Source organism: Falco cherrug, chromosome 2 (genome assembly GCF_023634085.1).
Source record: "Falco cherrug isolate bFalChe1 chromosome 2, bFalChe1.pri, whole genome shotgun sequence".
Classification (NCBI taxonomy): domain Eukaryota; kingdom Metazoa; phylum Chordata; class Aves; order Falconiformes; family Falconidae; genus Falco; species Falco cherrug.
This window is the reverse complement of record NC_073698.1, coordinates 22,948,060-23,003,672: the sequence shown is the minus strand read 5'-3', so window position 1 is coordinate 23,003,672 and position 55,613 is coordinate 22,948,060. Positions and strand designations below refer to the sequence as shown.

Below are 55,613 nucleotides of genomic sequence, written 5' to 3'. Positions count from 1 at the left end.
TTACAGAAAATGAACTGCATTTTAGCTTTCCATTGAAATTAATAACAGTGGTTCTGCAGTTGACTCTGTGAGTAGTTAATGGAACAAACTGGATGCTTCACTACAATATGGGTTTTAAAGCTATTTGAGAGAAATTCTGTGTTTCAAATAGGAAAATAATTCACACAATGCAAAACCATTTTGTTCACATCTTTGTGAAATAATGGCTCTGTGTAGCTTTGAGACGCAACTGTTTATCAATAATGGTTTCAATGTGCTCTTCCATCCCTTGCTGCACTTGGGGGGAATGACCTGCAGAGAACTTTGGAAAAAGAAAAACAAGCCAAGGAATTAACGACGCAGAAAAGAGCTCCAGCCTGGCCTGAGCTGCATGAATGGGTTTTACCATAAACCTTGAGAAGTAGATCTGTATGAGTTCATGCAGGGTAGAAGAGCAAATATTCTGAGACTTGTTGAATTTGTTACCCCATCTCCAACTCGGCTCAGTCGAATTCAGGCTGTGATAACTGGCAAATTTTGGCGTGTGGCTGGTGGGCTACAACTGATCTTTGAGAGAGCAGCCAGCTCCTCTCCTACATCCCAGTTAACCTGCCCCATAGGCAGGGATGCAATAGCCCACATCTGCTGCTGCATCAGCCTCCTTGCATAGCTCCTCACCCACCGAGCAGAGGTGTGTCTAGGGCATCACTCTCCAGGTGAGTGGAAAAGCGAGTGTCCCTCTTTCCCTGATGCCTTTTGCATGTGAACCAGGCTGAGGATGGACAGGATCCAACTCTGCGCCTCCCATGGTGAAACCAGTCCCACTGCTCCTCTACACTGGGGATACTGGAGGTCCAGAGCAGGTTCAGACCATTTTTCTTATGGAGCAGATGTACTGCAGAGTGCCACCCTCTTTCTCCACCACTACCACCCACATGCCACCAGCTAGCCCTGCCCGCTCCTACAGTGCCACAGTTCACCCAAGAAACGTTTCAACACCTCGGTCACTGGTTGTCTCCTGTAACTGAGAAGCTTCTCCTGGTACTGGCCATTGCAGGGGTGGATGCCAAAGGGGTGATCACCATTAGGCCATGCTGCAGCTGCTGCTTTCTAGCACTGGCCACGGTGTTCTTGGAAACCCATGACCCTGTCCCTTACTCCTCTGAACAGTGTCTGCAACAGCCAGTGCCAGCGCCAGGAGAAGCTTCCCAGTTACAGGAGACAACCAGTGGCCAAGAAGTCTGAGCAGCTACTCTCAGCTGCTGTGAGAGCGGACTTGCTGACTGGGGCCAAAGGTGTTGAAATGTTTCTTGGGTGAACTGTGGCACTGTAGGAGCGGGCAGGGCTAGCTGGTGGCATGTGGGTGGTAGTGGTGGAGAGAGAGGGTGGCACCCTGCAGTACATCTGCTCCACAGGAAAAACGGTCTGAACCTGCTCTGGACCTCCAGTATCCTCAGTGGGACTGGTTTCACCATGGGAGGTGCAGAGTTGGATCCTGGTCCACATTTTCATCTCTCACCCAGTGAACACCTTTGCACCATGACGTTCAAGCAGAGTGGGCACTGAGTGCCACCGGCAACTCCCCGAGGCCAGCTCCAGGGCTGGCTCCCCAGTCCTGGTTCATTCAGCCAGGCAAGAAGAGCCCCCAGCACACCCACCTCCCGCCCCAGCCGTCCTCCCCTCGGGCCATCCCCCAGCCTGCGTGGCTGCTGCCCGTTTCACTGCCTTTCCCCTGGACACTAGCATAATCAAGGCGAGTTTTAGTACCTTCCCTGACACCAAAACAGTTGTGTTCTCAGGGCGTATCTCTCAGCTGTCCAGAGTAACCTGAACTGCAATCTAAAGAAACTGTATTTCGCAAGGAGGTTCTTGAATGGAACACTTTGCCACCCGCACCCACCCCACCCCCAAAAAAATCCACCATCTGCCAGAAATCTAGTGAGACATAAATCATAGAAAATTATTTTTCATCAGCTGAGCCGCCTGGGACACATACTCACAGGGAAGTATTCCTTTAGTCAATGGCCATGTGTGTGAACCTGTACTGCGGTGGCCTCCTCGGGTACCTCTGAGGGGTTGGGTGGCACCAGTTTCCACCAACATGCTCTGAAACCCCAGGTCTGAGCCCAGAGCCACTTGCCACAGCAGTGCTTGCACAAGGGCATGTTTTGATAGCATCCTGCTTCCCAGCCAGATTGGATGTGGCTGGGAATGAGGGTGTGTAATCCATCAAAACCTCAGGACAGGGAAACTGTAGATCATTTTCTAGCATATTTTATAGATAATATTTTTTTACGACTTATAGATTATGTAATACCCATGAAACTAACTGTAACTACCTACATATTATAGGTAACAAATTATAGATAATTTTCAAAGTTTGTTGCCTTTTGGGTGGTCCAGCCTGGGCAAGGCTGAATTTCACTTGTTTGTTCTTCCAGACTCGCAGCTCCCTGAGGCACAGCTCTGCTTCCTCACACAGCTGTCAGTCAGTCTTAGCTAGGTTAAACCCCTCATGCTCATTTTTCCTTTGCTTCCTTCTCTCTTAATTCACCCTCCCCTCACTGTTTATATAGCCTACCTTCCCCAAAGTACAAAGATCTGGGAAGGACTGACCCCGCCACCCTGGACCTGAACTGCTGCTGCAAGCTACAGCCAGGACAGGTGGTTCAACCCCAGGGCAGGCTTCGAAGGTGTCCTGCAGCTGTGCTTCTGCCTGCACTTACTTCATTTTATTTTTGTGTCTCGTTGGTTTTGTTGGCAAGGAAGGTAGGGGGAGGGAATTTTTATCAGGAGTGGAGCCGGTCGAGAAGCACTGCAGAAACATCTTTTGGCAGATGGCTGCTGCTGCACCCCCATCTTCCACGTGGCAGAGGAGAACTTGCCCCAGTCTAATGAATTTGTCTGCTTTTAGAAAATCCATCATTTATTGCTATAATTAGTTCATCCTATTAGCAAATAGATCAACTACGTCCAGGTCTTTGTGTGTGTTACGGCCTCATGGGCTACACGACTGCGCTGCACATGGATGACCAACAAGAGGTCTCTGTAATGGCTTGGCTTTGCCTTTGTGGCAAAAGAAGCCACAGCTCCTCAGCTATTGCTGCTGACCATGGCTGGAGCGTTCAAGTACCTGTGACCTGAAATACAATTAAACCAAAAACTTGCTCCCTAAACAAACTCACTCCTCTGTGCAGAGCCCCAAAGCAAATCAACCTTTATACACACGTGTTAGAGCCCCAGAAGGGGTTTCAGTGGCAACACTGCCAGCCCCCTGCTCAGAGCCACTGTGAGGGCCAGCCCCGCCATCATGCCACCACCAGCTGCCACCAGCAGGCAGGGTCTTCCCCAGGCCCCGGACACAGCTTCCTCTCGGGCACTCCAGGTAAAGGCAACTGGAGTGAGTAAGATGTGAGGTTTGCAGCTCATTCTTCGGTTGTTATTTTACAAATGAACAGCCGGGTGGACATCTTCCTTGGTTTAGGGTAAACGTTCCATCAATCAGCTGTACCCTTTGGATGCTGCTTTCTCATTGTCTCCCATCCACAGCAAAGAACAAGGAGCTGCTCACCTGGGGTTGAGAGTTCTTTTTACCAGTCGTAGGGGTTGTGATGCTGAAACAAACAGCTATCGACTTCATCACAAGGGTGGAAGGCTGAGCACAGAGGTGCATCTTCGCGATGCAAATTTCCCCTTTGTTTAGCATGATTTTTCATTGTCAAACAGATAAAAGCTAACCAGGGAGCAAGGAGCAAACCTGGCATGTTGTGACAGATACTTGCAAACAACAAGTAAAATGTGCCATTTCCAGCTTCAGCCAGGTGTGTCTGACTGTCACTTGGTGAGTCTTTGGAAGCTTTGAATATCAGATATTTTAATTATAAATGCTCAGTCAAGTCAATGTATTTCTCAGCACAGGAGCAGCAACAGACAAAAAGATTTTCTTAGAATTCAGCGTGCACAGCGGCATCCCCAGAATTTAAAAATAAGACCAGCACACCTTTTTTAAAAAAATATTTAAATCTCATATACACAAAACAGAAACAGCAAAACAGACCTTTGGGTAGACTGCATGTAACCTTCAGCCCACACTTGGAGAGGAACATAAGCCTTGGAAGTCTGGAAAGACTCAGCAACCTGTAATTACATTACACTTTCATATCTTGAAGTAAAACATGGCTGTAGTTTTGGAATCTTTGAGCTACCCAGGACCTTCATGGTGGAGGAGAATTCCACCAGATCTCTCTCCCACCGACGGTCTGGATGTGAGGCATGAGGACAGAGGTGTTCTGCCCAGGCACATATACATGTCATGTTGATACCTAATGTTTATACCAGGGAGCTTGGAATCCCTTTCTCCTTAATGGAGAGAAGCTGGCACTTTCAGGTGCTGTTCATCTCATCCTAATGTAGTTGTCTAAAATAAATCAGGTGACTCACACTATGGGCATAGCCTTTTTCCCCCCATCTTGAAAGGGAGGTGCCAACCTTCACACAATAGTGTCTAAGGGTAGGTGAGATTAATCTTACAGTAGAGAGGAGGAGGAGGAATATTTCCAAAGTACGTCAGATGTAAAGCACCTGAGAGAGGCTGTTTTTAAAGAGCAGTCAGGAAAATTTAATCCACAAAGATTTCATCTCTCCTCATGGGATGCAGGAGGCATCAGACAACATTAAGCACACATGGTAAAACATAAAAATGGGGCACCAAAGGAGTCCCAAGGGGTGGGATCCTCAGAGAGGAGGGGGAGCTCCTGGGGGAGCCGTTGCCTCAAGCCACCTCCTGGAAGGCGCTCCTGGGTTGGAAACGATGCATCTCAGGCAAAACCCAGCTTAAAGCTTGTGGTCTTGTGGCTGCCAGGGAAATGTGACCTCTTTAGGGGTAATGTTCCATAAATCAGGAACAAGCCACCCCACACAGGTGCCTTCACCCTTGCTGGCTGCTGCTGTCGGCTGCAGGGAGCCGGGCAGCAATGCCATTTGGTGTTAGGGCACCCACCTTTGGGGTACCCAGTTTCATGGAGAGAAAATGCCCATCCAGCTCACTGGCAGCTGTAGGGAAGGCCCATCTCAGCCAGCTTCACTCACCCAGAGGCCAAGCATCTTCTCTAATCATGCCTCCATGAGCAGCAGGGAGGCCAGGAAGGTGATCCCTCCACGTAGGTGTTTGCCAGAGCAATGGCTGAGCCAGCCCTGAGGTTTTTGCGCCCGCTGACCGACGAGAGGGTTCGCTGAGGGCCACCCTGCATGGTTAAACCTGGGAGAGGGCATCCCATCATTACACTGTCCCAGCCAAGTGGTAGTGCTGGGACATGGGCTTAGAGGGTGGATGTTCACATCAAGCATAAGCAGGAGCTGATTTAAAAGGCAAGTTTAAAAAAATGCATTGTTTTGACTATCATGTTAATTTGTGGTCTCTCAGAGGCACATGTTGCCTGATACACCTAAATTGAAGAAATACCAGCTCCCACCTTGGAGATATCCAAAAGCCATCTGGACACGGTCCTGGGCAACTAGCTTGAGGTGGCCCTGCTTGTGCAGGGGGCTGGACCTTCACACAGAGCTCCCTTCACATTAACCCCTCTGTGATTCTGTGAAATCTAAAAATAATGTAAAATCAATACATAAGTAAAGGATGTTCTCAGTGAAGTGTTTCCTGAAAGACAACTCTGAGATTTTATGAAATGGCAGTTTTCAAAAATACTTTCATCACTCACGAGTGCTTTCTCTTTCAAGTTTCATCAAAACAACGTACTTTGGTGGAAGCATTCACGTTGTTCTGCCAAGATCTACATCTCACCAAGCGCCTTCCAGCAGAAAGGGAGTGCCTGCAGGGCCACCCCTCTCCCACCTGGCTGCATGGAGGGTCACCACCACCACCATTCAGCAGCAAGGTACCACCAGGGCATCCTCCCCCAGAGTAAAGCCCCCCTCCCCTCCTGGCCTGCCCCTGCTCCCCTGCCACATGGTGCGACGTGGCCGTGCTGCTGGGCATCCCTCCACAGTCACCTCATGGCAGTCAGCCTCCTGTCTCACTGCTTCTCCTTGAGTTCTTATATATGCTATGTACGCTCTGGTGAAATATGGACAGCAAAACCTCATCCCCGTCCTCCCCTTCTATTGCTCTGCATCTCTGCACCTGGAGGGGAAGAGGATGCCAACGTTGGTTAAATGCAAAAGTAAAAAGAAAGAAAAGAAGGCGGCAAAATAATGCTTCCCTGATGGAAAGCTCTTCTGTTTGTTCAGAGCATTACCGTATCAGCAAACCCACATAAAAGTACCATTAATTTTAATACTTTCCCAAGACTAATTAGGTTTAAATTAGGTAGAAAATATTGTGCAAATAACTAGCCGTGCATAAAATCCTCAGTGAAGTTTAAACAGAAGCAGTAGAAAACAGGGAAAATAGTTTTTATTAATGCATTTACACCATCTTAGAATTTCCCTGAATTGTGTTTTACCTTGGCTATAAAAATGAAAACATTTAAATTTCTTTAAAATTACATTTGACTTAATTACAGCCAATCCCTAATACCAGCAAACAACCCATTTTACCTACTTTGCAGCATAAATAGCCACCAGCCTCATCATTTCATAAAGAGTTGTTTTTCTACATGATGTTCTCTATGTGCAGAATGTTAATAGCTACTATAGCTGAATATGAATAGGCTTTGTAGCTCCACTTGAAATATAGAAAAATGGCCCAGACATTAAAAAAGATAGAAGGGAAAAGGGCAGTAATGAATTTGGAGGAAAATGAACATTAATGGTACTAGCATTACCTCATGTTCCACATAACAAATTATTGGAAATCTGTCAAGCACACCAAATTATCTACTCATCTGCTGTTGTGGGGCCCTTTGGAGCCATCCAAAACCAGCAAAAGCAAGACAATTTAAGCTAATTTTACTATTTATAACAATAGAACAGACCATTAAGATAAATTAATGTCATTATCAAGTTTCTATGAAAATGACAAATACCACTATTTCAAGCAGCTTTAGAAGCTGTTGACTATAATGAAATCTGCTGTACAGGTACTAAAAAGAAACACTCCAAGTAATTATTTTCTAGTAGCTTGTTTGTTTCCTTCACATTCATTTACTTTCACCACAATTAGTTCTGTACACAATATATGGTAACTAAACAGTCAACACTACGCAGCATTAGGACTAATTGGGCAATTACGATGCAGTTTTCAGCCTTTTAGGTCCTAAAGAGAGCCAGAAGTAAACATTTTAGAGGCAACAATAGCGGCACCGCATCGATTTGCAGGGTTGGAGTTTGAAGGAATACAAAGCAATGTGAGAAATAAAGCCAGGTAAAATGCTTTACACAAAACAGCCCGAAATGAGATGGTTTATTAAATGATCTAATTGCTGAGGCTCCGAGCATGAGGCTGGACACAGCCACCAGAAGCCAGCCGGGGTTAGGGTTTTGGAGCAGGCGGGCTCCCCGGTCAGCTGTGGTGCTCAGGGCAGGAGCGATGCCAGGTCAGTGCTGGCAGCCTCAAGCCTCAGATCGTGCAGCCATCTAACCAACAGCCAGCACGACACCAGGCAGGGGTGAGAAAATACGTGTCAGGAAGATTTACGCATATTCTTTCCAAACTTTACAACCTTGGCATTGTAACTCCAGGTGTTTCACATGTCCTGTCCTACCCCTCCCTGACACCCAGCACTGCTGTGTTAGACAACAAATCATGCAAGAAAAATATCTTTTTTTTACTGCCGGTCTTGACTTTTTGCTTTAGAGAATAAATAAAACAGAAGCTCCTGGTCCCATCTCCTCTCTACCACTGACGATTTACTAGACGAGGCTGGGAAGAATACGCACATACTGCAAATGCAGCACAGCTGTGGCTTGATATGTGAATAAATTCCGGCCAAAGCTTTGATGTTCAGCTGCATTAACCAAGCGTGATGGAGGTAGCCATGGAAAGCTAGGTGGAGATGTCACGCTTTCCCAGGCCAGCCTGGAGGCTTTTTTCCTCCTGCAGCTTGCTCCTGCGGAGGGCAAGAGGAAGATGAGGGAGCTTAGCATCCCTCTTTGAACTCCTTTTCGCTTTCCCCATTTCTGTAGCTGCCAAGCTTTTATCCACTCTGTGCATGTCATTTCATGCCAGCAACATAATGAAATAATTTGCATATTTGCATATAATTTCCCCACAACCATCTCCAACTTTAAGCCCCATGTATGGCTGGGGTGTGGGGGCAAGCATGTGATGCAGGGAAAGCACACTGGTGGGATGCCAGGGGAGCAGCAAAGCAAAGCTCTGCCTGCATCCCTGCCCACGGGTATACAATTTGGGCCAGGAGCCCCCTCCTCACCTTGAACACAGCTGGGGGCTCCCCAAATGGCTGCAGTGGAAGTCCCAATCCTCACACTCAGCTCCCTGCTGCAAGGGTAACGCTCTGCAGGACAGAGGGTAGACCATGCACAGGGACAACCCCCGTCAGTGAACTCCTAAGGGCCTGGGGACAGGGCTCCCTGCTCCCGGGGCCACAAGGTGGTCTCCAGCCCAGGGACAAGTGAGGAAGGTACAAAACCTGGCCACTGACACGAAGGCCCTTCCTTTCTCCTCTTCCTCCTGGCCATCCCTGCCCTGCATCCAGCGGTGCCACCACGGCACAGCGGCATCTTAGTCTGGGTGCTGATCAGTTCTGTGCTAATGATAATGAAAGGCAATTAGTCTCTAAAAGCATTATCACAACATTCATTGCATTTATGACATTTTATTAGTACTATCAGTCAGGGATTTTATGAAGCAGAGGTTCTCTTTTTCCTTAATTAGACATTTATGAGAGAATATCGAATCTGACAATCCATTTAGGAATTTATTACAGAATAAAGAGACTCCAGCCGAAATTCAGCTTTGGTTTATACGCCTGGTTTTGCATTGAACTTAATAGGAGCTGCATCCATTTGCACCAGTGCAAAATTGGCTCAAGTCCTTGCAATGGACTATGCATCCATCAGTTGAAAGAAGGCTGAACCGTCCACCCTGCTCACAGCTACTGCCAAAGGCTGAAGGTGCTCAGGCTGCACAGGGGTGCACAGGCAACAGCAAAGGTCCCATGAGCTTTTGCTCCAGGATGATTTTCAATGTTTTTTTACAGTAACCTCCTGAGTGAGTGCTTCAGTACTCAGAGCAGGGCCTGATGTGTGAAATGCTGGAGCAGCTCCTGGGGGCAATTACTCAGGCTGCCAGGACAGATGTAAAACCCAGCCAGGTGAGTGTGCTGGGCCAGGTTACACCATCCCATCTGGGTTGCAGGAGTTTTCTGACCCTGTTCTTTCCCCGACTCATGGAAGGCCAGATGTCATGGTTGGACTGGGCCCCTGTCCCTGCCTATACCCATTGCTTCACCTTGCCACCGCCTAGAAGCTTGCCCAGGAGCAGCTGGAGCCCAGCAGCCAGCACACAGCAGGGCTTGGCGAGCTCAGTCACGCAGATGTATGCCCAAGCCTTTGGGACCTTCACTTTGGTTTCTGCCTCGTTACCATCTTTGACCCTTATGCTTTCTCCTGCATTTTCCATTATCTGGCCAGATTCTTGCATTGCTCCATTTCTAAAAGATGTGGAAAGGATTTTCTTAGAAATTATTTTTAAGATTTCACCCCTGAAAGGAGTGACGAGCCAGCCGCTGACCCCTCAGCAAGCAGCTGTCAGCGTGCGGAATGTGGTGGCTTCGCTGGAAGTCAATGGGGTCTGGCGGCCTTCTGGGTGGCCAAGAGAGCAGCACCTTTCCAGGTGGCCCAGGGACCAGTGGAAGGCACAGGACAGCCATGCACCATAAGCTGGACTTCTCAGTCTGCCAAGCCCTACAAAGAAAAGGCTTTTGAATCTTGGAACCAGATGTAGAGAAGTAGGGCAGGGAGCAAGACAGCAGGGCCGTGACCAAGGAAGGACTCAAGGGAAAAGTGGGAAAACGTATCCCTTGTGTGCCTAAAGGGCTCCTGCAGTCCCTGCAGATCCAAACAGGGCTGAAGGGGATATTTTAACCATGCACATTGATGACCCTAACACTGTATCTACTTCTGGCCTCTGCAATTTTGGAAGGTGTTCAACATTTCAGAAGCTGCACATACACACACACACACACACACACACACAAAGGCACTTCAAGACTTGGAGAAAATGCTACTGTGAAAAACCTGAAGAGTTTATAAAGGATATTGGTAGCTGACCTTGCTACAAATTGTATGAACTTGTTGAGAGAGAAAACAGGGGTTGCAGAGGGACCGTATGATATAGAGGAGAAAGCCACAGCAGGAACCAAGGAATGAAGCAGCAGCCACACAAATTCAGCTTAGTATTGGAGCGCAGGCGTCCACCAGCCAGGGTGCGTAACCACTAACTCTCAGTGCCAAAGGCAATAGCTATAGCAGCTCAAGGCCAGATGCCTGTATTTCCACACAAGTAATTTGGCTCCAGACAGAAGCAAAGGAAATGTAATAGCCTGTGATAGACAGGCAGTCTGCCCCAGCAATCTGAGGTTCCCTTCCATCCAAATTTATGAGGAGGATCTGCAGGCTGAAGCTAGGTCAGCAGGGAGCTCACCTGGGCATGCACCTAAGACACACGCCAAAAAGGACTGTGATGGGGAAAACACTTAAATAGCACAACTGTGTGCATTTGCTGATTTTTCCAGACTTTTAGCTCTGTAAAGAAAATATACCCTGGGAAATTTATGAGAAACTGGGATTTTTTGTGAGGTCCTCTGCAGGCACAGCAGTGTGGTGGAGGCAGGAAAGGAGGTTTATCACAGGAGCCAGTTACATCCTCACATACCAACTCTTCCCCTTCCACTACAAACTGATGAAACCCCACAGGTATCCACACTCACCTTTGTCTCCGATAAAGGCAGCTCGAGGTCCGTCCCACACTGGCAGTCACAAACACGAGGTCCCCCTTGGTGCAGAACAGCAGAGCCAGCCAGAAAGCATCAGCTGCTCTCCAGGCGACCAGCTCCTCGTCTAGCACCTCAGCTGTTCTGCTACAGGCCTGGCTTCTGGTGTTTCCCGGATGGATGCTGTTTAGCCTTTACTTTATGCAATAAAAATTGACACTATCTTTGCAATAAGAGACCCAAGTAGGGAAAGGAATGCGCTTTTGAGATCCTTCACCCTGCCTCTTGCCAAACGTGCTTTTACCTGTGTATGTGTGGTATGGAAAGAGACACAGGCACAGACAGACGGTGGAAAAGCTGCGGGCATGCTGGTGAGGGTACAAAGAAAGAACAAAGCTTTTCCCCATTTCTTCACGCTTTAGCAGGAGACACAGGACAGCAGCAACATTGCCATGGCTGGCTTTGCCCTCCTGCCCCTGCCTTTGCAACTCCCCAAAAGCCCCTGGGATTCACCTGATGGGTACCTCTGACATGGTCCAGCACAGAAAATTATGATCAGATCTCCTGCCAATCAAGCTGGTGCTTTGCAACAGAACCCAGCCTGAATAACCCAGAAAATCATGTGGTCATTGTTTTCGATTGTTCTAGACTTGGGTTTAAGTTTTCCCTCTACACCCCAGAAGCAAAACCTGGGTAGTGATGAAGAAATCCCTTCCTGCCACCCCCACAAGTATTTTTCCCTTCCCCCTGCTTGCAGAGAGAGCATTAAGCCCTGATCTAAGTATGCCAAGATCAGGGCAATTAGACTGTCTTAAAAGTCTGCAAGCAGCCTGGCACAAGCCACTCTGAGGTGTGGGCTAGCACGGTAATTTGAGCGGCAGCAAACCAAAATCCAAAGCAATCAAATGTGCAGCTTACTAAAAATGGAAGCTTATGAGCACAGAAACAATACAGTACCAGCAAACCAAACACCATCAGACTGGTCCTATTACATAGTTATTGTCAGATGAATTCATCAAACCTCTCCATTTTAAGAAATGGATGGATTTTCAAGGGCTTCTTCACTCAAAGAGCGCAGACGGCAGGAACCTGGTGCGGAGCTGACAACCAGCTCACTGCAGCGCTCAGCGACCTGCAGACATGATACTAATAGCTGCTTATTGCATCTTTCTCCAGGCTGGATGCAGAGACACAGCCTTTTTCCCAGGAAAACAACTCACAGCACACTGTGTGCCAGGTTGCACTGATGGCAGAGCTGCAGTCCCTTTAATTCTCTCTAAGCACCCCTCCTTCCCCCAGGAGAAATCCACCACCATTCTTTTCTGAAGATGGACGGAAGTGTGTTTCCTTCCATAGCACCAACTGAAAATAACAACTAGTGAACACAGTTGCCCCCAAGGTAAATGCATTACCTGCCAGTAATTTTTGTCCCTACACTGGTGGAGCTTTTTCTTCCCAGCAATGCATCCTGCTCTCTGCACGGCCCTCTCCAGAGAAGCCTCCTGAGAAGGCTGCACACAGGATCTGGAGGCTACAGTCCAGATTTGCTGCCCCTGTGAGTGAGTATCTTTGGAAAGCCTTTACCTTGGAGTGTATTTCATCCCAATGGATGACAGGACATTGCCTTTCCATTTGACCCTGTGTGCACAGGCAGCAACGGGCTGTCTGAGCCTCCCCCCAGTGTCCTGTTATCATGTAGAGCTCCTGTGCCCTTGATGGCCAAGCCATGCCCGGGATGCCTCAGCACTTCACCCATGTTAGGTGCCACCAGGGCTCTGTTGCCCTCAGGGCTGGGGACACTTCTGAAGATTCGTGCTTTTTTCACCTGGGTGTTCTTGGCCTGAGAGAGATCTGGGGGAAGACACACTCAACCTGTGCGATTTACAGCCAGCCTGGGACAAACCTGGGACAAAGTAAACTGAGAATTACTTGGTCCAAGACACTCTTGGGGCAGTGCTGGGTGATGTGGGAATGGTATGGCTTGCTTCAGCAGATTAAGGAAAGGAACTGGATGTGATTTACCGGCATGTGGGGAGACGAGCAGCTCCTGCCATGCCAGAGACGACCCTGACCTGCCTTCTCCAGGGGTGTAGGAAGGACCTGCTGGTTCCCACCCCTGCAGAGCCCAATGGCACACACACAGGGGACAGTCACTTTACCAAGACAGAGGGCTCAGAGGCAGTCATGGGCTGTCAACTTCCACAGCTTGCCTGCCATGTGTGCCCTGAGCTCACAGGGAATGCTGGAGCATTGGTTTATTTTGACCCACAATGAGGAGAGGAAAGGTGCACACATGTGGAAAACTGACGTGGAAACCTGCTGAACAGCATTAACTTTCTCTTCTGTCCCATATCCTAGAAAAGGCTTTTAGCTGGAGACCAGAAGGAAAGGTGTTAATATGAACACATCAGCGTGCCACTGCGGTATTTGACCTGTGCATTTTAATACACAACAGCTGTGCAGTCTACATGAGGGACACAACTACATGTACATGGAGAGTCTCTGATGGTCAGGAGCAGCCACCGACTCTTCTGCCTGTGTGTTTGGGCTCTTGGGCTCCAGCGTAGTGATGGGGACCCACCAATACCCTACCATTGTGCATAACTCCAAATGTGCATGATAACAAAGAATTATTTTAATATCAGGCTCTGGCAATGTTGGCAACACACACCCAGGACATGTGTGTTCCTCTGAGGAGACAGGCTCTGCTTTGTGCTGCCACCTCCACCGTTAGTCAGCAGACAAAGCAAGCCCTCTGCCCCCACCCCCCTGAAACACTTCTGCAATACCTCAGTGACACTGTCATAGTACTGAGGAATATTTCTTGCTGTTGCTGGAGTTTGACAGTGTCATCTATCCCACCACTGCAAAGTCAATGCCACTGCTGAGGGTGTTACTACCAGCCAGCTACACAGGAATACCTGCCCACGCATGGGTGTTGCCCACCTTCAGCATTTGCTGCTGCTTCTAGTCTGCCACCAATTGTGCCAGCACGGTCATTCATGCAGCACTGGGTGACCAGGACCACTGCACTTACTTGGATGGGAAATAACACACCTTTTCGCAAAGGCATTTTTCAGCTGTTTGGCTCAGCAGTCACAAAACACGTGCCAGTATAGCACAGGTGGTAGCATGGTGGGTGGGAATGAAAGGGCAGGGGAAGAAGATGAGAGCAGTGGATAATGGAGAACAGTCTCCACGTGAGGCTGTGGCTTTGTAGTGAGCAGCCATACATCTCTGCCCCTCAGTCCCACAGCACATTCCTTTGCCCACCTGGTACCGCATTACACCTTGGCTCTGGAGCAACCATTTTGCAGGCACACTGTGAACAGAGTCAGGGCTCTTGGCCTCACCTCTGAAGAAACCTGCAAAATAGTTATTTTTAAGCCAGATCAGTTTTTCAGTCATGATTCACGGCACAGATGTAGCTCCTGCACAATTCAATGGGTGGTATGACATAGCATGGGCTGAAACAAGAGAAATGCAATTTACAGCAGCTGCTGAGGCTGCTTCGTACAGTAACAGCATTGAGCAGCGCAAGTCAAGACCAAAGCAGGATGTGTGCATCCACGAAAGACTTCACAGCAATAATCACATCATTTTTCAACCCCCCCTTTAAGCTTAGCTAGCGCAATCTGTTGAACTGCTAATGATGTAAGACTTCTTAAAGGAGTCTGGGTTTCTTTTTAGACTATGTATGGCATTAATATTAATATTAAGACTATTTAAGGTATGATAAAGACAAAGGAAGTATGCAATATACATTGTCACACTTCCCTCTGTGATGAAGACTCAAGAGATGAACATGGAACAGGAACTGTTTTGTGATGTTGTGGTCCATGACTTTATCTTCAAAACTAAGCTCTATGAATAAATAATAAACAAGCACTGTAAATGAAATGCTGAAAATTACCACTTTAGTTATTTGAAGAACATAAGCAATACTTACATAGATATTTTTGACTCCTGAGACTACAGATCTTTGAAGCTTGAGCAAAGCTTTGAGTTTGGAGGCAAGTGGCAGGCCCCGAGGGAGGAGTAAGATGGGGGTGAACACAGCATACAGCTGTTCAGGTTTGGCTCAAGGGTTTTGCACCAAGCCCAGGGGAGTTACTGCCACGGCAAGTGCACAGAGAGCAGTGAGAGAATCAAAGAAAAGCTGACGCTCTTTCCTCAGTGGGCTTATCTACTTACGTTGCTGTGCCCTTTCAGTTGAGAAATAAATCACTTTCTCCATTACCAGGTGTACCAGGGTGATGAACTGCACCCTCGAGCCCCAGTTCCACCTGGGGAGCTCACTGCACTCTCCAGACAGAGCAGTTCATACAACACCTTTGCTGCTGGCCTGAAGGACACGGGCAAGTCATGACTAAATCACAAAATGGCAGCTTGAATTAAACAGTGATTCGCCTTTTTTACAGCCCGTTAATAGCAAACTATCTCCAATTACAGTAATTTGTAGTAATAAATGACAAGGAATATCAGATTTGTCTGGGAGAAAGATAATTTGCTATCAAAAATGAGGGGCATGAAATGACTTCATATGCAGGTGCTGCTCAAAGACATGATTTGGGTTGCACATGGGGATCATCACAGAAGGTTAGAGCAACACTACCTTTGGCCAGGACAGTTACAGAAGAACTTGACAAATAAAATATCCAGAGTCACAGGTGCTGTGGATGGAGATTTGGGACTTTGCACTGACTATTGGAAAGCACAATTTAAAACCTGGATCAGGTTTCTTAGGGCCTTCTCTAGTCAGGGTCTGAAGTTCTGCGAGGACTGAGATGCCCTGGTTGCCTGGGAGAACACCCTGGCCCCACGGAGCATCTCTTCATCCAAAGAATCGCCTCAGTTATTTAATTTCCCACTTGCTTGCATCTTCCTTCCAGGTACGATGAAGTTTGCTTTACCCATCTTCATGAGTACTTTTTCCTCTGTGCACAAGGAACTTTGTGCTGTAACTATTTTTTTCCCCAAAAGCTCTCGCTCGGGTCCCTCACGCAGGCTCTTACAGAAATGGAGCTGTCATGAAAGATCCTCCTATGAGGATTAATAACTAATCTAAAGTGGTTAAAAGATGTGAAACAAAAAGTGGAAAAGATGAGGCAGTTTTTCACAATGAAGGAGATAATCACTGGGGAGCTGTGCTGGCCAACATTTTCATAAGTGATTTGAACAAGGGGTGAATAGTAAGGTGACAAAGTTTGCTGATGTTGCAAAATTGTCAGGGAGTAACAATGACAACTGGCTATGAAAAGCTGCAGATGGATTTTATGCTGTGGAGTGACTTTGAGGATAAAGTGGAAGATGAAATTCAACATTGATAAATGGTAAATAATGTGCGTGGGGGAAAACAATCCTAACTATGTATGCTCAGTGATGGGCTGCAAATCAGCTATTATCACCAGGGAAGAGATCTTTGAATAGCTCTCTGAAATACCAGCTCATTACTCAGTGGTGGTCAAGAAGGTAAATATGATGTCAGGAGTTATTAGGAAAAGAACAGAGAGCAAAATAGAAAACACCATTATGACATAGTACGGATGTACTCAGACCTTGAATACTGTATACAGTTCTGGTCTCCCTACCTTAAAAGCATGTGCTAGAACTGACAAACAATGAGATAAGGATACTAAAGGTACGGAATGACTTTTATGGGAAATGACTGCAAATATGAGGACACTGGTGTTCAGAAAAAGAATGAAGACAGTGATATGTTAAATTATGAATGACATTGAGAAAGCAAAAGGGAATGACTATTTGCTATTTCTCAAAGAACAGTAAGTTTTAAAAGAAACAGAGAAGTACTGTTTCACTTAGATTTTGGAAATTGTCACAAGGCACGAGATACATAAAGGCACAGATGAGTTGTAAAAGGGATTAGGTTTTGGCTGGGATAGAGTTAATTTTCTCTTCAGTAGCTGGTACAGTGTTGCATTATGGATTTAGTATGAGAACAGCATTAATAACACACCCATGTTTTTAGTTGTTACTAAGTAATGTTTATACTAAGTCAAGGACTTTTCAGTTTCTCAGGCCTTGCCAGCAAGAAAGCTGGAGGGACACAAGAAATCGGGAGGGGACACAAGAAATCAGGAGGGGACACAGCCAGGGCAGTTGACCTGAACTAGTCAAAGGGACATTCCATACCACGGGATGTCTGCTAAGTATATAAACTGCGGGAGTTGGCCAGGGCCCTGGGATCACCCCTCAGGGACTGGCTGGGCATCGGTCAGTGGGTGGTGAGCAGTTGTACCGTGCATCACTTGGGGTCTGGTTTTGTTTTTTCCTTTCGGATTTTATTCCTCTCTCCCCGTCCTTTTAATTACAATTGTTGTTATTATTATTATATTTAATTTTATTTCAATTTTTAAATTGTTCTTATCTCAATCCATGAGTTTTACCTTTTTCCCTGATTGTCTTTCCCACCCCACCAGGGGAGAGGGGGAAGTGAGCAAGCGGCTGCATGGTGCTTCGTTGCTGGCTGGGGTTAAACCAACAGATACAAACAGCATAAGAAAAAAACCCCAAAACAATCAAGTGCTATTACAAACAAAGATGGTAATGCAACCTCTAGCTTAAGAAAATGGAAATACATGGTTCTACAAGTATATACTTACATATCCATTCATGCTTACAAACATGTACATGAATGCACACAAATACAACTCTTCCTAAGCCAGAAGGGTACACCAAGGAAGAATCTCTCCTTACTCTGCCTGTACATCCTTCTGTAAGTGTGCACTGTCAGGGGCCAATCTCTCCCAAGTCTCACACTTCCATCCCTTTCTTTTAGGATCACCGTCCTAGACGTCAAGCACCGTTCTCTGCCCCCAGGTCTCTGACTAGGGTCGATCCTTCACTTACAACTGGTACCTGGCACTGGGACACTGGCAGCTGGCTTGAGCATTCAGGAAGAGAGGGTATGTTTGTAGGTGCACATCTCTGTTCAAAGAACAGTTATCTATGTATAAATAAGAAAGGCATAGTCAAAGAGTAATGCACAGTTTACATTGCTGATTACTCTGCCAGAAGGAAACTAAACTGCAAAATCCTGAAATCTGCTGGGATCTGACTGACAAGAACATTGTTTTTCTGTCCTCATACTAAGATTGGGAATGTTGTGTGGCAAAATTAAGTTATTAAATACCATGTTCATGGAGGAGCTTGGACCATAAGCACTAGCAAACACCATGAGGGTCCAAGTTTCCCTGGAACTGAAAGGTCAGGACTGGTGCTTGCAATCAAAGGTTTTAATGTATGTCACAGTCTTTAGCCTGTGTTACAACCAAAGTGAGGGTCCTCCTGCTATCTTTTCCTTTTATGATACAAAATAAAACTTGTGACTTACAGGAGGTGCAGGCTGACGGGACAAACACCTGAGACTCTGCTCTAATGACACTGCACATTCGTTCCTTTCTTGTGATTCAACGGATAGGTCTGGGAAAGGTGATCATATAAAAGGACACCACATTTCCAAGTTGTTGAGAAATGAATAATGCATTGGGAAGTAAATGTAAGCGTTATTTCCCTTCTGATGAGTATCTGTGGTGGGTTGACCCTGGCTGGACACCAGGCGCTCACCACAGCCGCTCTGCCACCCCCCTCCTCAGCCGGGCAGGGGAGGGAAAATACAGCAAAAGGCTCCTGGGCTGAGATGGGGGCAGGGAGATGGCTCAGCAGGTGCCGTCATGGGCAGAACAGGCTCGACTCGGGGAAATTAGTTTAATTTCTCGCCGATCAAATCTGAGTAACGAGAAATAAACCCGAATCTTAAACCACCTTCCCCCAGCCCTCCCTCCCTCCCAGGCTGAACTTCGCCCCTGACGCCTCTCCCTCCCCCCTGCCAGCGGCGCAGGGGAGCAGGGCCTGGGGGTTACGGTCGGTGCCGCCCCCGCCGTCCCGGCCGCTCCTGCCCCTCGGGGGAGGGTCCTCGCCCCCTGCCCGGCCCCGGCGCGGGGTCCCCCCCACGGGAGGCGGCTCCCCCCCACGGGAGGCGGCTCCCCACGGGCTGCTCCAGCGGGAGCCCTGCCCAGGGGCTGCAGTTCCTCACCCCCGGCCCCAGCCCCTCAGGCCCGGCCGGCCCCGGCGCGGCCCCCGCGGGGTCCCCGGCCCTGCCCGCAGCCCGGCCCCGGCCCGGGCTCCTCCCCGCGGGGCCACGGGCCCTGCCCGGAGCCGGCCCCGGTGCGGCCCCCGCGGGTCCCGGCCCCCTGCGGGCACCCCCTGCCCGGGCTGCGGGGGGGAGCTGCTCCCCCGCGGGCTCCGTGGGCTGGGGGCACAGCCTGCCCCGCCGGGGGCTGCCCCGCGGGCTGGGGGAGCCGCTGCTGCGGCGCCCGGAGCCCCCCGGCCCCTCCGCACCGCCCGGGGCTGCGGGGCTGCTGCGCTCGCTCTCTCGCTGCCGCAGGGGGGTTTTACCCCCTGCTCAATACGCAGCCCCTGAGGCGCTGCCGCTGTCGCTGGTGGGCTCGGCCTTGGCCAGCGGCGGGTCCCTCTGGGAGCCGGCTGGCACTGGCCCGCGGGCCGTGGGGGAAGCTTCTGGCAGCAACTCGCTGAAGCCGCCCCTGTGCCCCCCCCTACCAAAACCTGCCATGCAGACCTGACACAGTATCATGAAGCATATTACAAATTAAACACTTTCCCCAGACACTTACTGTATTAAGTAGCTCTAGGATGAGCCCCTGTCAGGGTGGACGGTGCCATCTGCATTTAGAAAATTGCCTATACATTTACTAAAGTGAAATTCACCCATTAATTAATCCTGTCAGTGTTCTCCCTGGAAACTGTCATTAGCACATTGAGCTAATTACTGCAGCTAGCAGCACTAGAGGGTGCATGTACGTGCAGGGTGGGAAGGAAGGTTATTCCAACTCCACAGTAGAAAAGATGCCTCATTCTTCCATTTACATTAAGATCAAATTGACAATGTCAGAATAACTTTGGAATGAGAAACCTGCCATGTTATTTTCCTCCCATATCAGAATCTTTGCTGCAGGAAGAAAAATATATTCAAAACATACCAGAAATCTGAAGCTGATAAACCAGAAGGAAGGAGACGTTCTTCTAGTGACCCATTCCTACATAACTCCAATGTGAAATGTATTTTGACCTAGGAAAAGGAAACTGCATTTGTATAGCAATACTACTCGGTTCCTTTTCTAGAGCTGTCCTTCCTCGGGGTATTTTCCTAGTTGCTTGTATGACAGCAGCACCCAGAGAGCCTGCCTGGCCAGGAGGGCTCAGGGTACCACGGAGTTACCTTGGCCCACTCAGTTTCTTCCGTGAGGTGAGCCAGGGGTGAATGTGGTAAGCTCTGGGTATACCAGAACCAACCAGTGATGTTAACTTGAACTTTTTTCATTGGGGTTTACTTTAAAAGATTTTCCTTGTGTGTCCCACAGGTGAGGAGTAGCTGTGCAGTCAAGGACTATGGCTCAGGTGATGGACAGTCCTTTTTTATGCCATGGTAGCCGTATCCCTGTGATGAACTTCACTGTATGAACATCAAGTGAAACACAGTGAAAACTCTTTGGAGAGAGCCTGCTGGCTAACCTTACAAAGCAACAGGTGGGAGGGAAAATGGCAGCATAGAGAAATTAAATTACTTTTAAAGCTTTTAGGGTAGGAGGCAAATACTAAATCCAGAAATCTCAGCTCCTCATTGAGCTACCTTGCCCACACACACAGTTTCCCATGCTAAGCATCTTAGAGTTTTTTTCTTTTCTTTACAAATTCACCATATGTTGCACATTGACACAGAGGAAAAAGTATTATTTTAACAACTCTCTGCCCACACTTCTGTGGCGTAAATGCAAATATAGCTGTTATTGCCAATACTGCCCGCAACTTCTCTGCATGGGGAGTCCTCCACCTGCAGAGTGGGAGCAGCCAGGCAGGGGAATGGCAATAGTCGGTTTGGGCACAGTGAAATACAGCTGGCAGGGAAGCCCATTATTCAGGTGACAACATGCATGGTGTGAATACCACAGCAACATCCACACACAGGGGCTTTCCAGAGCCACATAGCAAAGATGGTGGGATCTGAAGGCACATGGTAAAAGCGAGTATTAGGAATTTCTTAGAGACTCAACTGTCAAGATGAACATATGTGCTGAAAACTAGGTCAAGCTCCACAGGCCTGCATCCCTCAAGGGAGAGGAATCAACTGCTGGTCATACTACTCCTACATATATTACACAAGTATCAAAATTGAGGGTCCTCTCCTCTCAAGATACTGCAGAGCACAGGACACATTCATAAGAGAGAGACTCTACATAAGGTCATTGTAAAAAACATTCCACCCCAATTAAACATGATTGGCTCTTACTGATTTTACTGTAGTATAATTCTTGTAACTATAATTACCTAAAGCTCTAAGCAAAGATACGCACAGGTACTTACCAATGAGCCCATCAGCAGTCCCCATTCTCAAGCACTCTCCTGCATATGTAACTTTTCTCAAGCCTTTTATCCCTTCAAAGTCAGTAGGACAGTCCCTATGAGCAAAGCAGCTCTTACATATATATGCCTTCAGAATCAGACCTTAAGTAATGCTTTGCAACCCCAAAAGCATTTTCTGTTTAATAAAGAATAGTAAAAAGTGTTTCTTTTTCAAAAAGGTAAAAATACTTTTAATGAAACAAGGACGCTGACCACGAACAGAGAACAGAACAGGATTATTTCAGCCTGCTAGGAGTTTTACTCAGCCTTCTTATGATAGCCTTCCTTGCTTTCTAATCCTGATAGATTTCAGCTGTATTCCTCTAGCAACATATGGATTCTCCCGTGGCTAAAGTAATTGTATAAAGAGGGATGCTAATGTACTCCCTTCAGCTGATTAGTATCAAGTTGTAGAGGTAGTGAGTGCTGCTTGTAGTTGTATTATAATTTCTATTAACTTCTACTCCCAGTCTCTATATAAAGATGCTCTAGTAAAGAAATTACATGAAATAAGTACAAGATGCAAAACAGTTCTGGTGTTGAAAAATTTAAGGAAGAACTTCATCTGTGTCATTCATGCCAGATGGCTGCTTATATAAATAATCAAGTTAAGCAAGATGCATTTAGGACTGTCTTGTTTAATTTGATTATTTAAATGCATAAACTGCCTGTAAGGCAGTGGCTTTTTGCATGTATGATCAGGTCATGTTCAACTCTAGTTCATATTTGCTGATTTTGATATGGTTAGATCAAAAATGAATTAGTTCATCATTTCTCTGTGTAGCTAAACTGTTTTGCTTACATGAGGAATGCTTTGGATCAGATGAGAATTACCCTGATGCACCAATTGATATTATGTTAATGCCTAGCAGATTAATGCTCCAGCAAATTTGCATATAATGAATACAGACCATAACCCTTTTTTGAAGTGTGCATCCCTGTGTGCCTGCCCCAGATAATGGGCCCTTTCCCTGTTGACAGCAAACCGAGAAGAGTGGAGAAGCAGGTTCTGTAATTCCTCTTTTATGCATTGAACAAAACTACCATCATAACTGCGGAGGTATCGAGTAGTTACTGGTATGGGAGTGATTATGCAAATTACATTATGCAATCTAGTGATTGAACTAACACCACCCTAACACTCTACGTTTGTTCAGTCTACGGTAGATATTTCCAACCCATATAGACTTCAACAAAGATAAGTACTTATATGGTCACTAAACAATGTTGTTCTGCACTATTTCCTGGCAAACTTTTGGAGCTGGTATTATTTAGGGCTTGTCCAAAATTTTTCCACTGAAACTGTTTTTATGGGAAACTTTGATTTAAAACTGTACAGGTCTTCATTTGTACTGAAAGGATGTCTTCCATCTATGGAATATTCTGACCCTTCTGTCCCAGTGAGCTGTGTCCAAAACAAAACACATTTTGCTGGGGACATGCCATTATGAACTCTCTGAGAAACTCAAAGTGGGGACCCTTTGGGTTGGGTGGGTTGACTCACCATAGTGGTCAAACACTGGAACAGGCTTCCTAGAGAGCTGGTCGATGCCCCGAGGCTGTCTGTTCAAGAAGCATTTGGACAATGCCCTTAATAACATGCTTAAACTTTTGGTCAGGCCTGAATTGGTCAGGCAGCTGGACTAGATGATCATTGCAGGTCCCTTCCAACTGAAACTATTCTATTCTATTCTATTCTAATTCTATCCTATCCTATCCTATCCTATCCTACTCTATTCTATTCTATTCTATTCTATCCTGTTCATTTCAGGGCTCAGCTTAACTGCTGAGGTACAATTTACTAAATTTAGATTTGGTGTACTTTGCAAAATTTAATCTGGCCAGAAAACCCAGCCTGGAGAGGGCACTGAAGGGCATTTCTATATCAAAGCATTGAGATCTATAATTTGACAAAATCTTTTTTAAAAACCAAGGAGATCAGTAGCTTTGTTCACTGTGCAAAAATATCTTGATTGCCAACCAAAAGCTAATAATTGAATTTCACTGAAAATATCCACATTTGGAAATTTGGTATGCTTTTTCTGTTTGTCCTGCAGTCCGTTTGTAAATGGCTGGGGAGGACTGTATGGGAACGTGGAAAATTAGGTTGACATATCTAGCCTGGAGCAACATGAGATAACAAATTTTGATATGAAGCTGATGCAGTGAAAACTTGAACCTGCCTTTCCCTCCTCTTGAGCCAGGATCCAAGAGCAAAGCCTTTGGCTTCAATGAAATGCTACATTTTTTCCAAAGTTTAATTTTATTGAAAAGATTTCAAAGGATCTAAAATTAATACTTTTAAAATAACAGAAGGAAACAGTGGGATAGCCTTGTTACAGTTACTCTATATAAATCACTTTGCTTGGCTCATGACAGGTTTTTAGACATAATTAGAAGAAAACATTTACCTTTTAGAGCATCAGTTAATTGTATTTCAAGCTCACAAAGCACAGTTGTTTTCCATTACCCACATATGTAACTGTAAAAGCAAAGCAAATGTTAGTGTTATAACACAGCACTCTTTTCCAAAGTTTACAAAAGCAGGGTGAGCTAATGGAAAAAGAACCACTAAATAAAGCACCAACGGGCCCAGTTCTAGGCTTGCTTTGAACTTTTTCCCTTTTTTGGCCATTTAAGAAAAGCTACTGCAATTTTTCCCACTTTATTTTTACCCAGACATGAAACAGCTAACAATAACTCTTATCCTTTTCAGTGGCATGTTGAAACATGTTTGTTCAGATGAATAAGTATGAGATTTGGGTATTCAAAAAATAATTCCAGCTCTGTTGGTCTATTTCATTGTAAACAAGCAGACAAGAAAATACAATTTCTCTATGTATGCTGATTCCCTTACTTGTTAGGGCCAGGCACAGATTTTATACTACCTTGAACATGGGGAAACACTATAAAACTGCAGATTAGTGAATTAACATTTTTTAAGATCATGTTAGGGTCAATAATGCTTACAGAACTTCTCATTAGTACATTTTGCAGAACGATTTTTCTTTGACAAATTGAAATAGAACGAATGCATGTGAGCCTTTACAGCATGAATGAAGTCTTCTCAGTCCTTCTAACACCATCTCTGTTTGTGAGTTACTTGGTCTTAGCTGAATATAGGAACAATTCATTTGATTTCTGAGTACAATTCTATGTATTAATGCAGAGCTGGTTTCTGAATCTCTTCTTGAAACTATCACCTCCTGCTGTTCTTTATAGAAAAAAATGAGACTCATTTCTTGTGGCTCCATCATCCACCTTTAATTTATGTAAATAACTTACGGAATGATACCATGTAAGTATCACTGGCATATGAATCCAAATAAATACATAAATTGCTTGGAATGTGAAGATGTCTCAGCACAATTAAAGTGCTTTAAAATTAACAAATAAATTCTCAACCTTCTACTCAAATACAGATTAGTTCCTTATATTTCAGTGGACTGACTTTGTAGTACTGTAATTGCTTTTAAGAAATACGTTAAGTGTCCCAATCCTTCATTAAAATGTAAAAGGAAAGAACCTGAAAATCACTTGGGTCTTGCTGGTTTCTGAAGTGATTCACAGATAAATGAGAATTTTTTCACCCAAGCTGAGGTCATAATCCAAAATTCTTGGTGTCCCACTGGGGTAGATGACCTCCTAAGGTCCCTTCCAACCTGAATTATTCTCCGATTCTACACTTGTATCACAAAGTAGTAAATTGTCTTTGAAAAGTCATTCCTCCTGGAGCCAAAAACTTGTTCCCATAACCCTATAGCATGCAGAAAGAGGGCAGAAGGGAAAGGGGAGGGAGAGTATTGGAATTAAACACGAGGTAGATAAGGCACTGTGGGGTTCAGAAGTACAATATACCAATGTACAAAGTCTGGGATCAGACCATTTACACAGAACACTCAAAGCTGGCCTAGCAGTGAGAATTCTGCTGTAGATGCTCTCTAAGAGCATTTCTGATACAAAACCAAAAGACAGAGCATTGCAGGAAAGGGTGAAATGCAAAACTCTGGATGATGAGTTTTCCTTATGCATCTCCTGGAGGAATCCAGTCTGAATTCTTGTTGGAACAGAAAGAGCTGCAAGGGCAGATATGGCTTGGTGTGAATGCTTTGTTTCTGAAGGATGTAGATATTTTTTTCCCCGAGGGTATTGTAATTTTTTCTTTTTTTTTTAAGATGTTGACATCTTGGACAAGGTAGAAAAGCATCTACAGGGAAAGCTGACCTTAGAGAACATACCCAATGTTGCTGAGATCCTATTGTGGAGCCAGCAATCCTGACAGTGGTCCCCATCCTTATAGGGATAAAATAGAGCAGATTTCAGAGGTACTGTGAAATTAATTCTGGAGGAAGCTTTGTCCCTAGTCTCAGACACATGAACTGCACCTCCACAAAAGAGCAAAGTTAAGGAAAACCTATACAAATTAATAAAAAATATATAGCGGCATGTTGTTTTAGAGTTCAGTTTGACAAAAATGAGGCACAGTGAAGTGCTACCGCTGAAATTACAGGAAGAAAAAATATGTTACCTATAATTCAGGAAGCATGAAATACTATAAATCATTATTTTCTGACAACCCATGGATCACAGCTGATGTTTTTTCACGTTCAAGATGTTACACAAAAAGCAAGCAGTTGGGCAGTAGGCAGGAACACTCAGTCTTTTGAAGGACTTCTAGTAAGGTTATTGGTGAAGCCTGAGGTAACAGGAGAGTCCTAGTGAGGTGCTCAGCGCACTATTTCTTTATTGCTCCTTCAGATTGCAGCAGTGCCTAACCTGAAAGCACAGCTCTGTTCTGCTAGCCACGGTCCAGATGGTTAATTAGGGAAAGACCCTGCAAGAAAAAAGGGAGAGAGACTCTAAGTGGGCAAAAAGATGAGAGGAACAGCATGGAGATGAAGTGACTTATCCAGGGTCATAGGGCATGGTCATGACAGCACTGCAGCGAAAACTCCCATCTCCTGATTCCCCAGCCAAGAACCACCCAGCCAACACAAGCGTGATGTAGCCGAAATTTAGGCTATATGAATCCAGGGCTCTTTGGGCTGCTCTAACTCTTCCTCTCTGCTGCTCCATCATTAAAAACAAGCCATGATCACTGACTTGTAATGAACAAATACCCTTGCTTTGGTGTGTCTGCAGCCATCTAATGAATGAATAACCTTGCTTTGGTGTGTCTGCAGCCATCACCCACACAACTTACTTTGCAATTCTTCTCCCCAAGCTTCCACTCAGCCTGGACCGTTTGATGCCTGCTGCCTTTGTGAAGCTTTTGAAATTTATGCTTTAAAGCCTGTAAGAGCAGCTTACAAAGTGGAGTGGGGAGAGGTGGCAAAGTCAGTTTTACATTTTTAAAAAGATGCTCATATTCTCCTCACAGCTGAGTTTTGGTGGCAGCTTGTGAGCAGAACGGTAAGTGGGAGATTTTGTTGTGTTTTTCCAGGCCAGTTTGTCTGGGCTGTGGAGAGCCATACTTTTTCTCCTTTGTTTTTCGCTGCAGTTAGGCCATAGGAAGCCACCTCCTCAGCAGAGGCTGCCCCTGTGCATGCATGGACCAAAGAGAGAGGATACACAGCCCGCAGCTATTTGGGCTGGATCATGCCATTTTCCCCATCTTTGGGGACAAAGAAGGTCCTGTATTTCTCCAGCTCCCTACTCCCCTTCTCTAGTCCTTTGCCAGTCAAGTGTCTATACACATCTATACACCACACCAGTACAAATACACCTGCCTGTCAGCTGAACAGACTTTCCCTAGATCTGCTAGCTGTCCCTTAGGGAAGAATTTATTCCATGCCGACAAAAAAGTTCATACTCATTGATTTCAAACAGAACTCTCCCAGAAGTGTCAAAGTGATGATGTGCATCTCAAAGGACTAATCCAGCCCTCTGGAGAGCAACACCAGCTCTCAGTTGTAGAGCCGGGAACCCAGCGCTAGCCTGAGTTAACACAACTGCAAGTCAATTTGAAGTCATCGCAGTCTGTGTGACCGAGGCTTGAAACACCACAAATCACATGGAATCTCTCCTGTAAGTAAGCAAAAGTTGTTCCAGGAGCACTGAACTAACTGGTACTTGAATTGTCAAGGTTCGTGTTGTCTCCCAGCTCCCGCTGTAATCACTCCCACAGTTCTTCATTACTCCTACAGCAGACCTACAATATCAAATACCAAAATTAAAGATATCTATATCCCCCCAGCACATCTCTGCTTTCCTCAAAATGTCCTAGCTCCTTCTCCTGTCCCTACATCCCCCCCTGCAGCACTCCCCCAGCCTCCCACATCACTGCACAGTGCCCTGGGTGGCTGGCAAGGCAACAGACACCCTTGACTGTAGCTGATCTGGTAACACCTGTGGGTGAACTGGGCAGCCACACACCTACACTGTCGGGGCAACCGGACAAACTCTTTTGCCAGAACAAGACATTAATTTGAGGGTGTCTCCACGGTTCAAGCACTGATTTTTCAGAAAACTTATTTATTACATATATGATATATTTAGAAAGATATAAATATTTATAGCTATTATAAATGTACAGTATGTTTGAGGCCCCTATCTCTTTGCCAAGCTGGGCTGAAACGTCCCAGAGATTAAAACTGTGCCAAGAGAACTTGCGGAAAGACAGATGGATAGGAAGACAGGATGATCGCATTAGAGTTTTTTTTTCTTCAGGAAAACATGTTAAAAAGAAAAAAAAACACCACCAAACTATCAAAATGCATAGTTTGTACTTAAAAATTCTTATCAGTCTTAAATTCTGATTTCAGTTCTTTACTTTGTACCAGAATAAAACAAGAAAAAAATAGTAATTTTATGAATTAATTTTGAAGATGGATTGGCAGAAGATGCTGTTGTGTATAAACATGTGAAAAATCCTAGAGAACTTTTTTTTCATTATTTTTCTTCAATATTTTTCAGAAAGATTTAAACTCGACTCATCTTTGCATTCCGAGAAGCTGAATGAGACCTTCACAGTGGAGCTACCCACTGTGTGCATTTTGAAGTTTTTGCTTCTTCACTAAATTAGGAGGAAAAAAACCTCAAAAAACTAGCATCATCTGTTACATGCTAAAAAATCTTGAAGGGAGACGATGAAGACTGCTGTTAAGGGCATTTGACTTTTATCATCTTTAGAGGGAGATAAAAAAGAAAATAAGATTACCTTGGGAAAAAATACATACAAAACCAGTCAGATTGTAAAGCCTCTGATAAAATACTACTCTTGGCAAGTTACACTGGGGGGAGGGGGGGGGGAGGGGAGCAACTTCTCTGTCCATAATTGTATTTTTTTAAAGATTTACAAATTATTTTTGACTTAGCCACGCAGGGAGCCTACTTTCAACCCTCAATCTGAAAATCATGGAGGCTTTATAAAGTCTTCCACCTGCATCTCTTTTTTGCATCACAGTTCTTTATCCTCTAAAGGATGAAAACCCTGGCATATAAAAACTTTGTTAAGCTGTCACTATCAATAGGGTAAAAAAAAATAATGGTTGACAAAGAAGAAACAAATTGCATCTTCGAATAAGTTTCCTTCATGGTCTTGTTAAAAGCTATAACCTCTGATGTTAACTAAATTTAACCCATTCTGACCCTTGCGGTGGCCCTTAACCTTTTCTTTATTCTGCTTCCTGTGGTTGCTGAAGAAAACTGGCAGGCCCAGTCATTGGAAAAGCGCTCTCTGTTGCACACAAAGCCCCAGCCTGGCTGCTAGTCTGTCAGGAGGGATAGAATAGACGGGGAGGTCAGCACCTGTGCTGAGAAGCAGGTGACAAGGAACTGCTTGGACCATTCTAGGGCAAGTTGTAATAGTTTCTACCCTTTAAATATCGCACTGTAGTTTCGGGTATTCAAGGCAGCGAAGTTCACGTTTTCTTTGTGAATGCAGACTTTAAACAAATTAATCTATTGCTGTTCAACTGACTGTAAAATTAGTAGATTTACTGTCGCAAAAAAAAAAAAAAAAAAAGAGGAGAGCTTTCACTTCCACTTTAATAAGGTCACGGATGTGTCCTGGGCTGCCAACAAAAGCAGCTTTTAAAATCTTTGCAGCTGAACCCAACAGTTTGCAAAGGCTGTAGAACAATGTCTTAGATGTACAGTGGAAACTCCTCTCCCTACAGTCAAGATGTAAAACTAGACAGTTAAAAACCTTTCTACACTGGGAAGTTTTAACTCTAATTGTGTCTCACCCCAGGGACCTACAGGCTTGCTTTATGATTAACATTTAAATAAATTCAGTCAGCCTTGATTTTCAGGGAACAAAATCAGTTCTTTGCCTGGTTTTGGTAAATCAGACCAAGCAATTTAACAGCAGAGCATGCATCTTCAAAAGATTTAATTCCTGTAACAGGAGCAGATCTCAGAAACCACACAAAACTGTAGCTGTTTAAACTGTATTCGCACATTCTGTGGAGGGCACCACTTAGCAGAGACCATTTACCACTCAACAGAATTTCTGCGTTTGCTTTAATTTTTTGCTGTCTCTTGCTAGAATAAAAATAGAGGAAGCGTGTGTAAGAAGCAACTTTCAAAAGCTAGAATGGAAAAGGATTAAAAGAGTTGCTGCAGAATCCATGAATCTGGACCTACTACACACCCAGAATTTCTGTGTCCTTTAAATATGTGTTTACTCTGACGTGCTCTCTGCCATACGGCAATGCTCAGCTCAGCACAAGGGAGGTTTTCATCCGAGTTACATGCTAAAGGCCTTTACAAACACTAAGAGGAAAAGGAAAACTAAGGAGTGCATAGGGGAGGTTACAGCCCCTCTCTGAACCGGCGGGCTGCAGAGCCACATGGCCACAGTTATAACTGGCAGGTAGGTGGCGGCAAGCCATGCCAGCTGCTGCTAAAGAGCAAGGGTGGGGAGGAGAAAGAGACTCTCTCCAAGTCTTTCCCAAAGCTTCCCCACTGAAACGCCCTGCGAAGGAGGGAATTATACAGCAAAACAGGAAAACAGAGGTGCACAGGGTAAGTGGCCCTCCAGATGCTCAGACTTTTGCAAGCACAAGTCTGTAACAGACTAATCACAGATTTAGTAATAAGATTTAAAAAAGCTGCTGTCCCACCTGCTGCTACTGGTCCATGACCAGGAGCCCTGGGCATCACAGAAACCCAGCAATATCAGTAAAAAATCCTGATGATCTTGGTTTGGACTTGAAATTTTTTTGACCAGGCATTAGAAATTACAGCTCCAGTTTAGAAAGCAGCAAAATGTTCCCTGTGAACCAAAGTCAGATCTGTCCTCCACCCAAAGCCAGCAGGTACGAGCTCCGTGCAGGCGTAAGGCACTTCAGCAGCTTGCTTCCTCCTCCCACAAAATGAATGATGGAGTCTGAATGAAACTAAACTGGAGCCTTGGGTCCCCAGGTGAGCACTCTGTCATCCAGCTAAGTGCATTCTCCCTCTCTCTGCTGGGCATTGCAAGCAGTTTACTGTACCCAGAACGAATAGCTTCACGGGGAGATTGACCCCAAAACACAGAAGGACTGGAACCAGTTTCCAACATCCTCGGGAGGCAATCAAACCACGCCCTCCCCCCCCCCCCCCCCCCCCCCCATCAGCTGTGAATGTGAAGGAAGCTTCTCACTAGCATCTCGAGTCTTGCATTAACAATGTGAATAACTTCCACATTGGCAGATCACTACGCTGTTCATGTACGAAGGCAAGAAATCTCTCCATACACCATCCTTTCTCCTTCTCATATATTTGCATTTTAAATTCTCTGGGGCACAAACTATCTACAGTCTGGCATGAGGTCTAGCAGAACAGGCCTTGATTTGGCACAAAAAATAATAAAGTGAAAATAACTACTTTGCTAACCAGCTTGGGTTAACTAAATGTCAAATGGAAAAAAAGACAGATGCAGATTTAGGAATTAAAAACCAAATAAATGACTGAGAATATTGTTAGGGGTGGGCAGAGGATGATGTGCATCAGGCAAAATAGAAGGGAGAAAGTTATTAACTGCATTTATTATGATAGTATCTTTCAAATAATTAAGACTGCAGTCCCACTGTGACAGGCACATATAAAAAACATGCCCGCTAGACAATTACGGTGTAAACAGTACAAATGAGACAAAGGGCAAGGAAAAAGAGTACAATGAACCCCCAGAAAGATCAAGTTAATTCAGGACAAACAGCATGAGAAGGCTGCACTATTTCTTGGCACACTAAATTTAATTAGAAAGGCATGAAGTAAAACAAGCATCAGGTTTAAACTTAACGGAATTAAATAAAGGGAAGAGAAAAGGAATGCAAGTCGCACACTCCAAAGTACCTTGTTTTTATGCAGGTAGTTTTTATCACAGTGAAGAGGATTATTAGCTTTATTGCTCCTACTAACACTGCCGAAAATTATCTGCCTTATGAGGATGGTTCTCAGAGGGGCAATAGCAGCGAACTGCAAGCTGGGCTACTGACAAGCTCTCCTCTAATGCATATTGCAGAGCTGAGGATGAAAAATAAAGTACCTCTCCAGGCTTCAGCTCTGCCAGAAATTCCCTTCACGGTTATTCAAATTCCACACTTGATTTCCAGACCATGAAAAGAGCAGTAGAAACCTTTTTTGTCTCACCTTTTCTTATTGTGGAATATTTTGCTCTCCACAGCTGGATACTGTAGCATTTCAATAATCTATGTTTTGAGAGCATCAAACTGAGATCCTGTTTTCTTAGGCACTCTGCTGACACAAGCAATGGCAATCCCTGTTCCCAAGGAACTTACAACTGTAAAGGCACAACGCCTGCGTGAAATGAAGAAAGGAACAAAAGAGGATGGAAAAACCAGGCGCTACTTGCACAGAATAGGTGAAGCTACAGTTGTCAGCCAGGCTGTTAACACAGCTCACCATCTACTTTGGCTGGTTCTCTTAATGGTATTTTCCCATACTCATTACTGCAGGCAAGGAGCCTTAATGAGAATAAGGCGATACGAATTTCAGATTGTGAACCAATTTAGTAAAGTTTTCTGGTTTCGCACACAATTACCATAGTGTCTTCCATGAAGATGGAGAGCACAAAGCAACGACAGACATTTTTGCATGGGTGTACCAAAATGACTGTACCAAAACAACCAGTGTGTGGAATTAAACCGGTCTAAGAGCACAGTTAAGAATAAAAGGCTTTCAAACCAAACAGATGCAGCTCAGATCTTCATGGCATTTCTTCTTCCTGGGCAGGAAGGAAGGAGAGAAGGGTCACTTGGGTATGGCCCAAAGCAAATCAGCTAAAAAGTCCTGGTATTTTTGAGCAGCAAGGACAGCAGACAAGGCCTCCCGCCCAGCTGTTTCCCATGGCTTCATTCTGGACCAAGTGCTGAAGACAGGCAGCCTTTCAGCCTGGCCAAACAGCATCCCACAAGGGACACCAACAGCGGGGCTCCTGGCGAGGTCTCGGCACACCGCGCCCCGCACATGCCGCCCCACAGCACAACACCCGCTCCCGCTGCCGAGGGTTTTACTCATTCAGCGCGTTACGCGCGGCTGGGGACCCAGGTCCGCACACGAATTGCAGCTTCTCTTCCCAGGCCAGGCCTCCCGCCTCCCAGCTGGAAGAAGGAGCCTGCGGAGCTGGGGCGGAGCGGCCACCGAAGACGGGACCAAACCCAGACCGGCCCCGGCTGCGGGGCGCTCCCGCACGCCGCCGCAAACGCACCCGCTGCTGACCCCTGCAGAGCCCTCCCCGCCGCGCAGCACGCACGGGGCCCGCAGCGCTGTCACCGCCGCACGGGCAGCGGCGCGGCCCTACGGGTGCGGAGCCCCGGCACGCGGTGCGCCCGCGGGACACCCGGCGCGCGCCCCCGCACCCCGCGCGCCGCCAGCCGCCCCCGCGCAGTCGACCGCACGTGCGGGCGGTGAGCGCGGGCACGCGGCCGCTGGGGGGCGGGGACGGGGGGGGCGGTGCTGGGCACGCGCAGGCGCAGCGGTGGGGCGAGGGGCGCGGGGCGGCGCGCACGGGGCCACGCGCGGGTGTGCACGCGGACGTGCGCGCGAGCCCGCGCAGGCCTGCACGGGCGGCGGAAGGAGGCGGAGGAGCGGGCGGAGGAAGAGGAAGAGGAGGAGGGGGAGGAGGAAGAGGAAGAGGGAGAGGTGGGCCAAGCTCCACCCCTTCCGGTGGCCCAGGTTCGGCCCTCGGCAGGGCCCAGCTCGGCTCGGCCCGTCCCGTCCGGCAGGTAAGAGCCGCCGGGCGCGGGCGATGCGGGGCCGAGGCCCCGGCGGGCTCGGGGCCGTGGTGCTGCCGCCCCAGGGCCCGCCTGCAGCCGCGCACCAGCCGCGCCGGGTCGCGGGCGCCGCGCAGAGGTCCGCAGGGTGACACCGGCGGTCACACCGCACGCACCCACGGGACGGGCTCCCCGACGGGCACGGCCGGCAGCGCAGGCAGCGCCGGGCGTGTTGCGCACCCGCGCACAGCCCTTCTCCCGGGCGCTCCGCAGAAACCCACGCGTGAAACCAAAACGGCGTCTGTACAGCGCGCGTTTACGCGAGGCAGCAGCTCCTGCGAGGTGCAAAACATCCCCCGTGGGAGCCGCAGGCACCGAGGCACCCACGCGTGCAGCAAACGTGTCCTGCGAGTGCAGGGATAGTTGCTATTCCCGCACCTCCCGGTGTGCGGGAGCTGTAGCCTGCCGGTGCATTAGAGCCCCAGCAAAGTCAGCGGGCCTTGCCAACGCACAGGCTGTGCAGTGGGACACACTGAAATGCTACGTTACACGAAGTAAAGCGCTTCCATGCAGAGGGATCTTCCCCAGGTACATGTATGCACGTGAAGACATGTTTATGCAATGTCATACGTAGATACGTATACATGTATATATTTTTAGAGTGGAGTCACATACTACCTTCTTAGGCAAATGAAGTCATGCTCCTGTCAAGTCCTCTTGTAATGACACGTTTTTGGTTTCCTGTGCCATCTTTAGCTTTTCCTGTACTTGCTGCCTTTTAAATGTGGAATACCAAAACTGTAGATAATGCTTGACAGTTTGCTCTTTATTTCTAAAGTTTTTACAGCTGTTAAAAGATGGGCGGTTTCTAAAGTTGTGAACAAAATGCAAATACTGGTCAGGTGCACCAAAATTCCCGGGGAAGTTCCATGAACCAGGGAAGAATGAGGGGGCAAATATAATGGAATAAATGCCTCACAGATTAGTGTCATGAGTCTTCAGATTTCAAGCACTCGTATATTTAGGGGTCTGGAGCATCTCTCTTATGAGGACAGGCTGAGGGAGTTGGGCCTGTTCAGCCTGGAGAAGAGAAGACTGAGAGGGGACCTTATCAATGTCTTCTAATACCTTGAGGGTGAATGTCAGGAGGATGGGGCCAGGCTCTTTTCAGTGGTGCCCAGTGACAGGACAAGGGGCAATGGGCACAAACTGCAACGCAGGTAGTTCCATCTGAATATGAGGAAGAACTTTCCTTTGAGGGTGACGGAGCACTGGAAGAGGCTGCCCAGAGAGGCTGTGGACTCTCCTTCTCTGGAGACGTTCAAAACCCACCTGGATGTGACTCTGTGCAACCTGACCTAGGAGAACCTGCTTTAGCAGGGGGTTGGACCAGATGATCTCCAGAGGTCCCCTCCAACCCTGACCATTCTGTGCTTTTGAGGCTTGTTTTGAAAGTTTATAGCCTCACGAATACCATGCTGGGATAGATGCCTGTGACAGTTTATCTAAATTTTAATTTGCAAGTGGGGATCTTAGGCATGTGAATCTGTTGCTTATTTGCCAGTCCATGTGTTGCAGGCAAATCTTACCTGTGTTTGTTTTTCTGATTTTTTTTTTTTTCCTGCAAGCTTTTTTCATCATTCAAGAATAATAAAAATACCATCGTTGGTGTTTCTATTAGATGATTCTGGCAAAATAATACTTAGGTGCATGCTTTCTGAAGGTAACATCAACTCTTTATAAATTTTGTTCCTCTCTCACGACTCTCTGGGTTAAAGCCCTCTCTCTGTTTATTGTAAAATTACTGTTGATTGCTCATTCCGCACAGTAACACCATAAATCTTTTCAAAAGAGTTTTAAGGACTGGTGTTTACTGAACTGGAATAAAATCTTTCTAATATAACTAGAAGCATCAGACTGATAGAGGTAACTTGTTTTTTCTTATTCCCTGCTCCCTCAGAATGACTGCCTTTTGCACAATGAAACTTTTATGTCAAGCAACTAGAAATCAGAAGAGATATGCAGAAAGATTCTTTGGTACTTTTCTGACACAAACACTGCAAAAGAGGGTATTTTCTCCATTCTGGATGGTGGTACCTGACCCTAGAAAGTCAACTGTGTTTGGACTTCCTCAACCATTTTGTACAGCTGAAAAATCTCACATGGAAACAAAAAAGAAAACAGCATTTGGAAGTGTTGGGCGAAGAATTCCCTATCGGATTTTGCATGTCATCAACCAGGATGGAGAGAGCTTGGGAAATATGCACCGAGCAGAAGCACTCAAACTTATGGATCAACATGACCTGAAACTAGTTCTTCTTCATGAGAATGCAGAACCTCCTGTATACAGACTAATGACTGGGCAGCAGATTCACGAAGAACAGCTTAAACGTGCAAAGAAAAAAAAAAATTCAAACCCAGGTACGTACATTGTTGACACTACAACACTGAGCGCTTTGAAAAATGCTGCATTAAAAGTGGTTCCAGCAGATGAATCCTCTTACTTGCATTTGTGTAAATCCAAAGCAATGTCACTGCAGTCCAGGCTATTAAGGATTTGCAGTGGTAAAAATAAAATTTTGGATTAGTCTAGTCTTCCAGAGAAGCCTTCTATTGCCTTCTCAGGATTTACTATTTTGGCATCTGCTGGCTTTTTTTTTTTTTTTTTTTTAATATACATATATATATATATACACGTGAATATAACTAGATGCTGGTACACTGAATTTCTGTTCTATTACTAAGGCATAAAGCAACAGGCAGTTTTTACAAACTGAGCAGCAGATACATCAATACAATTACATAATTTTGTCACCAGTAGTCAATGAAACATTCTCTTCCTGGCTTGCTGCTAGGAAGACAAAGTCTGGAGCCCTTTCTTCTACTGACTAAGAGAACCACTTTTTCAATATTGAATGCTTTTTTAGTGTTTTTTCTTAAGTCAGCCCTGCTCCCCAGCAGTTAACAAACTGAGTTTGACAGAGAGGTTTTAAAAAAGGCATCTGACCTTGTATCCTCTTTCCTTATCCTCGCACTAACGAAAGTATCTGTGCTTTGGGTAGAGTTCTGATTTAGAGGACGGTACTATCATGGTAGTGAGTTTTTCTGTTCCAAGCAACTACAAAAAGATTATGCAAATAGTAACTACTTTAGAGAATCTTTAAGGAGGAAGAGACCACAAATTTTTCAAATACATTACAAGGCATTGTACTTCCAGTTCAATATTGCACTTCACCAGTCAAGAAAATGGGCTCAAGGTGAAGAGCTATCTAACTTCAGATCTTCTGCATTTAGCTATACTACGCACAGAACGTAGGAATTTACACACTAAGTCTCTAATTCCAGACGCAATGCTTACCTGTTTATCTTTGTTAGACCTGCACTGTGGGTGGTATGAACAAAACTGTTAACTAAAATAAAAACACTTTCTTCTGACCATGAAGAGACTTCCCTGCGTGCCTCAAGCATGCAACTCAGTCTCCCAATTAGGTCAGCAAGTGTGAGATACCAAGTAGCCACCTTCTAAGGTGAGTGTAGTGCATGCTGAGACGAGACGGGATGCTTTGTGTATGGGAAAGCAGCATGGGGAAGGGTGTTAAGTAGACAAAGCACCATAAGCTGTTGGAAGAAAGCAAGTAACACAGGTTTGTCAGATGTTAAGCCAACAGTTTTAGTTCTGTTTTAAACAGGGGTGGTTCAGAAGGAGTTATCCTTTTCTTCAGCTATTGCCAAGAATGACTTAGAGACCAAGACAAAACAAATAACACAGTGGATTGAAAAGAAATACCATGTCAAAGTTACCATCCGGCAAGCAAAAGATAGCAATACAGACATGGTAAGTGGACTCCTGAAGGTTGGACCAATCAATTTCATTATCTAGCTTTACTTAATATTAACTTCCGCCGTTCAGTACTGCCATGGTCTTTTAGTATATCATGTACTGCTAAAATAAGTGAAGGTCTAGGTCCTGTGAAGGTAGTGGTTGCCTCACCTTAAGCTACATCTGTTCAAACACCACTGTTCTAGAAAAGTAGTGCCGTGGAGGCAATTCAAATACGATGCTTTCTTAAGAACTAAGAAAAGTTGTAATACTGACGTTGACAGTGAAGTCTGAGCACTTCCTACTCCTTTGCAGCAACCACCTTATTAACTGGGCTGGTGAAATTTTCCTGTCTATGCCTTAAGCCAGTTCACCCACAGAAAAGTTTAATGGTATGGTTTAAAAAAAATTGTGCTGTATTTTAGTTGGTTTATTTGAATAACCTAACTGTCCTTCTGAATATCCATTTGTGCAACTGGGGCTAAAGTTAGTAAGACTAGAAGACTGGAAAAGTAAACATCTATAAAAATGTTAGGGAGCTGGTGGCAACTTGCTCACCAATATAAATGCAGGGCCTTGAGACTTGTCATTGCATAGATGTCTTTTTTTATAAAGATTCCGTGTAAGCAATTTTTTCCCCCCCTTTTAATGTGTGTAGTGAATTAGGTTTCCTTCGTTCTCTCTACAAGTTGCTGGAAAAAATTGTGTTATCACTTCATCCAAAAGGAACAAAACTTTTTATAGGAAGTTGGTTGAATTCACAGGGAAAGAGTAGCAGGAGGAAGAACTGGCTATGGGAGGGAGCAGGACATTTCATGACACGGTCCAGATTTAGGTTGTCCTTAAATTTAAAAGCTTAATCACGAGCTTAAGTGTTCAGCTTGTTATATGAAGGCAGTGCACCACTCAGTTCAATATTACCACATTCTGCTATAACCTTAGAACAATACTGCCCTTAAGAGGGAAGCCCTTTAATAATATGCCTGAATCTAGTGGAAGAGGAGGGTGGAGATGAGAGTCAGATGCAGTCCGCTTTCACAGACACCTTTAAACAGCAAAACGAGGCAAGTCACAAATTCAACCCAAGTGCTAGGAAATGGCTGAATCCCTCTGGTGACTTTCCTAAACCTGCTTATGAGTAAAGAACAAATGGTTAGGAGAGGACAAACTGAACTGCTTAAAGCAGCTAGCTTGTTTCAACTAATAGCTAAACCTGTGCCATTAGAAAAATATTTCAGGCTGTTCTCTACATGTGTTTGTGCATTTAGTCCTATTTTTCTCCTTTGTTTTAGTTCATGCTTTTTGATAAGATTTTGGAGACTGTGTCGGAGAAAGCCACCTATCTTTCCAAGCCAAAAGTTACTAGAGAAGGAGTTAGTACCTGTATTTTCAGACATATGTCTGACAAAGAGTTGAAAGTATACCGGAAGATGGAAGACAGAAAAACAGTACAGTAAAGAAAGATGAAAATGAAGATTTGAAGTTAAATGAGTTGCATCCGTGACTTTATGAAAAGGTGTAAACAACATTAACTTTATTGTTTATAGTTTTGTGGTTGTTTTTTTATTTTTAAATAAATTACTGTTGAGCTTTGTGCTGGTCATTCCATGAAGAATGTTGTCTCCATTAACCTTTACTGCAGAGTCAGAATTTCAACAGCTGGTATTTCATTTTCCATGGGTTTATCCATTGTCTTGCTTTCTGTCACAACTGCATCCTTTCCTGGCTGTGTTTTAGGAGGAATGTAGCCACTCAGGCGAGAGGCTAAGCTCCTCTTAGGATAAGAACGCTTTGCCTGGCAGAAATAAATCCAGAATTAGCAACTTAACATATCTATGGAGCAAAGACTACTAATGTGGTGGGGAAAGAAGAAATCAATGAATAGGCCAGCACTGCATTATTTAAAGGAGCTTCAGAAATCAAGAATCTTCCAAATTAAGTGGATCACTGGCCTTTTTCTGACTTTAAGTCACATTCTAAAACACATAATGTTTACCCTCCTCTGAAGTGACAGGGTATGGTTGAGAAGACTTTTTCAAGAGTATTAACTTACTTTCAAGTTCAGCTTTCTCTTTTCAGGATCATGTACAACCGCATGCCTTGCTAGGCTCTGCTACAGTTACAAAGGGCAGAGGGAAAAAAAAAGTTACATTTATTCTTTCAGATTATGTGATTTAGATTTGAAGAGTTTAAAAAATATATACCTTCATTGCAAACACTCTTCCACAGTCTGGATAATCACAAGAGAATGGTTTTTTCTCCTCATGAAAAGAGAGGATATGGCTTTGAAGATTAAATACAGTTGTGTAAGTTCTCCCACATCCTTCTCTTGGGCATCGGCAGACTTCCCTCTCCACAGCATGTGTTTTTTGATGCTGCTTGAGGTAATCTTTCCGTTTAAAGGTTTTGTGACACTCACTGCAAACTATTGACTCTGAGTGGGAGACAGACAGGCAGAGTATAAGTTAACAGCTGCTTACAGGAGCTCAGAATCAAACCCTAGTAGTCCTCTAGAACAATGCTAAAATCCACACGAAATGCAAGCAACTCAGAGACTGGAAGAGATTAATGCAGCACGAATTATCCAGATCTGAAATCCTGTATTATACAGTTTTCCATCAACAGGATCACAAAGCAAAGTTAGTATACTGAGCAGCATTTTCATCAGTTAAAGGTCTAGCCAGACTGACAACCATTTTACTGATAAAGTGTTAGTAAACAAGTTTGTCTAGGCACAACAAGTTGAAGAAATGAGTTCAGTAAGGACTCCTCTTCAAAATAGCAGGTTTTTTCCTATCTATCAAAAGTTAAGTTCTGTTTACTAAAGCATTTGGAGTTTACCTGTATGACTTTCTCTATTATGTTTCAGAAGCTCTGTCCAAGTTTTTCCAGTGTATGAGCAATTTTCTTTCTTGCATGCATAGCCTGTTGGACAGGACAGATGTTTACAATCGCAAAGGTTTTGACAAACATGGTCCAGTTTTACATGGGGTAACTCCACTTCTGGAGTTTGAAAATAAAAAGCCAGTATTCCTCCTCTCCTGCCATACTGCATGGTGATGAGACAAGCGTTCTGAACACAAATCAGAACATGAGAAAATCCTAACAGGTTTAACGAGGAAACCTCATATCACTGACACAAGTTGTCCAGAGGGGCTGTGGAATCCCTAACCCTGGAAACATTCAAAACTTCATGTAGACCTCAGCAACCTGGTCTGACTCTGCCTTAAGCAGAGGAGTAGGGATCTGGATCAGATCACTTTCAGAGGTCCTTTCTAGCCTGAATGATTTTATGAAACTCTCTCCCTCCTTGCTTCAGTAAAGCTACTTCCTCACTTTCACTCAAATAGATGCAAATAACTGGTAACATGTTATTTCTGTGTAAATATTTCTATCACATATTAAAAACAAACAAAAAACCCAAAAAAAGATCTTGACCATACAGTGGTATTCCAGAGTCTAAAGAGACTCTACCATTCTATCAAGCAGACAGGATAGTTTTTAAATGAACCACAGAAAGGCAACACTATTTAAATCCTAGGACTGGAAAGGTCAAACAACTATGAACAAGTTCATGTCTTAAAAACGGAACATAATAATATGAATCACAGCTTTTTGGATACTCTTCCTAGTCCCTTGGGTTTGTTTTTTTTTCTAACACTGGGAAGCAGGTTAGCTGTCAATAGTACTGGAAGAATGGATAGGAGTATAGCAGGATTAGCTCAAACATAGCTCAAACCCCCTGATGATTCCACTCACATACCTTTATACACCGGTACATTAATAACTTTAAAAATGCAAGTCTACATGTTTTGCAAAGGCTCCATAGGAAATTTGTGGCAGAACTGGCAACTGATCCTAACCTCTAGAGGTGTAAGCTAGTGCCTTAACCATTAGCCCTTGCCCAGAAGACCAATTATTGACAAGGAAGCACATTAAAAAAAGTGACTGGAGGAATCCCAAACTCTGTTCAGCCTGCCACAAGTACACTGTAAGTGAAGACTGCAGTGCCTTGCAACTGTATCTCATTTGACTATTCAAAACCCCTGTTCTTTTTTTAATCTCTCTGGATCACTAAACCCAGAATATTTTCATGGTTGTTATACTCCCTGTACTGGTAGAAGTCCTTTTTGCTTGCTAAAACATAAATGAAGCAAGAAAAACCGTATTACCTTCATGTGTCTTCTCATGCCGCTTTAGTCGACTTGGAGTAGAAAAGCACTTTCCACATCCTTCATTATTACATCTAGGTATAAAACCCACTAGTTTAATTTCTTTCACTGCATCCACTTGTATTTTGTTCTTTCAGTCAAGAACAATTAAGGTGGACAAAATTATCCAGGTTTCCCCATGCCTAGAGATCTGTTGTGCCGCCCTCCGCCCCACCTTGTAAAAGTAAATTCCATAATGTGTTTATAATACAGGACTCTGCTCCCCTCGTGAGTTAAAACTATAATTTCCACATCTACAGCAAGTTAAGATTTAGCTAAAGAATCAAGCCCCCATATCATCCCTACACAGCAGGCTCTTCAAACATAAAACAGAAAGTGGAGGGGTTTAAGTGGCTTGTACAGATCTATCAGCCAGAGCAGCAGCAGCAGAGCACTGACAGTGTTTTTGTGCCTGCTACCCAGCCATACTAGTGCACTGAAGCAGAACACTCCTGTTAAGTGTGTTCCACCTGTAAGAAATAAGACTGAACTTCGCGTTCATCAGACCTATACTGATGTGTCATGTAAATAACAGAGTTGCAAGGCACAGCTTCTCAGACTGCTGTCCAAGCCTCTACCTTTTTTAAGCTACTGCTCACTTCAGTGTTAGCCAAGCCACTGCTTTTTAGTGGAAAACAGAGGTAGCTGCATTTTTCATTACCATGCAAGCTCCTATGCCTGTATTTCAGAGTGTGTGAACTAAAAAATTGGGGGTGTGTGGTGTGTTTATTTTTCCTGTGAAACTGTAATAGACCTTAAGAAAAAGTCTGGAATGCTCAAGTTCCAGAGCACCAAGATTGTTGCTCAAAACAGGCTACTGAGCAAAGGACTAGTACAAGAAATGTACTTGCGGCCATGACAGATTAATTAATTTCATTTTTTTAAAATGCCACATCAATCAAAAGGTTGAGAAAAGGCACCTTTTCTCATCTGCAGTGTTTAAATGGAATTGTTAAAAGTTCATTATTAAAATTATCCACCTACTTGAAGGGAGGTTCATTGGTGTGGTGACACTGATGAACTTTAAGTTGTTGATGTTTCCTGAAAGACTTGTTACAGCCTTCAAAGTCGCACTATTTAGGAAATTAAGTTATCATTAGAGGCCAAATAATGACAGCCCAGTTGACACGTGTTTGCTGAAATCCCAGCCACAGTATTTGAACTCACACAAGTACAGCATAACAACAAGTTTAAGTATTTCACTAGATATAAAAAGGAGCTTGTTTAGCTTCCACTTTACAGTATCAAAGAGAATTACTCACCACATACTGCTTCTGCTGATTTTGATGCTTGCGCTCAGTGTGCTTCTTCAAGTTTGATTTTGTTCCAAATTTCTGATTGCATCCATCAGCTGTGCACCTGCAAATGAACTGCATTTTTTATTATCAGTGACTTGTTTCACTGGCAGATACAGAAATCATTGCACAAGAGGAATACATGAGGAATAACTGAAACTCACAACCCAAATATAAAAATTTGCTTTAAAGACACAAAAAAGCCAGAGGCTAAGTTACAATCAAAAGCCACATGAAAACACAGCATAAGAGATTTTCAATAAAACATAGGAATTCCCAGCTCCTAATCCATGACATGCAGCTATTAAGGGCTTAGTAACAGGAGATAACTGCCCATCCTTCTTTTAACTCTGCATTCTAGGGAGAGATCTGCCCCTTCCTTTAAGCATCTATAACGGATCACTGCCAGACAGGAGTTTTAGGCTCAGGAGATTCCCCACGTCTCGCAGGCTGTTACAGCACTACACATGATACCAGAACCAGGCTTGCAGCTCTATACCACCCTCACATCGGTTGTAACTCCCCTGCATCTCCATGAGGACAAGCGTAACCCACTTGAAGAAGTTCGGCCTTACTCGAACGGCTTTTCCCCGGTGTGCGTAAGAAGGTGTCGAGCGCGGTGGAAATCTCTGGTGAAACCTTTACCACAGCCATCGTAATCGCAGACATACGGCCTCTGGAGGGGAGAGGGCTGCTCTGAGGCGGTGACAGCCGCCGGGGCCGGGCTGTTTCCAGAAGGCTGCCTCCCTTCAGCAGGCCGCCCCGGCGGCGGGATTGCAGGCACAACCCACCGACCCCCACGGCGCGACGGCCGCCGTCATGAGGCGACGCCGGGCACCCGAGCCCCCCCAGGGGGCCAACGCCGGCAGGGCCCCCGGGCGAGCTCCGGCCCCGAGACGCGCAGGCCGCCCCCCGCCCGCCGCCCCGCGCCTCAGTCACACCCCCCCCCCCATCCCATCCCATCCCATATCCCCTGCCGACGGGACCCCGAGCGGCAGCCCCGCGCCTCAGCCCCGCCGCCGGCGGCCCAGCTCCGGCCGGGCTCACCTCGCCCGTGTGCCGGCAGAGGTGGGCGTCCAGCCTCCAGGCCTTGTTGAAGGCGGCGTCGCAGTCGGGGAAGGAGCAGATGAAACGGCAGGCAGGGCGCGCGCTCCCGCTGCTGCCGCCGGCGGCGGGCGGGGACGCGCGCGCAGCACCCCCGCCCTCCTGCGCGCCCCCCGCCGCCCGCTCGCCGGCCATGCGGGAGGGCCCGGCACCGGCTCCCAGCGGGGAACGTCCCCCGCCCGAGCCCCGCTCCCGCCTCCCTCCCGCCGGCCGCAGGGCCTAGGGGCGGGCGCCGGGCGGGCGCATGCGCGGTGTGGCGGGGCGCCGTCCCGCCGCCCTGCACGCACAGCCCGCGGGGGCCGCGGCCGCCCTTCCGCCCGCAGAGCCGCACAGCGCCAGTTTCCCCGCACCCGAGAGCCTTGTCCCGGGAGCGGCCCAGGCCCCGGCTGCGTTACCTCATGCACCAGAGAGCAGAGCACCCCCGTTGCTGCCCGGTGTGAAGGCCCAAAAGGCCTAACTCTGGGTCCTTCCACAGCACAGCCCTTCTGGGGCTGTAGGGACCTAAGGGCTCAGCTGCTTCCCCAGGGAGCTTTTCCAGGTGCCATGTCATGTCCCAGGCCAAGGTCCTACCCGGCAGTTCTGGTTTGTGTCCCTGCCTTGCCAGAGGAGCGGACGGGACCGCACGGTGCCAGCTGGCCCCTGGCCCAGGCCAGGGCGTTCTTATGCACCCAGCGTCTTGCTGCACGCTCCCTACCACCTGCCCCAAAGCCCAGGCATCTGCAGCCCAAGCGGAGGTGTCCCTGCTGTCCGGGATCCTGTGGCAGCGGTGGCCTGCCACCCTGGCCTGTGGGCGTGCTGTTCCCTCGGGCTGCCTGAGGTCACAGATAGGGGAAGGGGACATGGGGCTTCACTGAGCTGAGGGGCTGTGGTGTCTTGCTCAGCACCTCCCTGGTACCTGACTTGCTGTACTGAGGTATCACATCACCTGCTCTGCTTTGGGCTATTTGAGCTGTCGTCTGAGCTTTATTTTAGGAGATGTTCCCCCTCTGTTGCAATTCTCCACACAAAGTGAAGTGTGAGGGACAGGGGGAGAAAGCTGGAACAGGACTGTGACGAGCAAACCATCCTGGGGAGAAAAACCTCCTATTCCTCCATCTCTGTTTGTGTTCTGAGAGCTGGAAAAGCCTGAGCAGATGGCGGTGCTTGGGGCAGGCTAGGGAAATGGAGGAGGAAACAGAGGAATAAGGACTAGGAATCAAGTGCGTGGGGACTGGACAGGAGAAGGGACACCTGAAGATGGCAGGAGTGCTGAAGGAAGGGTTACAGAACGGCTGTGCCACAGCATGCTTCAGGGAGGGAAGCTGCTGGCCAGAAGCAGATCCCCATGGCTCTGGGAGATGCCTCTTACCTCACTCACCTGTAACAGGATTAAGGGGAGGGCTGAATCAATCAGACCCTCATAAAGCAATGGCCAGAAATCGCCTTATTTTTGAAAGGGAAGTCAGTCTGAAAATATCTCAGCTCATACTAACTAAAACCAAAACACTTAGAAGAAAAAGTTGTTGGTTTTTTTTTTCTTTGTCTCAGAATTGCAATAACCCACCCACCTCTGAAATATAAAAAAGAAGATATACATCTTTTTTTGAGACTTTGCATGAGGAAACACAATATTGCCCAAGGCCTCTCTAACACAGGCAAGGAAATAGCTTGCAAGGGAGAAAACTTTGGAAAATTTCACTACTGGCTAGACAAGGGACAAATATTAATCATGTAGGCTTTTGCTCTATGCAATGCCAGTTAGAGATTTCAGCAGAGTCCTCTGGGAATTTTAATCCAATATTGGAAATATATAAATAGAGGATGATTCCAGGCCAGAGAGCTCCTCATGGTGTTGTGCTGTTAAAGTCTTCTGAGGTGACTCCAGAGGGAGGATTTTGAAGAGTCCTCTAGTGGAGCTGGAAGGAGCAGTGGTGTCCCTTTCAGATTTGATCTTACCATTTTGCATTGTGGGAGGTGGAAGGTGAACCTTCTAGCAGGTAAACATGCAATAGAGAAAAATTAAGTCTGAAGATTAATGTTTCCAACACAAGGTCCATACTTCCACTGTTAAATTTTAATAATCTGGAAACTGAAAGGGAGCAAAAAACCAGAAAACTGAGGTAGTTCGTTACCTGAAGAAAAAACCAACACACAGCTCGCTCTGACACACATAAAAACCCCACAGGGTAGTAAATCCCGCAGAGTCTGATTAAAGCTGTTCCTTAAGTGGGCAGGATCTACCCAGAATTAAGTATCAATCCAGGAAATACTACACATAGTGCTGTGAACACTCATTTCCCTCTGAAGAACTGCTGAGTGAATGGGCCACATATCTTTTTCTACCAAAGGCTGTTTTATTTCCCAGTCCTGTTGTTCTGCTGTAAGCAAAGTCATGCTTACCTTTTCTCCAAGAAAAGTAGTTTCTCTTTATGCAGCACAATTGAAGTCCAAAGATCTTATGATTATGAACATTACACAGAAATTATTTTAATGTGTACTGCAGTGCAGATAAATTAAATGTGCTTACAGAGTAGCTGTGGAATTGCAGGAACTATTCCACCACATGAGAGAGTTTGCAAACTGGAAGTCTACTTTTTCCTTTAGACTTGTGGCAAGCTAAATATTGGCTGTTTGAGGCACCATATCTAAGGTCTTTTGGCTTGGAGCAGTGGAGGTGGTATGCAGAGTGGTTGGGGCTGAAGGATGAGGCTAACTACTATTTATGTGGTTTTACCTGGTCCCTACAAGTTTTGTGACCGTGACTGCAATTGGGGTGTCAGCAATCTTGCAATGACTCTAGACACATGTCAAAAAAACCCCAAACCAAACCAAAACAAAAAAAGACTTTCTGCCTTCCAGAGTAAGTGGAGAAATGGTGTTGGGTAGCTCAATAATGTTGGCAGTAGTTGTCAGGAAACTTCCTGCAGTTTGTGGGGAAGTTCTTCGGTTAAGTATGGTGAGCTGTCACATTTAAGGTAGGATGGAAGTGGAATACAGCAAGTAAGTGATTTTGGCATTTCTTATAAAGGTGAAACTTTGAGGTTTTTGTTAGTAGAAATGTGAAAATATTGCTGTGGTGGATGTGTTGGAAACCTATGACCCATAGTCACTCCAATGGATTATGTGATTGTGAAAGCAATAATGTTTTCCACATACAGGTAAGACAATTCATCTTTCTAGGAAGAGACCTGTGTGTGTACCAGCAATATATTAGATCCTCTCTCACAGAGAAAGCAAACATAGCTGAAACCAGCTTTTCCCTGTCTCAGCAATAGATAACTCAAAGCACGAAAACAGCAAAGGTTTTGTGGTAGTTGTTCATTTTTACACAGTCAAAAAGGGAATATACTGTTGTCTGTTTGGTTACTTCCAAGACTGTAAGGGGGGTGCAATACCAACAGTTGAAAAGATAAAAATCATGTACTGCACTCAAATGTTTTGATTTCGACAGCATATTGATATTTTCAATGGGTGATGGTAATGTGAACTCGACATCATTTTGTCTAGAAGTTCATGGAAGTTCAGAACAAGTATTTCCTTCCAGATATTTCCTCAGCTCATATACAGCATACTGTAGGAAAACACATTGCAGATAATTCGCTATTTGGCCAAAAAAGCTATACGAGGTTTCGGGATTGCAGTTGGTACTCCATTTTGGTGATATGGAATACATAGGAACGTTGAGGCATATCCCCACAGAATGATTATTTCTGTAATATTCAGTTGAAAGGATGTCAAAATATTTTCCGGATGCTGGCACTCCTGGAAGACATCCAGTGCAGATGCCTTCTTGGAACCGCTGTGTCCTTCGAGGCTGACAAAGGAGTGCATCTCCTCAATTTTATGCCAGTGCATTAGCTGAAAGGTAGCTTACATGAAAGGTAACCCTTCTTGAAGCTTTCTGACTTCACGGAGGCAGCATATGGATAATTAGGAGTGATACTGTACAGTAAGTGGTCAGTAAAGCTCACACTTCAGGAACCTGGCATTAGGAAATTATCTACATCCCAACTTAAATTCTAGTCCCTGAAACTTTTTAAAAATTGTTGAATCAACTACTTTTGTCTGTCCAAAATGCAGCAGTGAAAATAACATTTCTTTGGGTAAACAGCTTGGGGAAGATTGAAGAAACTTCTTAAATGTTATTTTAACCTGTTTTACAAATTTAAAAAAAAATTATTACTTGATCAAAGTGCATTGCAAGGCATCCAAGTTGCTCAGTACCTTTTTAAATAGTAATTTTTAAATTGTTCTAACTGAATTATGCATTTGTGTACTGCAGAAGTATACCGCTGAGCGGAAAAAAAGGCATGCTACATGATGGGAAACGCATATTTCCCTAACACAACCCTTAAAATGACATTGCATTTGTTTGCCAAGTAGTCATGCCTCATTCTCACCAAAAAGGCAGCCTCCCTCGTGCTGTCCTGCATGTCAGAGACAAAGTTGTCACTTGATACCAGGCTTAAAGTCCTAGAACATGGAACAGTCCAGGTTGGAAGGGATCTCAAATGATGATCTGGTTGAACCTTTCATTGAAAAGGGAGTCCAGATGACATCATCTACCACCCTGTACAGTTGCATCTTGAAAAATGTCAATGCAGAGGAAGGGATAGAAAAAGCTGTTCTTCTTAAGCATTTTCATCCCATGGGATTACTATAAACAGAAATGGAGGCCAAAACGTGAAAAGCAATCAAGAGGAAGCCCCAGCAAGCTGGCTGCTTTCCTTTGTTAGGACGAATACGGATGAGAAGAGTGGGGGTGGGAGAAGGACCCTGGTGGTTATTAGCATTGAGAAGGATCAGCCCAGCCACACTGGAAATGCTTCCTGCACCTGCTGTATTACTGCTCTAATTTTCTCTGCCATTTTGCCCAGCTCCAGCCTACTTGCAAGGTCATATGGACCCCAGCCCCTCAGCCCTGTTTTCCTGCTCACAACAGCAGCTTTATGCTTTCCTTTATCAGAGCGGGGCTCTTCTTCTTTACCTAAATCACAAGCTTGTCCCACAGCTAAGGGAGAGTAGATGAAGCACATGTGAATTATGCAAACTGGATGCCAGACGTGAACTGCAGTCAGGATAATGTTTCCTTGATCTCCCTGTTTACAGAATTATAGCTGGCTTGTAATGGTGCCAGTGTCCTCAGAAGCCCTTTCTAGGGATTTCTGGGAACCACGAAAACATGTTAGGAAGAGGATGGAGTTAATCATTTGGGCTTTTCTGCTGCTATATTCAGCCTAGCAAGCCGCCTCCAACAGATGTTTCTGCTTTTAGGCCACAAGGAATGTTATTGACTGGCTTTCCCTGTGTTCAGGAAGCATGTAAAGTTATCAAAGACTTGTTTTCCATAAGAGCATTTTCTCGTCAGGTGATGTTTTTCTTTTTTGAGCATAGTGGATTTTAATGAATGTCTCAACAGACTCATCCCCCCAGAGAAGAAATAGAGGAAATCTGCATTACCTGATTTTCTCTCCTGTCTGCGGGAGGCACGGGCTGTAAGCAATAGTGAAGTTGCACAGCAGAGCTGTGTGGAACAGCTGCCAGAGCCCTCTGCTCCCCATCAACCCTCCCATCAGCTATCCTGACCTGCCTGTTTTGAATAAAATCCACTGCATGTCATGCAGACCAAATTAGAGCCAAGTCCCAGGTGTTCCTTACACAGTTTGAGGCCAGTCAGTTAACAGCGCTGCCTGGGTCTTATATCTCCACCTGTCTCCCATGGCTTGCATGAAAAGAAGGGAAAAACCCGACTGTGTGAGCTGGTTCCCCACGAGCTCTCTCTGGGTGGGATGAGGGAAAGGAGGGCTTGGGAACAACCCCTCCATGATCTGTGGGGTGATGGAGGAGCCCTCTTCTGGAAAACACCTCCTTGCCGCCCCATTCCTGCCCCTGCCTCGCTGTGTTCACCCTGGAGGATTTCCTTGAGCATTCAACTCACCCAGCCATTAGACAGGATCAGACAAGACAAAGTTAAAACAAAATGGCCTGGATTCTCCATTTCACCATCACAGTCCTCTGAAGTGAGCAACTCCTCAGTCCCCCAGCACAACTCCGGGAAGAAGCTGCTTGCCTGGAGGATGTTGATGGGGTTATCAGTCCTCCCTTGCTCACGGCACAGCCCGTTTTCAGAAGGGACATAACAGCATTATGTCTGCCTTGCAAATGCTGCCTTGCCTAATCAGTCACAACTATTTGTGCTCACAGCACTGGCCGCTCAAGGCATCACATTTCATGGGTCAATAGGGACGGCAGTTATCTATCTGACCAAAATTGCAGGTGCAAAATTATGCCTGCAGCTATCTGGGACCATAAAAATAAGGCATCCTCTGAAGGCAGGTTGCAACAGAAGCTACCACACAGTAGCTGTACAAGTCCTTCCTCTCCTGGCTGAGCCCCGCAGGGTGCTTCTCTGGCATGTAGTCTATTCACTTGGGAGAAGGAGAAATGCAATTTCACCCATCCTCTCCTGGCAGCAGTGGCTAGGAGGGATGGTTATTTTAGTGGACTGTAACATTATGGTAATAATTGCTGCTTTATCAGACAGAATTATTAGTCTGTCAGTAATGCGTTAGACAGCAACACTTGTCTCAAATGCCTGTTAATTATCTAAATAAGCAAATTTGCTTCCTTTCCCACCATGGTCACTGGTGTCTTGTATCATTCATGCAGCCGAAGCTGTGATCTTGCAAATACCCCTGAAGTAGTTGTTATTACAAGGGTTGTCTCCTTGAAGCACAGAGGCTGCTGATGTGAGGAAAAGATGCCGGACCAGTTCCCCAGGGCCTGATTCAAATCCTTTTGAAATCAGTAGAAAGTTGTTCCCAGTCTTTCATGGCTTTGGATTACATCCTCAGATATATAACTTCTTCCAGGAAGGAATTTTGCTTCAAACATCTCTCAAATACACTTGAGAGATCTAGCAACTGGTAAAATACTCAGCCTTAAGCCAATACAGCCAGCGGAGCCCCTGAATATATACAGATTTTTCAACATACAGTTTTTCTCCTGGAGAAAGCAACAATCTGATACACTTTCTTGTCCAGTCAGACCTGCAGTAGCTTTTCTTAATTACTTGGAGACATAAAACAGGAAAATATGGCTTTCAGTGCAAGGGTTTAAGGCTTCAGACATCCACAGGGCTCCAGCTGCACAGCCAGGGTTTGCCCTCCTGTCCACCTGCCCTGCACTCCCCCTATGACTGCTTACATGTGAGCATCCCCTCCTTTAAACACCAATGCTTGCAGAGCCATGGACTCTGCTCCAGCGGGCAGGGCTGCCTGCCTGCTCCACCTCACAGAATCCCAAGAAAGTGTCCCCCTGCCATCACGGGCCAAGTATGGCTTCGCTGCAAACTCCCTGTCCACCACCGCCCCCGTTGCCCCAGACCTTTCCCCCAGGCTGCCGTGCACTGGCTGTGGCAGCGAGCTCCCCATCCCTGAAGAAAGGCATCTTCTGAAGGTAAATCTGGGCCTTGAAGCTGCAGCCCCCAAGAAGACGCAGCACAGAATCAAGTCCTATGGGGTGAGTGTGGGACAGGATGGCAGCTGCTGGTGTGATGCAGCATCCCTTGGGCAGGGGCCAGGTGACCCCAGCGGTGGCTCGTGGAAGACATTGTCCCACCAATTTGAGTTATCTCAGGGGTGTGCTGGGAGCCAGCCCCTCTTTGCCTCCCACCTAATGAAGGACAAAGAAAAGGAGGCTCCTGGCTCTCCACCAAACCTGCACCTGAGCTAAATGCCAAACAGCCACCCAGATTCCTCCCTTTTTCGTTCAAATCTGCACAGAGGCTGGAGTGCAATGGGTGCTGGCAGAGTCTGAGATGAAGAAAACCCTGAACTTCTCCCCAAGGGGATTGTTTCATACAGATCTTAAACCGTGAGGTTTCTCAGAAGTGTTCCTTTTGCTCAGGGCTGTTACCAAGAACATAATGAAAACCATAATCAAAACCCAAGTGGATTTTGCCACCTCCCAGAGATGCATTCACACGGGGGCGGCTGCTCATTAGGGCCTGCGAGAAGAAAACCGTGTGTGTTTAGCGAAAGCAGATAGAGCCATCTAGTGACAAGAGAAATGCATTCTTCATTTCATGCTGTGAAAGACCTTCGCAAGCCCCCAAAAGTCTGTATCTGTCACCAGAGCAGGTGAGTCCGCAATGCATGGGCAGCCCCTCTCCCAGGGCTGTGCATGGCTAAAACTTAGGAGGTTCACACAGCCAGAGCTTAGCAGCATGGTCTTCAGCAAAGCTTTTGGGAGCAGGGATGGCAGCACACAGCAAAAAGGCAACTTGGGTCATTGACAAGGTTGGGGACGAGCCCTCAGTGCCTCACCGGCAGGGCAGGGAGCCAGGCGCAGGCAGAGCTTGACCCCAGCTGTGCAGCGGGCAGGTGGGGCTATATTTGTGGAGAGGTGGTTTCCCCAAGCTGGGTTTGAGATGCTTTAGCCAAACAAGGAAAAATTTAGGACAGGGGAGTTGCTTCTTAGAAAAGAAAAAACAAAAATTAGAATACTTTATTTCAAAACATGTGTGGATATTATTTAAAAAAAAATACTTAAAAGATTCTGGAAATTGTGTCATTTTAAAGTAAGGAAATATTTGTGCATGGCATTCTCTCCGACCAGAACAAAATACTTCTATAATTTTGTATCAATAACATATTGGAAAAAATTCATTTCTTGGCAAAGGAAGCATGGTTTTTATTTCTTCCTTTTCCTTCTCTCTTTGTCTAGCACATTCCTTCTCTCCTCTGAAGAATTCACACAGCTCTTATCAGTCTAGCTAATTACATTACTGCACTTCCCAGCAAATTAAGATCCAAAGCCTGTCGTTTTACAGTAAACTCTGCAAAGAAAGGGATAATGAGGTTACTTAGCAAGTTTTGTTCCTCAGCTAATTTCAATACACTTCTTAGCTTATGAAGTGGGTGATAAGGTAGCCACCATAGCTTTTATGTTACCCTTCCCAAGCATGTCCAGGTCTCCCAGCACTTCTGGGAACGAAGAGATTTTCCTGCTGGAGGCTCAGAGGTGAGACCATTTGCCCAAGGGCAGAAAGAGACCAAAGCCAGCTCTGGCCCCATCTGTGCTGCAAGCAAAGCTGAGATGTGGAGTGTTTGGGTGCCTTAGACCATATCCACACCGCCTAGGGGTGGACCTCCAGGGCAGAGTGCTTGTGTCCCAACCAGAGCCCTCAAGCCTAGGTCTTCTCCTTACCCCATGAGGTTTTCTCATGGCCGAAAGACAGAATTGTCAACTCGTGCCAGGAGCAAAAAAACACTTCAAAGCACCTGAAATAGGTGCGGCAGCACAGCATCCCATCGGAGTGGCGCTTTCCTAGCACGAGGGTGGAGATACCTATGGGAATGTGACAGGAGGCCATCTGAAGATGCGGGGCTGGGACCACCACCTCAGCTTTGCAGCGAGCAGGGTGATTGCTGCCAGCGTCACCCTAGCTCAGGGCAAGCAGAGGCAGACTAAACCATACCAAGCCGTGCTGGGAAAGGGAAGGACTTGAGCTCCAGTTTTGTGGAAAATTTCCAGCTGCTAAGTTTGGTTTGACTCAGAATGGAAACAAACCCAACAGTGCACCACAAAACACTGCAAAGCAAAACAATCTGTTTGGGGTCCCTACATGTTTGGATTAGCCTTTGACTTCTGCTTTTCTTTGGAAAATAAAGGCCAAAATTTCCCTTTTGTTCACACAGAAAGGTTTTCTTTTTATCAGATGACATAGTTCTTCGGACATTTTCTACTTGATGTTTTGTTCGTACCTGCAGTCCCGGCCAGGAACTCATCACTAGCATCCTGGTTGTTTCACACATCCATAATTAAGCCAAGTTAAAATAATGGATGTAATGAGCTACCAGAGCAAAGGGTGTGGAAGGAGAAAAAGGACAATGCAGTCATCAAAGGAACAGAAATGCCTTTGTGTAGGCTTATAATTTAAAACAAGGATTCCTTGCAACTATTACCTGATTATGGTTGATCTCTACCACACTTAGCTTTGTTCATTTTGTTATGTGTTCCTCTTCCCAGACCCTCTCAGTTCCCTTTGGGCATTTGTGGGTGAAAAATTCACCCACATTTTGTGCCTATTCATAAATCTGCATACTAAAATCTGGGGCAAGAGGTTGTGCTACATGCTTGTCCAGCACATGGCACAGCAGGGTTTCCAGTCTTTCACTGGGCTGTTACAAATACAGCGCAAGTGCCTTAATGCCTCATGGTTCTCTCTTACCCTCTCATCTGAAGGTGTTACTCTGGCCACGGTTAATTGAGTATGAACCTGGGGGTGACAAGTTAGTTCATTTGAGTCTCTTTAATCACTTTAGAGTCAGGTCCAAAGCCTGTAGCTAGCCCACAGTGCTGGCTGTGACACATAGCCAGGGTCAAGCTTTAATTTAAAGGCCTAATTCTGAATGTATTTAAACAGAAAGCTCTTTATGAAGACCCAGTTCACCAGATCCTCCAAGTGCTGGAAGCTGGACAAACATACACTGAGCTTTCTGTAAAGGTCTCCAAGCAAAACAACTTTTTGTTTAATTTGAAAAGTTTCCATCTGTCCAGCGCAGTAAGAAGAAAAAATAAGCCCTTCCTCAGCTCTGCATCAAGCTGGCAAAACCAAATGTTTTTCACAGCTCTACCTCATATCTATTAATAAGTCCGTGACTACAACCAATTTGGATGATAAGTCATCAACCAGGTTTGCTCATCGGGCTCCCTGGCTCTCTCCTCTGCTCCATCTGCACATCCTTTCTCTGTTGCATCTCTCCTTTTGGCCATGCTGGGTCTTGATCCTGCCTACTGTTGTGCCATGTGAAAAATGCGCACCTCTGTGCCACTTGGGTGCCCGTTAGAACGGACCAACGCTCTCTGCAGCTCCGACATGAAGTGTGCAGCAGCCACTGAGCCGCCGGGAAGGATGGCATCCCGGCCGGGCAGTTAGCGTGGGGAGCTGCTGTCAGCCTGGGGATGGTTTGCAGGCAGAAGGGGAGATTGCATCAATTACCTAATGATATTCAGGGGAGTCAGTTGAATCATTAAGCGTTCATTTAGAGGCACGTCTACATATTTGCCATACTCTGAAAGTGCCAGTCCGCTGTACATGTGCACAGAGAGGTGCCTGCAATCACCCTTGTAAAACTGCCTGTCAGCTGAGTTCATTTATTTGTTTTCTGTATTTCAGTATGTTGGCTGGCCAGCAGCTTACAGCTCTACCTCACACTTGAAACAGTCTTGCTAAATAAATGCCCTGTCCCTAAAGGAAGATGAAAGAGCAAAGTTTTGGAGCCCAGCACAGACTCCTTTGTTCAAAAATTCTCTTAGCAGTGTCATCTCTTTTCAAGGAAAAAAATGATGATTAATTGATTCCTGGGATCTGACTTGCTGACCATCCCACTGAGCCCAGCAAAGCCGTACCAGTACAAGCCAGTTTAAGCAGAAGAGGCTCTATAGGCTCTAACAATGGACTCTCAACATATACCCCCTCCCCCATGCAACTTCTGAAGCTTGTAGGTGGTTTCACTGAAGTTTTATGACAACAACTAGGGAAAACAACTTTGGGAACTAACATTGCCCAGCAAGACACAGCCTGCAGCATGTTTTTTATGGCCAAGAACTCGCAGCATTCCTGGCTTCATTTCCTCACCGCTCACAGCAGTCCCCCTTTATGGCAGGGCTGTGCCCCCCCGATGCACCGGGCAGCACTGTGAGCTCAGACGCGGCGAAGCAAATGACTGGGCCAGCAGAGAGCTGGGATTTGAAAACCTACATGA

At 45.8% G+C, this 55,613-nt stretch overlaps 2 protein-coding genes and 1 long non-coding RNA gene across 7 annotated transcripts; 1 reads left to right on the top strand and 2 right to left on the bottom strand.

Annotated features, from left to right (window-relative positions):
* Positions 1 to 3,785: 3,785 nt before the first annotated feature.
* Positions 3,786 to 32,663, bottom strand: LOC114017899 (uncharacterized). 2 transcript variants are annotated; one of them, XR_008730921.1, is made up of 5 exons: positions 32,406 to 32,663; positions 25,511 to 25,565; positions 23,684 to 23,754; positions 5,989 to 6,118; positions 3,786 to 5,579 (listed from the first exon to the last, which is right to left on the bottom strand). It is a non-coding gene; the product is annotated as an uncharacterized LOC114017899 (long non-coding RNA). The 2 variants fall into 2 exon arrangements; XR_003563232.2 differs by lacking the exon at positions 25,511 to 25,565.
* A 683-nt stretch (positions 32,664 to 33,346) lies between these two features.
* On the top strand, positions 33,347 to 38,847 carry MTIF3 (mitochondrial translational initiation factor 3). 3 transcript variants are annotated; one of them, XM_055702253.1, is made up of 4 exons: positions 33,347 to 33,445; positions 35,394 to 35,854; positions 37,123 to 37,268; positions 38,546 to 38,847. In XM_055702253.1, exons 2-4 carry the CDS (start codon positions 35,395 to 35,397, stop codon positions 38,708 to 38,710), a joined length of 771 nt encoding a protein of 256 aa, XP_055558228.1. In that variant the 5' UTR covers positions 33,347 to 33,445; position 35,394; the 3' UTR covers positions 38,711 to 38,847. The 3 variants fall into 3 exon arrangements, with proteins under 3 accessions (XP_055558228.1, XP_014141561.1, XP_005447585.2); XM_014286086.3 differs by lacking the exon at positions 33,347 to 33,445 and adding an exon at positions 33,470 to 34,021 and having other exon boundaries at positions 37,156 to 37,268; XM_005447528.4 differs by lacking the exon at positions 33,347 to 33,445 and adding an exon at positions 33,475 to 34,021.
* GTF3A (general transcription factor IIIA) lies at positions 38,742 to 44,097 on the bottom strand. 2 transcript variants are annotated; one of them, XM_055702251.1, is made up of 9 exons: positions 43,807 to 44,097; positions 43,335 to 43,435; positions 42,727 to 42,823; positions 42,449 to 42,537; positions 41,426 to 41,499; positions 40,095 to 40,178; positions 39,458 to 39,687; positions 39,307 to 39,363; positions 38,742 to 39,048 (listed from the first exon to the last, which is right to left on the bottom strand). In XM_055702251.1, exons 1-9 carry the CDS (start codon positions 43,996 to 43,998, stop codon positions 38,887 to 38,889), a joined length of 1,086 nt encoding a protein of 361 aa, XP_055558226.1. In that variant the 5' UTR covers positions 43,999 to 44,097; the 3' UTR covers positions 38,742 to 38,886. The 2 variants fall into 2 exon arrangements, with proteins under 2 accessions (XP_055558226.1, XP_055558225.1); XM_055702250.1 differs by having other exon boundaries at positions 39,307 to 39,366; positions 43,807 to 44,095.
* Between the last annotated feature and the right edge of the window lie 11,516 nt (positions 44,098 to 55,613).

Excerpts from the sequence above, each read along its gene's own strand:
- MTIF3 (XM_055702253.1), top strand. The coding sequence starts at position 35,395 with ATGACTGCCTTTTGCACAATGAAACTTTTATGTCAAGCAACTAGAAAT. Across the intron at positions 35,855-37,122 it reads AAAAAAAAATTCAAACCCAG|GGGTGGTTCAGAAGGAGTTA; the intron begins GTACGTACATTG and ends TGTTTTAAACAG. Across the intron at positions 37,269-38,545 it reads AAGATAGCAATACAGACATG|TTCATGCTTTTTGATAAGAT; the intron begins GTAAGTGGACTC and ends CCTTTGTTTTAG.
- GTF3A (XM_055702250.1), bottom strand. The coding sequence starts at position 43,998 with ATGGCCGGCGAGCGGGCGGCGGGGGGCGCGCAGGAGGGCGGGGGTGCT. Across the intron at positions 42,824-43,334 it reads ACCGGGGAAAAGCCGTTCGA|GTGCACAGCTGATGGATGCA; the intron begins GTAAGGCCGAAC and ends GTTCATTTGCAG. Across the intron at positions 41,500-42,448 it reads ACCAATGAACCTCCCTTCAA|ATGTAATAATGAAGGATGTG; the intron begins GTAGGTGGATAA and ends TTTTATACCTAG.